The following is a 72,089-nucleotide window of genomic DNA, read 5'->3' on the forward strand; positions in this document are numbered from 1 at the left end:
TAAGTAGGATTTTAGGAATGAAGACACTGTACACAGGCATGTTCCAGACATTATTCCTCCCTCGTCCCGCGTTGTGCAGTGACGATCCATGCATTACACAAAGGCATCATCTTGTGTTTTTCCAGCTGTGTTTAATGTTTGTCAGTTTCATTGTTTAACAGTTTCAAATTTATAAGCATCTTGCTTTGGCCAGTAAGCAGTAAGGGCGGTTGCGGCGGGCGGCGGAGATGTGTCATAACCGATTAGCATCATAGCGCCTTAGTGCCATGGAGCCGCTAGCAGCTCATGGTCTGTCGCTCTTGTCTTTGTGAAAATCACACTGTTTGCTGACACACAAGGGCCTGAAAATCATTTCAAACCTCGAGAAGAAGATCACAGGAGCTCACCAAAGTACAGTGATGCCATATAATGCCATAAATGGGGTCTAAAAATGCAAGCATGTAGAATGTGGATTGCCTTATTGCCAGGTTAATGAAAAACTATATTTCTCAGGCACTTTTCCAGTTACTGTGTGAAAAAAAAGGAAAAAACCTTTCATTTATTTGTTTTATTTATTATTAATGCTGGAAGTAGGCCAATTACTACAAACAAAACCTGCACGTGAAAGATATATAATAATAATAATAATAATAATAATAATAATAATAATGTATGTGCCATCGGGTCAATCCTGAGTTACAGCAACAGCAATCCCTTGCATGGTTTTTGAGGCAACGGAGGAACGGAAGTGGTTTGCCATTCCCTTTATCTGTGCATGTCTGGGGAATGCAAACATGGGGGGGGTAAAAATGAAAACTCGACTCGAACTTGACCACACACACGCCAAGCAGTTTAGGAGCTGTGAGGCACCAGCTTCATCCTCTGTACCACCACGTACCCTGTAGTGGCAACAACAGAATACTAATAATACTAGCAGAATCTTCTGTGGGTGGAGAACAGGAGCTAGTTGCCAATCACACACACACACACACACATTTTCAGAACCGCTTGTCCCTTACGGGGTCACGGGGAACCGGAGCCTACCCGGCAACACAGGGCGTAAGGCCGGAGGGGGAAGGGGACACACCCAGGACGGTACGCCAGTCCGCCGCAAGGCACCCCAAGCGGGACTTGAACCCCAGACCCACCGGAGAGCAGGACTGCGGTCCAACCCACTGCGCCACCGCACCCCCCGTTGCCAATCACATTATACCCCAATTTGTGTTATTGCATCATGCTTTACACTCATCAAAGAATCCTCCATTGTGCCAGCAGTGCAGAAGTGAGTCCAAATGAGATGTGTTTTCAGACCCTTACTGAGTGTTGAGAGAGATTCAGCAGTTCTGAGTGAGAGTGGGAGATTATCTACACCAGAGCCAGAAACGAGAACCCTCATACTTCTGATTCTGAAAGTGGTTTATATGGTTTTGTATGACTCTACGGTCTCTCTGGTTTGTTTACTCACATCATGACATTATCACAAGTACTCAGAAAAGCACAAAAATACTAAAGATAATTCACACATAAAGGCAATATAGAAGAGTGAAATTGCTGAGGCATGTGCCTCCTTTTACCGAATTATACGGCAGCAGGCACCATAGTGATCAGAACTGCTGGCTACGGCTCTGAAGGGTGTAGGTTTGAATCCCACCTACTGCTGTCGTGCGCTTGATCACAGTACTTATTCGGTATTGATACTATAAGGTTATCCAGCTGTGGGTAATCTTATAGTATCAATAAAGGATAAGTACCATGTTCGGTAATGGGTAGCTAAATGTAGTATAATTCACTTGGGAAGAAAGATCCAGTTAAACAAATAGATATAATAGAAAAGCAAACCTATGCTGACTTTAACATAATGCTGTATGCCATATGTTCACCAGTGTAGAACGGAGTTAAGTAGTGCAGAATGATCAACAGCAAGTCACCGACAGCTCTATGTGTAAAAGTGTTGTACGTTCTAAAACAGGCAAAAAGTGGACATCGACTTGATGACCTCATGATAATAACCCTGTTCAAGCCCCACACTGGGAGGGGCTTCGTCTCAGTCACAAAAATTAGACAGAACTTAATCTGATTGACAACCGGCAGCTCAAGCTGAATGGATCTACAGCACCCTGCACGTGCATGTACTCTTGGCTCAGAAATTAATGAATTGTGCCAGGGTGACACAGACATGCACACACAAACGCATAGGTTTCCCCAGTCCTTTGGGGCACAACGCTGCTTTGGAAGTACGACGAGATTTTCCGTGAGATGACTATGGGATTTCTTTCCAGTGCTGTAACACAAAGAAGACACAGGAGATTTAGTGCTTAGGTACAGCTAGGGGCTGGGCCAGCGAGCGGTGTGACGGGCGCACACCTTGGGCCTGTCTGATCACCTGCACAGGTGTCCAGTAACCCTGTGGGAACCGTGCTGGGACGGTGCGACGGAGAGGCGCAGAGGAAGAAAAAGGAAATTCAGCATGGGCAGCGGCAGCAGCAGCAACAGGAATGTCAGCGCCGCCAGCAACAGGTACAAATGGGGGGCGGGGGTAAATATAATGTAATGGGTAAAAATAGTATAATTCACTTGCGTCGGTTGTGGAATCACAAAGAATTCTGGCACCTGACCTAGCTATAACCATGGCTGCAGTTTACACTGCAAACAGAGTACATTTACCTGATGCTTTTCTCCAAAGCATCCTACAGTGTCAAGGGTACAATTATTTACCCATTTATACAGCTGGGTGATTTTACTGGCACAAGGGGAAGTACCATGCTCAAGGGTAGTACAGCCAGAGGTAAGGATCAAACCTGTAATTTTTTGATTGAAAGGCAGTAGCGCTAACCACTACATTACCAGAAACATGTAGGATGGACTTTAGCATCCCAAAACAACATACTCCCCTGGGACCATGTGGACTGTCACTACCAGAGCTTGTACATATTGCAACACCAAAGTAGCTGCATATTGGAACAGGATGAGCATGGGTACGAGGGAAATGCTGCGATAAGAAATAAAACTGGCATAGAGCCATGTGGATTATATTATTAAGAGGAATTATTAGTTACGTAAAAGGGATAATGTTGCATAGGAAACTGCATTGTCTTCTTATGAGTTAACTAAAATATGGGTACATTAAGGATGTAAAATGAAACAAGGTGAATTCAGGTGTTTCAGTTTCTAATACCACAGAATACAAACATAAGGCAACAAATTCTCTAAGAAATACCTTGGGATCCTAGTTCAAAATGGACGCTGAGAAGCTTATCGTTTTTAATTGCATAGTTGCTTTCAGTTCAGCTGAACCCTTACTGCCTCCAAATATGCTGCACTTTTGGAAATAACTTGTTTCATTCGCAGACTGTTTGTGGTGGAATTAGCTCCATTTTGAGTGCGCTACCAAACAGCGCCTGAGCACTTCTTACATCAATATAGTGTACAGTACTCTTCCCCTTTACATTTACATTTTTACATGTATTCATTTAGCAGGTGCTTCTCTCCAAGCAAAATAGATCTCAGGGAACAATTTTTCCTCTTTATCGCCAACAAGCAGGGCACAGTTTACCACGGAGCCATTTTACACTTGAAGCACTAGAGGGAACCGTTGCCTCAAAATGCATGAGGTCTTTTGCACGTCAGTCAAAATCTGTAGTGCACTTTGTGATACCAACATAGGAGTTACACATCTTCAAAGAAATGAACATTATCAGGTTATTTTTAATGTCCTTGCTTATTTTCTCACCCACTTTATTTAAGTGTATATTTTCAAAAAACTTTTGTTAGACAAACTTCATCTGCATGTGCAGTTCCAGAAACAGCCATTAGTTGGCGGTAGAGAGCAAGCAAGCAGTAGGACAGTGAAAGTCAATTTTGTTGTCATTCTGCCTATAGGTGAGTTACGCATTCAGAAGAACAATATTCCGCTTCTTTTTAGAACTCTGGACCACATAAAACATGCAGTTTGTAAAAAAAGATAAATACAACAGACGAGTGCCAAAACAACACAAGACAGTAGAGTACACAGACCAGAGGCTGCCGACAACATACGCAATACATAATATACCTAGACAATGTACACAATGTGATAAAAAATAAATATACTATAAGTGTAAAAAGGTTAAACCGGACATATAATTTAACTGTAAACTAGAACAATTAGACACTGGAGACTAGAAACACTGGAGAGCTAGCTAGTTACAGGAGCAGTAATAAATTAATAACTGTTTTGAGTATGTTATTTGCTTGAAGTGACATGTGCCTTAAGGTACTTTGTTCAGGACTAGTGAGGACTTCTTTTATATGTGCGGGAAAAAACAATCAGCTGTGTCAGGAGATGGGTGTGCGGATGGTGCGGGGGTTCGTGCAGCTGAGGATTCTCACAGCCTGAGGAGGAGGTACACATACTTTGGCATCTCCTTCCAGATGGCAGAATGGCAAAGAGGCTGTGGGAGGGCTCAAACCCGATGCTGACGGCTTCGTGGGTGCACCATGTCCTGTGTGGAGGGGAGTGGGGCACCGTTGATCCTTCCTGCAACGTTCACTATCTGTTGTAGGAACTTAAAATCAGAAACATTAACATTTAGCGGATACTTTGTTCCTAAGTGATTTACAATTATTTACTGATTTATACTGCTGGATAATTTTACTGGAGAAATTTTTAGGGTAAATACCTTGCTCAAGGGTACCACAGCCAGGGGTGGGGATCAAACCATTGACTTTTGGGTCCAACGGTAGCAGTTCTAAGCACTACACTATCAGCTGTCCCCAGCCTTGCAGCTCCCACACCAGACAGTGATGCAATTGGGCAACACACTCTCTATGGTACCTCTGTAGAAGGTAGTGAGGATCGGGGGGAGGCTTGCCTTTTTCAGTCGCCACAGGTGGTGGGGGTGCTGGATTCCTTTGGTGAGTGCTGACCTGTTTGAGGACCAAGTGAGATCCTCAGCAATGTGCACTCCCAGGAAATTCGAGCTGCTCGCTCTCTCCACAGTGGTGCCGTTGTTGGTAAGTGGAAGGTGAGCAGCGTGAGCCTTTCGGAAGCTGACAATGAGCTCCTCTGTTTTACCTATGTTTAGGGAAAGGTTATTTTTTTGCAACAGGTAGCCAGTTTGTTCACGTCCTTTCTGTATGCCGTCTCATAGTTGTTGCTGATGAGACCCACCACTGTTGTGTCATTAGCAAACTTCATGATGTGATATGACTGTGTTGCAGTGCAGTCATAAGTCAGCAGTGTGAACAGAAGTAGGCTGAGCTTTGGGACGATATCCACTTCCACCGAGAAACAAATCCTATCTGGTACTCCTGAGTGTGGATGATCAATAAGAAGATGAACAATGCACAGGTTTATGGGCAACAATCACCACTGAATACAAATTTGCTGAGACAAGTAACGTATTTTCACTAACGCTCACTTCAGTCATTTTAAATTAGTTTAACTGTAACGCAGCTGGGTGGCATAGTGGTGTAGTGAGTAGCGCTGCTGCCTCACAGCACCTGGGTGGTGAGAGAGGAGGGTTAGATTCTCCTTTCATTGTGTGTGGAGCCTGAATGTTCTCCCTGTGTCTGTGTGGGTTTCCTCCCAGTGCTCTGGTTTCCTCCCACAGTCCAAAGACATACAGTTCAAGTGATTGGTGGCTCTAAATTTCCCTTGTTCTGTGTGTGTCCACTGTGCAACATACTGGCATTCTGTCCAGTACATACTCCCCTCAGCCTTGTGCCCAGTGCTTCTGGGATAGACTTTGGATCACCATGACCAAGTGAAGTGGTTTTTGAAATTGGATGGATGTAATATAGCTCAAAGTTAATACAAATGTTAAGTCTTACATCATTTGTTCACTTCCTTCCCACCAAAGCAACACACAATGTTAAACTGCCAACAATTTTGATTAGAGCAGTTCAGTGTAGGTACCTCACTCAAGGGTATTACAGCAGGAAGCGGGATTCAAATCTACAAACTCTGTGTTGAAAATAAGTAGCTCTAACAACTATGCAACTGGCTGCCCTTAAGCTCTAAAATCCTACATCAAATTTTGGCTTTAATGGACACACCCAGTGCGGGGGGTGCGGTGGCACAGTGGGTTGGACCATGGTCCTGCTTTCCGGTGGGTCTGGGGTTCAAGTCCCGCTTGGGGTGCCTTGTGATGGACTGGTGTCCTGTCCTGGGTGTATCCCCTCCCCCTCTGGCCTTATGCCCTGTGTTACCGGGTAGGCTCCGCGACCCCGTATGGGACAAGCGGTTCTGAAAGTGTGTGTGTGGACACACCCAGCAAATTGTGATCAGAAGTCTGTTCTTAACTTGTTCAACCACTACATACCAGTGTCATCATTTATACTATTGTATGCTGGACAAAATCTCTTTATGGCGAGACCCATAAGACTGAGAAAAATCATAAAGAAATTTGTTATGGCTGTGACTCCTGACTCAGCGGAAGCCTTTGCAAATGCCAGCATATGGAGGAAACTAGTATTCATTATAGACAATGACTAACAGCTACTACATGAAGTGATGATCTTGAGTTCCTGCAGCAATAGGACTATTCAGTTACAGTGTACAGTTGTAACCAGTGTTACGAACATCCAGCTTCTGAGTTTTCTGAAACACAAATATTTCAAAGTTTGTTTTTAATTACAATTTCCTCACCAGTATATTTTCTAAAATGCATCTGAAAATGCCTGTTGTTCCACTTTCTGCCATTAGTGCATACAGAATAATTCTGATAGCGTATTTTAAAATTATTATCCCCTTATGAGGTAATTTTTCATGAACTACAAAGTGATTAAACAGAGCATGTCTATTATCACACTATTTTGACAGCAAGACTAAATTAACAGTTGCTGTTACACGTAGCCAGTTTTGTTAGTTTGCCATGAGACATGCGCTCAGCTTTTCATGTGAAACGCTTTTTAATTAGTTTTCTCCACCTGATCCTCCAGTACTCTGAAGCTCACCCTTCTTTTACTCCACTGTTTGATTCACTCTACTTTGACTAGGAGGTTGTGGACATGAGCTATTTTTTTATGTTTTATGTTCAGTTATTTTCAAATAGACTTTAATGCTGTTTAATGTGAATAAAATAGACTGGTGTCTGTGCTGTATCTTGTGTCACTCTTCATGTTTGCTGTATAAAGGAACATCAACACCCTGTACTGTATGAACTCTCAGTGAAAATAAAACAAAGTCTTAGGCAAATTTTCAATTCATTTTAGCTTTATCTGATATTTTAACAGTACCTAAGAATATACTATATAATACATCTAAAGATTAGGCTGTACCCTGCAATGTAATGGCGTCCTGTCCGGAGTGTACCCGCCCTGGGGCAGCAGCTTAACTTGTGTCCGTAAGATATGAAAATTCCCTTTTTTATTTGCAATATTTAACATTTACAGCAATGCTGTTACTGTCAATAATTGGAAACAAGGTCATATGACGGGCAGAAAATTCCACTGCATGCAAAATTAATCATGAGCACAACAAAATAATTAATATTAAGAAGAGAAGACAAAGCCTTTTCAAATGTGCTGGGTGGCACATTTGACACCACATATCCAGTTTCTAACACTTTTTTGTAGAACCACAAATAGAGCAGTTATAATGGTGCTTAGTATGAGGTCCAGGACTTTACACTAAACAGTTTTAACAGCAAAATGTAAACATGGGGCTGGGTTTAAGAAACCTTTATTTCTGAAAATAGACATAACACCATGTTTCAGCATCCTTTAGATGCCACTCTGTTATTCGTTGCTGTCAGATTAGATTATTTCAAGCCCATCTGGGTTAATTTTTCCTTGTTCATGAAAATGTCTTAAGTGTATATTAGTTTTTAACATTCTGCTTACATATTAAGCTACCTTTGGAAATTTGTTTTATTTCTAAATTGATGTAGCAATAATAAAAGCACACGCACACGCACGCGCACGCACACGCACGCACACACACGCACACACACGCACACACACATTTTCAGAACCGCTCGTCCCATACGGGGTCGCGGGGAGCCGGAGCCTACCCGGCAACACAGGGTGTAAGGCCGGAGGGGGGGGGACACACCCAGGACGGGACGCCAGTCCGCCGCAAGGCACCCCAAGCGGGACCAGAACCCCAGACCCACCGGAGAGCAGGACTGTGGTCCAACTCACTACGCCACCGCACCCCCGCTAATAAAAGCACAATCAATTCAAATTATTATTATTTTTTTTTTACTGTGCGCTCTTCTCACACGGAGGGCATGGTGGTGTAGCGGGTTTGGCCGGGCTCCCGGTCTCTGGTGGGTCTGAGGTTCGAGTGCAGCTTGGGGTGCCTTGCGACAAACTGGCATCCTGTCCAGGGTGTGCCCCTTCCCCCTCCAGCCTTGCGCCCTGCATTGCCGGGTTAGGCTCCGGTTCATCGCGACCCCACTCGGGACAAGCAGTTTCAGTTAGTGTGTGTGTGTGTGTGTATGTGTCTTCTCACACACTGACACAGAGCACTAAACAAAAAAAAATTAACAGACATAACAGATGTAGGAAAAGTAGATATAAAGTAAACTTATGGATAAAAGGTTGGCTATATATTTAATGACTATAAGAAGTATACTATCTAATAAAACTACAGAATAAGGCAGTTGGTAACTGAGGAGAGGAAAAGAAAAAACTCCCAAGCAAAACGCAAGGGAGAAAAATAAAACTGAGTGTCCAAGGGTGCCCATGCCTCCTGGGTATTCTAAAGAGAAAAAGAGTGCCAGTATTAACAGTTAAGTCTAGGAAAACTGCTACAGTCACTCAAAGCTAATAAACTGATGTTCAAATCCAGGTATCCTGATCTCGTCCACCATGGCATGTAGTCATCAGCTCCAATCAACACAAAGTACTGGTGTCACAGGTTATTGTAACCAGATAGAAGCTTGCGGACACAAAATGCATGACAACGGAGAATATACTGCACATTTCGAGCATGAAAGTATTGGTGAAGAAAGAGCTCAGAAGTCAACAAGAAGCATTAGCTCCCTACCAATGAGAAACTGATGTGTATTTCTAAAGGGTATAACAACTTGGTTTTGGGGTGACCAGAAATACTAGCTGGAACGTTCAGAGGAGTCATACATAAATTTTGCTTGAAATGCTTGTCATCTTTCTGCAAAGACACAGATATATGGAACTAAATCAACTAAGGCTGACTTCTAGAAAACTTTACTGCCTAGCTCTTAAGAATATAGGCTCTTTTCTGTAACTTGTACATGGATATGCTCATTTAAACAAAAAATTGAAACAGTTGATCACAAGGATTGGTTATTTAGCTGTGAGAAGAGTCTAATGTCGAGTCTAAGGTGAGGCTAATCGGAACCCCTGCTTGTCTAAGGAGAATGGCCGTCTTTGCCCTTTATCACACTCACACACACACACACAAACACACACACTGACTGAAGCTGCTTGTCCCGAGCAGGGTTGCGGCGAGCCGGGGCCTAGCTCGGCAACACGGGTTGCAGGGCTGTAGGGGGGGGAGGGGACACACCCAGGATGGGACGCCAGTCCGTCGCAAGGCTTCCCAAGCAGAACTCGAACCCCAGAGCCGCCAGAGAGCAGGCACAGGCCGTGCCGCCGCACCGCCACACCCCCTCCCTCTTTATTACTGACTCCCAGAACTTTAAAAAGCATTGTCTTAGAGCCCGCAGTGGGTTGGACTGGGTCCTGCTCTCTGGTGGGTCTGGGGTTCGAGTCCCGCTTGGGGTGCCTTGCGATGGACTGGCGTCCCGTCCTGGGTGTGTCCCCTCCCCCTCCGGCCTTACGCCCTGTGTTGCCGGGTAGGCTCCGGTTCCCCGCGACCCTGTATGGGACAAGCGGTTCTGAAAATATGTGTGTGTGTGTGTGTGTGTGTGTGTGTGTGTGTGTGTGTGTGTGTCTTAGAGCCAACAATCTTTTTCATTTACATCCCACTTGGCCCTATTATTATGTTTTGCTGAACTCAGTTTAACCCTTAGTGAATTGCAAATTTACCTATTTATACAACAGGATATTTTACCAGACTAAGTACAACACCATGTCCAAAAAAGTTGTGACAGTATGGAAAATGCTAATTAAAAACAAAAAGGAGTGATCTGTAAATATACGTTGACTTGTATTCAAACAAAAATAGTGTAAAGACAAGATATTTCACGTTTTACCAAACCAATGGCATTGTTTTTTGAAGATATACATTTATTCTGAAATTGATGTCTGCAACACATTCCAAAAAAGTTGGGACAGTTGAGTATTCACCACTGTAGAACATCACCATGTCTTTTAATAACACTTTTTAAGGATTTGGGCACTGAAGACACCAATTGGTTAAATTTAGCAAGCAGAATTTTCCCCCATTCATCCATTATGCAGGTTTTCAGCTGATGTACAGGGCCTACATTGCAATATTTTCTGCTTCACAATGTGTCACACATTCTCAGTCAGGGACAGGTCAGGACTGCAGGCAGACCAGTCTAGTACCTGCACACTCTGCTTACGCAGCCATGCACTTGTAATCCGGGCAGAATGCGGTTTGGCGTCATCCTGCTTGAAAATGCAGACACGTCCCTGGAAAAGATGGCATCTGGATAGCAGCATATGTTGCTCCAAAATTTGTACATATCTTTCTACATTAATGGTGCCCTCACAGATGTGCAAGTTACCCATGCCATGGGCACTGACATACCCCCATATCATGACAGATGCTGGCTTTTGAACTCGAAGCTGATAACAGCTTGGATGGTCCTTTTCCTCTTTGGCCCGGAGAACACGACGGCTGTTTTTTTCCAAAAATTATCTGAAATGTTGACTCATCGGACCACAAAACACAATTCCACTGAGCTACTGTCCATCTCAGATGAGACCGAGCCCAGAGAAGTCAGCAGTCCTTCTGGACCATGTTGATATATGCCTTCTGCTTTGCACAGTAAAGCCTTAACTTGCATCTGTGGATGCAGCAGCAAATGGTGGTGACTGACAAAGCTTTATTGCAGTATTCCCAAGCTCATGTCATGATATCCATGACAGCCACAAGTTTCTAATACAGTGACGTTTAAGGGATCGGAAATCATGCGCATTTAGAAGTGATTTTTGGCCTTGCCATTTCTGCACCAAGATTTGACTGGATTCCTTTAATCTTGTCATTATACTGTGCTCTGTAGAGGGTGAAATGCTCAAAATCCTACCGATTTATCTTTGGGGAACGTTTTTCTCAAAGTGCTGGATTATTCGCTGATGCATCTGTTGGCAAACTGGCAGGCCTCAACCCATCCTTGCTATCAAGAACTAGGCCTTTTTTGGAGGCTCCTTATATACCGTAACACAATTGCCTCATCTGTTTAACATCAACTGTTTCACATCACCTTGTTATTTCAACTTTTCAAATCATTAGTAGTCCTAAACTACTCTTGTCCAACTTTTCTGGAATGTTTTACAGTTGTGAATTTCAGAATAAACACACATCTTCAAAAAACAATACGGTTGATTTTGTAAAATACGGTTGATTTTGTTTTTTTTTTTTCTTGCTGTATGCCTGTGTTAAAGCGCTCTGTGTCACTGTGTGAGAAGAGCACTCTATAAAAAAAAAATAATAATAATAATAATAATAAAAGATTAAATACCTTGTCTTTACACTATTACTGTTTGAATATGAGTCAAAGTAAATATACAGATCACTCCCTTTTGTTTTTATCAGCATTTTCCTTACTGTCACAACTTTTTGTAATTGAGGTTGCAGTTTAAGACAGGGGTATGGTGCCTGCTATGTGGTGGGTCTGGGGCTCGAGCCCTGCTTGGGGTACCCAATGATGGCCTGGTGTCCAGTCTTGGGTGTGTCCCCTCCCCCATAGACCTTGTTCCCTGTGTTGCTGAGCAAGGCTCCGGCTCACCATGAACCCACTTGGGACAAGTGGTTGTTGATGATGGATGGATAGTTGTAGTTCAATCAATGGCAACATAAGGGCTTTCTTGCAATTAATATTCAAACCTTGCGGTCTTCATCCAGTAAGACTGCATTTGCTAGCTGATGAAAGGCGTAATTAAAATAATGCAACATATACAGCGCCTTGCAAAAGCATTCAAGCCCCTTGAAAGTTAGCACCATTTTCTGGATTTCAAAAGCTACAAACACATATAAGTGAGTATTTTTATTAGAAAAATTTTGTTCTAATTTTTTTTTTCAAAGCCAAAGTAAAATAATTTGTCAAAAGACTGGAAAAACACTACTTACAGAAGTGTATAACCCCCACATATTAATATTTAGTAGATCCTCCTTTTGGTACAATACTAGCCTTAAGTCTTTTGGGGTAAATCTGAATAGGATTTACATGCTGCCGACTGTCAGATTTTCAGCAGATCATTCAAATTGGTTGGATGGCACTTCTAGACTGCAATTTTCAAAAAGCGCAACAAATTCTTAAAAGGGTTGAGGTGAGGACTTTTACTAGGACATTCACTTTTTTGTTTTTGAGCCACTCCAGTGTTGCTTTGGCCTTGTGCTTGGGGTGGCTGTCTTGCTGTCAGGTGAACCTTCTTCCAAGCCTCAGTTTCTGAGCCAGCTGGAACAGGTTCTCTTGCAGTATTTCCTTGAATTTAGTTCCATCCATTCTTCCATGAATCTTAAAGATTCTCTGTCCTTTTGAGGCATGGGAAGTACATAGTGCTTTGAATTTTGTCTGAAAAGCTCTGTTTTGGTTTCATCTGATCACAGTACCTTTCCCCACATCCTAGCTGGGTCCCTCTCATGCATAGCGGCCAACTCTGGACGTACCTTTTTATGGTTATTCTGAAGTAACTGCTTATTTCTTGCCACCCTCCCAAATAGGCAAGTGTTATGGAAAGCTCTCAATATTGTGGACTCATGCATTTGTACCCCAGTTTCAGAAGCTGACTTGACACCTTCCACTTCCTGATGATGGACAGATGGATGGATAGGTTTTTTTTTTTGCACCCTTTTCCTGACTCATGCATTTCAATCTTTTTATCTATTACTTCTGTGATATGGTCTTTAGTCTTTTTTATTATTATTATTATTATTACACACACACACACACACACACACACACACACACACACACACACACACACAATTTTCAGAACCGCTTGTCCCAGTCGGGGTCGCGGGGAGCCAGAGCCTAACCCGGCAACACAGGGCGTAAGGCCGGAGGGGGAGGGGACATGCCCAGGACGAGACGCCAGTCCGCCGCAAGGCATTCCAAGTGGGACTCGAACCCCAGACCCACTGGAGAGCAGGACCCGGTCCAACCACTGCGCCACTGCGCCACCCTATTATTATTATTATTATTATTATTATTATTATTAGTTTATTTCAGCAGGTTTTATTTGTTTCTTTAATTGTATTTGCAGTTTGTTACGGCACATGCAAAGCTAGACAATTGCTGTGTGCCGTACTGTTGAGTGGGTGTGACTCAGTCGATCAACTAACCGTGTTTATTGGTCGTTTTGGTTACCATTTTCGGAGTAGTTTTTATTTCGATTAGGACTCTCAGCTGACAGGAATTATACTGGTTTAAATAGCAGCTGATGCCCCATAGCGGCAGTGGTAGCGATAGCCTCTTAGCGCGACTCGGGGTGCAAAGACAAGGGAGTCTACCTGCGGGAGACCACCTAGCGACGTCTCCGCCAGTATGTGAATTCTGCCATCACCATCCCGTGGAAGCATGCGTCAAACATGTCAAACATAAAAGTTTTCTATGGCAACCGAACTCGGCGATGACACCACCAGAGACTCAGGTGCTCCCGCTGCTACAGTAACCTGGTTCATCGTCGTCTGTCAAACCCTCTATCCTGCTTCAATTTCTCCATGGGACTCTGGAACTGTCAGTCTGCGGTGAGAAAGACTGACTTCATATCAGCCTCTGCCTTTCATCTCTCACTGGACCTCCTGGCCCTAACTGAAACCTGGATCATGCCAAACAACACAGCCACACCTGCAGCCCTCTCCACTAATTACTCTTTCTCCCACACCCCTCGCCCCTCTAGCAGAGGTGAAGGTACAGGCCTGCTCATCTCTCCCTGGTGGGAATATTCTGTTCCCCCTCTCTACGTGCATAACCTGTTCTCCTTTGAATTGCATGTTGTCTCTATCACTGCCCCAATCACTCTTATTGTGGTTGTTTTTTATCGCCCCCTGTCCTCCCAGCCGCTGCCTGGATGACCTTGACATCTTGTTGAGCTCTCTCCCAGGGGACAACACTCCGTTGATTCTCCTGGGTGACTTCAACCTGCATATTGACGACATTCATACAAGTGGCCTTCTGTCGCTCCTGCAATCCTTCAACCTTCCCTGTCCCAGTCCTCTGCTACTCACAAAGCAGGCAATCGCCTTGACCTTGTCTTTTCCAGTAACTGTGGCTGTCGCGTCCTCTGCTACTCCGTTGCATGTCTCTGATCACTTCTTCATCTCCTTATAACCCTGCCTCACCACTAATCCCTCTCCTTTTTCTGCACCAATTGTCACCCTCTGCCGTAACTTAAATTCTCTCTCGCCTTCCTGCTTTGCCTCTGCCCCACTGTGCGTTCTCCCTTCTGCTGCACAGTTCTTGGATCTGTCAACAGACAATGCCACTAACATTTTCCTTTCCGCCGTATCTTCCTCTCTTGACTCTTTCTGTCCGCTATCTTCCAGACCAGCACACACCAGTGCCACCCCATGGCTGAATAATACATTACATGCTAACAGGACCAAACTCCTGGGCTGCAGAGCGATGATGGTGAAAATCCAAGACTTGCATGGACCTGGATGTCTACAAACAACTCTTAACTACTTTTCACTCTGCTGTCTCCTCACCTAAAACAACCTTCTTGCAGAACAAAATACAGTCTGCAACTAAAAAAACCACACAGACTCTTTACCACCTTCTCATCCCTACTGTGTCCTCCATCGCCCTCTCCTCCTTCTTCTCTCACTGCCGATGACTTTGCTTTGTTTTTCAGAGACAAAGTCGATGCAATCACAGACAAGTTCTCAGCATCACCCTGCCCTGTTCATCCTGGACTTCCCAGCGAACACGTGCTCTCTGAATTCAAGCCGATCTGATCCCATCCTCACTCCTACAGACCATCTCCCCGCAACTCTCCACCTTCATCGTTAAGATCAGCAACTCCTCAGTCTCCTCTAGTTGCTTCCTATCTACCTTCAGAACTGCTCTCCTTTCACCTCCGGTAAATAAACCCTTCCTGGATACCAATTCGATCCAAAACTACAGATCAGTTTCCCTCCTCTCCTTCCTGTCTAAAACTCTAGAACGGGTGGCCTGTGATCAACTGTCTGAATTCTTCACCTGGAACCATCTCCTCGATGGATATCAGTCTAGATTCAAAGTTGGTCACTCCACGGAGACGGCGTTCCTAGCAGTGTCTGATGCTCTCCAGTCGGCTAGAGCAGCCTCCCTCTCCTAGGTCCTCATCCTCCTCAGCCTGTCTGCTGCATTCGACACTGTCAACCACCAAATTCTACTCTCCTTTCTGAGTCAGCTTGGGATCAAAGGAACAGCAGTAAGATGGTTTGAGTCCTACCTGTCTGACAGAACCTACCAAGTAGTCAGGCAGGGCTCCCGTTCTTTTCTGCTGCCTCTCTCAGCTGGTGTCCCGGAGGGCTGGGTACTGGGCCCTCTGCTGTTCTCAATCTACACTTCCTCCCTTGGCCCTGTCATTGCCAGCCATGGATTCAAATACCACTACTACGCAGATGATACCCAGCTCTTCCTCTCCTTCCCACCTAGAACATCAACCATTTCCGCACACATTGCTGCCTGCCTGTCGGACATCTCTGCATGGATGTCTGATCACCACCTCCAACTCAACCTCTCCAAAACAGAGAACCTACACTTCCTAGCTGGCCTGTCTTCCTGTCATGATTTTTCGATCAAACTGGACAACTCACTCATTTTGCATACCTCCTCAACTAAGAGTCTGAGAGTGATGATTGACTTAAGTCTATCTTTCTCTCAGCACAACGAAGGCACAACCCGGATCTGCAAATACATCCTGCATAATATTCATAGGATCTGTCCTTACCTCATAACAGACTCTGCCCAACTACTTGTCCAGGCCATGATGAGATCCCATCTGGACTACTGTAATTCTCTGTTGTCTGGCCTTCCCGCAACTGCCATCAAACCTCTACAGCTGATACAGAATGTTGCTGCCCAAGTTGTGTTTGACTTGCTGAAGCGTTCCTATGTATCTCATCAAGTCGTTTTTCTGCACTGGCTTCCTATAGCTGCCTGGATTAAATTTAAATCCATGGTTATAGCCTACAAATGCATAAAAGAATTGCTCCTAGCTATTTACAAAACTTCATCAACCACTACATCCCAACCAGACTGCTACGTTCTTCCACATCTGCCCGCTTGGTGGTCCCACGCACAGAGTACGGAGGTTCTTGGTTCTGGCTCCGTTGTGGTGGAACGACCTCCCCCTCTCACTCAGAACTGCTGAAACTCTGTACACATTTAAAAAGGATCTGAAAACTCACCTCTTCCAGATTCATTTCACCCACGAGCTGTTAAAGCTCATGTAAGGTGTAAATGTTCATGCACTATAACTTTAGGTTCATGCCCGGATAAGCCTTTACACAGGTATTCCTATAACGTACGTAAATGTTTGTGTATCTCAAAAAAAAAAAAAAAATAGGAAGGTGATCAGGAATCATCGATATTCTGACTTTTATGCAGCTACTCGTGTGATGAACATTGGTGCATATTGTGGAAAGAAACTAACTGCACTTAAGAATCACACGTTTACAGCTATGTCTGTCTTTCTCCTAATGTAATACACAAATTGTATTTTCTATGAGATGTACATCGCTTTGGAGAAAAGCGGCTGCTAAATGAATCAATATAAATGTAAATGTAGGTTCACAACATGGCTAATGACGAGTGAACAGAGTAATTTTTATATCGCGAATATGTGACCTTAATTGCTCAGTGATAGAAACGTATTGTCCAAGTAAGCCTTGTCTGGAAACAATTTGTCACTTTAAGCTTTTGCAGCATCGTGGTTTGAATACTTATCCAAGCACCATATTTAAATTTTATATTTTATTTTTTAATATCTGATGTCAAATAACTCATTTGAATTTCAGAACAGACTCTGACTGGTAACATTAAATAGATCTCAGTAAAAATTATGATTGGGAGAACATTTGTATGTTTTTTAATCCAGAAAATGGTGCTAATTCTCAGGGCTTGTATACTTTCGCAAAGGAGTGTCTTTGAACATAACGAAGTTTAGTAGTTACTAGTATTTTTGGTCAACCCAAATAGGTGATAAATTGTTGTCCACCCATAACGTATAAGGTAAAGATGAGGCCCGCTGTTTACATCCGTTCCGCTGCGTTCCTATGGAAACGGAGGGAAGCCTCTCCGTGGTGTACGTGTCTAATGGTGCGTACGTTCCCTCTCGGTAAATTCTGCATCACTGACCTGGAGGAATGTGATGTAGCATGACAACTGTTCGATAAAGTAAAAAAAAAAAAACTGTTCGATACAGTTGAAATATTAGGAAAAGTGTATAATATCGCCTCGTTTTTTTATGCAAAAATGTTAGGTCGTAATTTTTTATTCGTTGACGAAAAAGGACAACAAGAGGGGAAAACTGATTTAAACTATGCTCACAATATATACTTTCTACAGCTATTTATTTTAAATTACTCAGACAATGTGCGTGTGCCTTGAACTCTAGCAGAAACAGTTTCCCTTACTTTGCTCCACTATTGCAATAAAACCACCGCATCCTTCCGTCACACGCCGGCCTCATGCTAGGCTGTGCAAACAAGCCTTCCAATTGGTCAATATGGAGACCGCAGAACACCATTCTTCTGCAGTATAATCTTCCGCTATTTTTCACATATCCGTTTTATTTCTTTCAGGAAATGTCATTATATTGAGCACTAAAGGACAGTAAAAGAGATATATACATAACTGTTCAATATTTTTAAAAAAATATCATCGAAGAGTGATGAATCTCTGCACAGATAAGCGCCCTATTTGTTTTCTTCTCGGAGAAATGCGTCAGGGTGAGAGTGAAAAAGTAGTACCAGTAAGTTAGAGGGATCACCTTGAGCGGGTGGTCGTGCATCAGTCCTTGAGTTTGTTCGTCGTAGGAGTAAGGTGGGTGAAAGTGCTGTTTAGTAGCGCCTCTTCAGTGGTATCGGAGCAAAAACCTTGCAGTGACATTACTTGTTACTAATAGGCCTAAAGGGCAGTGGTAGTAATTTGTGCTTAAACTGGTTATCTAGCGATTTTGTGATTATGCTGCTTAATATCTGGCATTATGACTTATTATAACTTGTTTTCTGTCCGCCTGCTCAGGAATTTTCTGCATGTCTTACGTTTCTAGTTGTGTTCATATTCATTGTCAGTGACTTGCCGCGTGCCGACCTCGCGAGCCGCCGGCTTTCCTTGTCGATTATTTACTAAAATTGCTTTGATTTGAAAATGTTCTTAAGTAGCTAATTTAAATGGCGAAAATAAATACGTGCGTGAAGCAACGACGTATTTTTTATTTGTAATTTTTTTTTTTTTTTTTTTTTTAACTGTGTGCACTTTTCTCGGCAGCTACAGACAGTACTGCATGATGATGTAAGTGGAAAATATTGACACATTAGCTGCCTCCTGTCATAAATTAGGAGTAAAACGTTCACTACGCCCTCACTAGGTAACCTATCAATGAAAATCGTGCCTTAGTTTGGACAGACGGGTGTACTGTTCCAAGTATCTTGGACGTGATTACGTAGAGACGTAAGGACGACGAAGGGCGCGTGTGTAGCGTTTCCGGAGGGCGTGGCAGCTGGTTTGCCGTCGCAGACCTATTGGTCATAACTGCTTGTGCTTCGTAATATGGGAAAATGTGACGCAGAGGTGCAAACGTGACTGCTGCTGCATCGGCCCAAGTTCAGGTCGAGACCTTCTGGTTCAATGGGGAGGAAGATGCCTGATCTCTGCAGTTCTGCAAGTTTCTGCTTTTTGCAGTGCACTCTCTTTAAAGGGAAGATGTGCTCTTTGTATTCACAGCACCATACATCTTCATTCCGATGCTTTTCTTCCTCCCAAAAATTCTTTTGATGAAAGAAAATGTGTAGTGCTGCTTATCTCACATACTGTTGACTGTGCATTACAGCTCTAACTTCCAGGCAGTTTTATGTTCTGCGTTTCCAGTGTCTTTTTGGCGCTTTAGAATGACGTCTTGGATCCTGTCTGTGCTCATGCAGGTTCCATTCTTTCTCAGCCATTTCCTCACAGGTTGAAGTCATCTTCAACACTAGCTAAGGGTGGTCTCCTTGCTCCAGAGCAAATGGCTTTTTCTGTATCTAATGCAGAGGGAAGGGCCTAATGGAAAGGAAATAGAAAGCCAAATTAGATTCTTCATACTTATTTCACTGTAGACAACTTTTAAAGAACTTAAATTGATGCTTAAAATGTCCTCCCCCTCACCAAGTTACCAAAATGGCTGCCTACATGGGGGTTGTAGCAAGGGGGAAATTAAATGAGTTTATTCATTTTCATCTATTTTTTTTTTTTTTTTTTAAGTTTCAGTTCAACTGAACTTCAAGGGTTTTTCCCCCACTGCATAAAAGTGGAACTTGCACCCTGTAGTCTGATTTGTTTTTTTCTTTTTTGAGATTTTAGTAAGCCCACACATGTGGTCAGGAAACCCAGGAAGCTGAGCTGTGGTTATGTCACTAATTCTTCTGGCTCAGATCCCTACCGTGTAGGCGGAGTTGGATTCCCGTCAGGTAGCGGTGGAGAGGGGGAAGGCCCTGTTTTTTTTTTTTTTTTTTTTTTTTTTTTTTTTTTTTTTTTTTTTTTTTTTTTTTTTTTTGAGCGACTGACCTGCTGTATGTTCGTAGACGAGCTAGACTGCTCAGTGCTGTGCTTTCATTGCAAAGTACCTGTGGTTTTAATTTGAAAATGTTTAAATATTGTAACATCCTTGCACAGGAAGAGTTGGGTTTTCTCAAATGCATCAGAAGAGTGCACATTTAATTGTGTAACATGCATGACTTTGTGAGTCAGTAAGTTCCATTTGAATGGAAACTGAGGCCTCTGGGTGGAATCCCTATTCATTCTTCACCTCAGTGAGCACTTCTTAGTCACTCCGTGCAAAAGTCATACTCAGTTTGTCTGTGTAGCTAGGGCTGTACCTATTTGACTAATATTAACTGCCAGATAACATTTCAGGGTAGTAAAAATGAATTGTAGGGGAAATGGGATTCAGGTAAGTAGCTGTGACAGTCTCTACCCATTCAGCCTTTGTGTCACAGTTGTGGTAGTGAAGCTCCCCCCATGTTGCAGCTGTCCCTAGAGATGCTAGTGTTCTATCCCAAGTCTGAAAAAGGCACTTCTTGAGTCAGTCTGTTGCTCGTACTGAAACCCTGCTACTTCTGCCTGAGTCCTGGCATGTAATGGTATTGTGTAGAGTAATATATGTCCCCTTGCTAGCATGTGCAGCTGGGATCTCAGAGGTCGGTTCGTGTTTCATTTGTGATTCCCATATACAATAAAGGCAATAGGATTTACTCCTGAGCCCTTGGCCACCCTCTCAGTAGGCTTACAGTATGAGCCATGCGTCTTGATCGGTTGCAGCAAGCCAACGCTGGTTACTGTTACTCCCTGCCTGGTGACAGCCAACACTCTGGGGCTATTTTGGCAGTTCCTTGTGGACAAGTGCTCTCGTGCACTATGGGTCCGAATAGGCCTTGCGAGGTAAGTGACAAAGCAAGACTGAAAGATGTCAAGGTTGAGTCTTTCATGCAGCAGATTGTGACCTCCTCTTGTATTGTCTCTGTGAAGGTCATACTGTAACAGGATCTGGTCTACATGTCTCGCCTGATAAGGTTAATGTCCTTTTCGTGTCAGTAAGCGTAAAACAGACGTGCGTCTTGCTAGAAATGGTAGTGCTGCTGAATAGGATTTGCAGGATTAATAGACCTTCAAGGATTTAATATAGACCAGCACTTGTCTTTGCATTTTGGACTTTTGTTTGCAGCAGGCATTGACTTGCACAAAGGACATTTGTGGCCTTAACCATGATGGTGACTACTCCAAAAAAATTAAAAATGGGGTGGGCTTAGTCACCTTGATATAGATTATTGATTAGTGGCTGGCACACATGACCTTGAGCTCTATTTCACCTGAGTCAGCTCAGCTTATTAGCTTGTTCGTGGGTCAGCTGGTATCCTAGGTTGCTGATGGCGGCACAGCTTGTATGTATCTCTATAATTCATCTCTGTGGTCTTTGTTATGTGAATTTCTGGCTGCATGGTAACACATCCATATGTTCTAATGGTGGTGTGAGCCTAACTGGTAAGAAAATGTGCCCAAACTGAACCTGTTCAGCTTCCACAGAGCCAGTTATCCACTCTACTGTAATTGCAGTAGATCATGTATGTGTAAAGTTGCATGAGGCTTTTTGTTTTTAACTTTCAGGTACACAAATTTCAGAATACATAAGCCTTATGATAAGGCACATTTCCACTGAAAGAAGCCTCAGGCTTGGATCAAATTCATATTCACCCATGCCCAGTGACATGTTCAGATAGATTTTCTGATTTCAGCCTTGCATGTGCCGTATTCCTCTTCTTTATCTGGGATCTCGGCTCATAGTTTGCAGCATTGCAAATGTAGCACCACCAATTGGTAGATTCCTGTATAAAAGTATGAATTTCTATTTTAAATTTTAATGACTTCTCAATGCCATGAGGTTGTAGCAGCATAGAGGCAGAAATAATGCACCAAGAAATTGTAAACATGGAAGTCAAAAGGTTATATTTTGCAGGCATGATAATGTATAGTATATAAGTTCTGGGAACATGTTCAGTTTGTTCATAATTCCCTTGAGTGATCATATGGGCCACTGTTAAATTTCTCAAGTGGAATTGCAGACTTTGGTTAGCCACCTTTATAAAAGGAGTAGCACTATATAAGTAGCATGTAACAGTAATTACCCTATGATTAACAATTGATTTTATTTGCTCATTATTTTGCCATTTATTTGGATCCTGTGTATGAAATTTTTCCTGCAGGAATTAAAGTACTATCCTACATTTTGTTCCCATAACCTGAAAATTAATGCTGAGGTTAACAAATGAAATTGTGCTATTTAAAAATATTTTCTCCAGCTGCCTGCCACTGTGAAACACAGGTCAATGTAAGTCTTGCTCTTGGTGTTGTTTGGATGCATACTCATATCTTGAAAGGCCTTGTAGCCCAAGGCCCTGATGGTGCTTTGGTCTCAGTCTGTATTGTAGTGGTTTCCAAGGCACAGGCACGTGTTCAATGAGTCTGTGTTTTAGGAGAAGAGGAATGGCAGAAATCAGCGATGTCTTCAGGTTCTCCAGAGATTTGCTTGAAGTGGGTGAATTCCAATTTGTTCACTTTAGCCTACAGGCAGTTACTGCCACCACAGGAGCTCATCTAGGGTTTCCGTAGAAACAGCTTCATTTTAAAGAAGTCATATTGACAGCAAAGAATTATCCACACCAGTTTTTATTTATAAGTTCATAAAGTGCTGAAACAGCAGTGTGACATGGAGGGCCATGTACAGACAAAGTATTGCCCTGGGGTGAGTGTACAAGTCACATAAGGTGATGAGTGGAAGCAGGAAGTGACTCTGACCTGTGCCCAGGGAGTGTAGCAAGACTGGTAATGGCAGTGTGGGGAGAACACTGGCATGTCTGCACAGACTAGTTGGTACATATGTATCCTTGTGAACAAGAAGATCCAAATAAGAACTGAGTTTGGTTTTAAAATCTGGTTTGGAGTTTTCTGCATGCCAGTGCAGAGTGTGTAGAATTGTTTATTTTCTGGCTTCATGTTTTCCTGAAGGGTACTGGGTGTCTCCTCCTTCATGTTTGGTTCTTTCAAACCAGGGTCCAGTTGCACAGAAGATGTTGGGTTGCTTCCTTAAGTCTGCCCCTTAAGTGATTTTTCTAAGCGGTCAAAAAAAAAGAACACAAGTGCCTTAGAGCACATTCCTTTGAGGGTAATCTGTTTTATTATAGCTTGGGAACCTTAAATTTTCACTGTTCAAATTGTGATGTACTGTTTGCTTGCTTCCAGTAGCTAACAATTATAAATTGATTACATGTAAAATTTCACTTTTTTGAAAAGATTATCTAATGCAGTAGCCTGATTCATCTAATATACAACTGAGGGCAATGTAGTGTAATAGTTTTATCAAGAGAAAGGGATTATGAGTAGAGCTGCAAAAAGCAATAAAATCTACCTTAAACAAGTAGAGCTTTACTGTTGCTACTACAAAGGACTTTTTTGAAAAATGGAGTTCTGTCAAATTGCACTTATTACAAAGAGCACTGTAAACAAGTCTTAAATACACACAGGCATTGTTAACCTGTATTACTCTATTACAGGCAAAAAAAGAGGATATAAACCTAAAGATCAACTTAGTCATTATTTTACACCTTTGATCTTTTAAAAATCAGTTTCTAGAGTTCATTTTCAAAGTTCCAATACCAGCTTTCAGTATTTTATGGTCTTGTTTCTTTTTGTGGTATTGCATCTCACTGTTCCTCTTGTTCCCCTGCCACTTCATGTTTCCCATTTGGATGTTGTGCAATAGTTAACTGATCTTAGAGAAATTATACTCTGAAAAGGACACGGTAAAGGAATTCTAAGCAACTCAATTATCTAACTCTCATACGTAGAGGTTAGAAGGAAAATGGTGAGCTATTTTGTATAGCTGGACAAGGTTTTAAATATTGACATGCTGTATATATGGAATATACATAACACAGCAGGAAACTCTTGATAGCTTCAAGTCTCAACTGAGTGTAGAGCTCTGAAAGATTCTTGTTTTACTCATGTGACCTGGTGAAAACTTATGATTTTATGTGGATCATTCAGCTGACATTACACTGCTGTATGCATTGCTTACAAGTATATAATGTACTTTAATTGCTTTAACAAAATTGGTTGTGTGTATAAATGAAAGGACCTCTTTGCAGAGTGAAACTTGACTCTGCACCCTGTAGATGCTCCATAATAGGTGTATCTTTCTGATTTCTTGAGCTGACCAGTTCTCCTCTCTCTGTAGGACCTTTCCACCTGACTTTATTTCCACCATGCCCCAGTCAAAGAGCCAAGACATGGGCTCTGCCTTCATTCAGACCCAGCAGCTCAATGCTGCCATGGCAGACACCTTTCTGGAGCACCTGTGCTTGCTGGACATTGACTCTGAGCCCACCACTGCCCGCAATACCGGCATCATTTGCACCATCGGTCAGTTGGAATGTTCTCTTGCTAATCAGTCCTTCGCAACCAAAACCTCATGACATTTTGTGTTTAGCAATTCTGCACATTGTGTTTACTCAATTTCCTGTCCTATTGTTGACTGGCCACTTAATCACCACTGTTAAGGTACATTAGTGTTGACTATTTCATATTTGCTAAAGTTGCAATAATGGAATTATTTTGCAAGAACTCCAACATATGTCTTAAGCATTGCTATACCCCCTTATCCATTTTTTTGATTTCCATGTTTTTAAACACATTTTGGTTCTTCCTCAATTGTGATGACCAAATGTGTCACTGACTGGCTTTTATGTACTGGCCGGAATTCTATTTGAATCTAACTTCCCGCTCTGATCCCTACACAGGCCCTGCCTCCCGCTCTCTTGAAACGCTGAAGGAAATGATCAAGTCTGGCATGAACATTGCTCGTATGAACTTCTCTCATGGCTCTCATGAGGTGGGTCTTGAGCTCTGACTAGTCTTCAGTGACCTTCTTCTCATCATCTTTGAACTGTTACTTTGGCATCTTTGGGGTCTCATCTATGACATTAAAATGTCAGTATTTGTAACTCTATCTGTCTTGTCCTTGCTGCCCTTTATGTTATAGGGTCACCACTGCATGAACACTTTTAGGAATCCAGGAGGGGGGGGGACCTCCTACAAATGACTTTCCTTTTAACAGTGAACTTTGACCTTTAAAAGTCAGGACTCACTTATGGTGGTCCTTCATTGGTCTGTATTCTACATTGTGGTCCTCCATAGCTTTTGATATTTTGGATGAGTCCCTTTCAGAAGTTCTCATCTGTATAGTTTTTGCTTTACTGTCCTTTGTTATCCTTGGCAGTGACTTGTTCCCAAGTTCCATAGCACTTTTATAATACACAAACTATAGTGTGCATGTTTCCGAAAGACCAGGTAATTCACATGTGTGTTCCTTATTCAGGCAAGAGCACATGCTAATCTTTTCAGAGCTCAAGAGTTGTCCACAAGCTTTCAGAAGGACAGGAGGAATCCAGTCTCTCTAGCATGGTTGGTGTAGCTATAAATAGTAGAGCATTTCAGTGCCAGAAACCTGTTCTTCCTGCCCTTTGGTTGTCACTCCTGATACCACATTTGTACAGATTTTGTGTGTCATATCTAGACCCTCTCTTCTAATTTCTTGGCAGACATGTATAGTCTACACTATGAGCCACTGGGAACCAAAGCCAAATTCCTTGTATGTGTATCCATACTTGGCCAGATAAGACTTAGAATCATAATTCAATTTATCTGTCTATACAACATTGGAGAAGTCAGGTAGTGTGAGTGCAGCAAGAGGGACACTTGCTACATTTACTTCCATGTTCAGCTGCTTCAATAGGATTTGTGCTGCCTACCCAGATGTCTTTGCTCCATGTTCTGTGCTGTTGCAGGCCAAGAAACTGGCAGGTGGTTTATTTATAGTCTTCTGTAATGATACCTCTTTAGGGAAAACTAAATTCAGCTCAGCCACAGAGAACTGGTTGTCTCCTGTAAACCACTGCTGTCTCTGAACAGTGGTGTCACTATCTCTGATTACAGCAACCTTATGGATAGATGGAAGTGCCATTAAGTCAAAGTGGAATCATCACGATCTCTGGCGTGCTTTTCATTCCCTCCCTTGCCATGGAAGTGGTTTGGCAGTGCTTTCTTCTGCATGTTTCTCAGGGTGCAATCATGAGAACATACAACCTCTACACACCCTGAGCTGCATTCAAATCCTACTCTCCAATTGCCATTATTCAACATGTCCAATTTCCGTTACCAGAGACACTGAGTGATGTCTTTGTTTTGTAAGAATGCACTGTTTTAGTGCAGACTTTCCTTCTCAATTCTCTATATTGCAACAAATTGAAATAAATATGGGGAGGTGGATTTTAATTCTCTACCCTGAAGAATATCCTTTTAATAGAGGTTGCTGCTAGGTGTAAGTAATCTTAGGCCTGCATTATGTCAAGATTCTGTATTTTCCTAGAAGGTACAGGAGCAGGTTTGGCCCTGACAGGAAATCATGGGTGAATGTGTGCCCTTGATCTTAAAGAATTACCTGTAATTTTGGTTTCCTTTACCTTTCTGATGAATGTCTCTCAAGCTGTTGAGTAGGTGTTAAGCATTCACAGCTTGGTTGAAAACCTTGGGAAACAGTCTGTGCAGTTCTGCATCCCTCCTGGTTCAAAATCTTTCTTAGTCTTGACTGCCATTCCTTCCAGCATTGTCCAGCCTGGTTGCCTGTTGAAGGAACTGAACATCTTCTGCCTGAAGAAAAGGTTTTTTGCTTGATTGTCACAGTTGACTGTGAAGGCTGACTTCTATCCATCCCTCTGTAGTACCATGCTGAGACCATCAAGAATGTGCGTGAGGCTGCGGAGAGCTTTGAGCCTGGCAGTATCCAGTACAGGCCTATAGGCATTGCCCTGGACACCAAGGGCCCAGAGATCAGGACTGGACTCATTAAGGGCGTGAGTGCTCGTGTGCTCTTCACCCAAATACTTCCTCCTAACAATATTGAAGTTCATTGTTTTAGGATCTCTACCTCTAGCTTATCCTGGCTTTCTGACCCTCTTAGAGTGGGACTGCTGAAGTTGAGCTGAAGAAGGGCAACCACATCAAACTCACGCTGGATGATGCCTACTTGGAGAAGTGCGATGATAAAATCCTGTGGCTGGACTACAAAAATATCACCAAGGTGGTGGAAGTTGGAAGCAACGTCTATATTGATGATGGCCTAATCTCTCTTCAGGTTAAAGCGATTGGTAAGAACTGAGCTCTGTTCTGTATGAGTAAATTCTGCTGTATTTCATTCCATTTTTGACATCAGCAATGCATTTTGTATCTGTCCTCCATAGGGTCCAATTACCTGGATTGTGAAATTGAGAATGGTGGCATGCTGGGCAGTAAGAAGGGTGTCAACCTGCCTGGTGCTGCTGTTGACCTGCCTGCTGTGTCTGAGAAGGACATCAAGGACCTGCAGTTTGGTGTGGAGCAGGGAGTGGACATGGTGTTTGCCTCTTTCATTCGCAAAGCTGCAGACGTGCACGCCGTCCGTGAAGTATTAGGCGAGAAGGGCAAGAACATCAAGATCATTAGCAAGCTGGAAAACCATGAGGGTGTGCGCAGGTATGTTTGACTTTATTTTAATGTAAAAGGTGGCAGGGCTTGTTATGTTTATGTAGACAAGAAATGAAAATTGTGTGTGCTGGCAGCTACATATGTTTCTGCATATTTGACCAGATTTTTCATTGCCCCAGGCACTGGTGTATTTAAGACCATTTGGAAAGCTCATTGAAGTGGATGCTGATCAAGTGACTTGAGTTTCATTGAAACAGTGTTTGTCTTATTGTTGCAGGTTCGATGAGATTATGGAGGCCAGTGATGGTATCATGGTAGCCCGAGGAGACTTGGGTATTGAAATCCCTACTGAGAAAGTTTTCCTGGCCCAGAAAATGATGATTGGTCGCTGTAATAGAGCTGGCAAGCCCATCATCTGTGCTACGCAGGTTAGCAGAATTCAGAATCACTTTGGTCTTTTTCATAATTCTACAACTTTTTCAAGCACCTCAAGCCTTATGCCTTGAAGTGTAACTGGCGTGACTGCTTTCACAAGACACATTGTTCCACAGATGCTTGAGAGCATGATCAAGAAACCACGGCCCACTCGCGCTGAGGGGAGCGATGTGGCTAATGCCGTGCTGGATGGTGCTGATTGTATCATGCTGAGTGGAGAGACTGCCAAGGGCGACTATCCCCTGGAAGCTGTACGCACCCAGCACAAGGTACAATTCCACTGTTTAGTCCCCCTCTACCCCATTTTGTTCCTACCATTTTATACTTTGAGAAGAGCAGCAATACTGGCAATGACACTTCCTGGTCTGCTGGTACTTGGGTCAGGAACCAGCTTAAGTGACTTTTTCATGTTGTAAACTTGGATTTCCACACTGTTTTACTTCAGGGACAAGTTAGTTAGTTAGCAGTTGTGTATGTTACTAACACTGTTGTATCTGTACGTAAGCAACTAGGTTGTCATCTCCAGAGCAGGAAAACTCTTGATAGATTCCATCAGTATTTTCAGAAGCTGTACCTTCTGCCTCCCAGACCATCTTTCACACCTCGCTGTCCCTTTGCTGTTCCTCTGAAGCTCGCCTTTGAATGGATGCTGCCATGTCCCTTGAGCGACGTATCAAACGCGTGCACGGTCTGGGTGTTGCAGCCACCCCTGCATACCCTGCCTGTGGAACTAACCCTTGGCTTATACCAGTCCCTTTTTGAGCAGTGCTTTCCCACGGTGCCCTGTTGCCACTTTTATGCAGTACTGCTGTTCTAACCTGCTATGTTCTGTGTCAGTGTGGCCTTCCTGTGTTGCTTCAGCTGTAATAGTTTTTCAATCTTTCATTCATGTTCCTCAATTGTTCACTTCCTCCCTTAATGTTTCGTATCTAACAGTAACCTGCCAGCTTTCTCAACTGTACTAAATCACTTTGGAAACTGGAAGTTTGGGCTGCTATTCAGACATGGAATGATAACTTGGTGATGTGGGGCTCCTGAAAATCTGGGTTTTTTTAATGATTTGTTTGATTTTATTGCATTCTGATGGATGTGGGCTGGTTTTCTTGTCACAAATTGAATGTAATTTAGTTTTTTTGACTAACTGCACTCCACTAAATGTTCCTTGCTTTCCTTCCTCTCCTTTCTGTCTTTCTGCCTGCGTCTCTGCTGCATCTTGACTTCACCTGCACGGTAGATTGCTCGCGAGGCCGAAGCTGCCATGTTCCACCGGCAGGTGTTCGAGGACCTGCGTCGTGCCACGCCACACTCCACTGACCCAGCCGAGGCTATCGCCATCGGCGCAGTCGAGGCGTCCTTTAAGATTTTGGCTTCGGCCTTCATTGTACTCACTGGGTCTGGAAGGTATGCGGTCAGAGCGGGGGTTGGGGTGCTCACATGACTCAGCCTTTCCTCTTTGCTTACTCCTCACTTTGGCTGAGGCCATTCATGAATTGGAAGGAACATGGTGGAAGTGTGATGAAAGGCTGCAGTGATGCTGGACATCCCTGGGGACAAGTAATAGTTTTGCGTGCAGCAGTGCGTGTCTGTGTGCAGTGTAGGTTCAGTTAGGGAAAGGCAGGAACACAGCTGGAAGGTAATTATTTGGCAAATGATTATGCTTAACCCCCCCACTAGTCAGCACTTATTACAAAATAGACATAATTCAGAGATTGAATAACATAAAACAGGCACAGTAAGATATTTTCCCGACTCAGGTCACATGGTAGACTACAGGGGGGGACAGCTCAGTAAACATTTGCCATCCTTCCACGGCTGTTGTGTGCGCGGTAGTGACATGACTATAACCGCATACCCGTCCTTCCCCTGGATGGCACTCTGTTGCCCTGCACGTGTACATGCGTGCTGTCAGATTGCACGCGAGGCGGAGGCTGCCATGTTCCACAGACAGCTGTTTGAGGAGCTGCAGCGCTTGTCCCACCTCACCCGTGACCCCACCGAGGCTACTGCTGTGGGTGCTGTGGAGGCTTCTTTCAAGTGCTGTGCCAGTGCCTTCATTGTGCTCACCAAGAGCGGCAGGTAAGCCTGGAGCAAGGCCAGGGCGCAGCTGCTGGAGGAGGGCTGCCATGTCTCCCAGGGGGTGAGGATCAGGGACACTGGAGGGCCCATCCTTCAGTCTTAGAACTGAGTGAGGGCTTTTGAGTCAAAAGAAGAGGAAAAATTAGTTTAAGTATGTTAAACATCTCAAAAGAACACTGGTTCTACAGTTTATTCCTAAACTAGTGTTTTCAGAGTGAGTGAGATTCCTGTACAAACATTTTTTTCAGAAGGTCTAGCTGGTTCCTGAAACCTAAGGACTTTCTTCTGAGCTCTTTAAATGGTGACTTTTTGTTATTGTACTGTATTACATGAAGGAACAAGGTTTTTAGTGGCCACAACACTTGAAAGCTAAGATGTCTGAAATGAGTGTAATGAAGTAAATACTGAGGATATTTGTGAAAGTCACTTATCTTCTGACCTTTTCCATTCTGACCCGTGACATTTCCCAGGCTATTTTAAACCCTTCCAGCTGTCCGTGCACACATGGTCAGCGTTGGTGTGATCCTGCAGATCTGGTGTGTGTGAGACCAACTGTGTATGCAGATGCACACCCTGTAAATGCAGTTAAATTAGAATTTTGTAGAGACACACACTTGTCACTAGACTTGTCTTTCTGGATGACAGAACTAATTCTGTTCACTGTTGTCTGGGCAGCATAAATACCTCCCTTTCTTTCTGTTCCTAGATCTGCCCACCTAATCTCCAGGTACAGGCCCCGAGCTCCCATTATTGCTGTGACCCGTAATGGGCAGACTGCCCGACAGGCCCACCTGTACCGTGGCATCTTCCCTGTGCTCTACAGCAAGCCTGCCCACGAAGTGTGGGCAGAGGATGTAGATCTGCGTGTCAGCTTTGCCATGGACATGGGTAAGCCAGGCCAAACTGTCACTGTAGGGCTTTCTGTAGATTGGCCAAATATGTCAAACAGAAGGTGTAGTAGAAATGCCCACCATCCAAGTATCTGAACTAATTTCCAATTTAAAATCTTCATTCCATTGTCTGTGGGCCTACAGTAGACTGCATATTCTTAAGGTTGTGTTTTTCTTCCTCTCCTTCTTCCCTGGCTCATCTTGTCTTTCAGGTAAAGCCAGGGGTTTCTTCAAGACGGGTGATGTAGTCATCGTCCTGACTGGCTGGCGCCCGGGTTCTGGCTACACCAACACCATGCGTGTTGTCCTTGTGCCCTAAAATACCTGAGGACACCCCCCCCACCCCTGCTATCACCTGTGCCCTTTCCCTTAGTTGTTGTCCATACCACCATTGTGGCTGATGTTCACCTCAACTATTTAGGCAATTAAAAGAGGAAAAAAAAAAAGCAAAACTTAGTGCTCTGGCCTCTTCAAAATGGTTTCAGTGGTGGTTTTACACACTGCATACCAGCTCACACTCCACTGTTCTCACATAGGTGTGTTCTCCAGCTGTGCCAGTCTACAGGGCACTTGTACATGTTTCCAGATGTCAGTTGAGGAAAGCCCTCTTCTGCTGAATGGACACCAGGCCTTGCTGCCTGGATAATGGCCTGTTGCTCTGTGTGAAGAAGTTAACAGGGATTTTAAGAGGGAACCTTTATACACCCAAGCAAACTGCTCCCTTTCACCCGCTGTCTTCCCTTCTGATGGAGCGTTACAGGGCTTTGCCTCTGAACTAACTTGTAGTCCTGAGCAGTATGCTTTCCTTGATGTATCATACAGAGGTTTTGTACTCACATATAGGTTACATTTTTTGGCAAGTTGCAATGCAGAGGAGCTGGTGTTACTTATATTTATGTGGGTTTCCTCCATTGAGTATTCAGGTATTTTGGGTTCTACAGCTAAAGCCCTTTTTGTATGAGTTTTTATTGGAGTTGCTGCTACTGCTTAGCCAGTTTGTCTTAAATGATGGGACAGACTGCTTTGTGGAGTGCAACACCTGAAATAAAGTGAGATCAGCACCACGCATTTCACACAGATGGGTTTTAAACAGGTCTGCTGCACATAAAAACCCACTTCCTCCTGTATCTGCCTTTTTTCAGAGCCTGCTTTTGTTCCTGTCTGCCAGCTAGATTAGTATCTGCCTGTCCTGTCTTGCTACTTGCCACTTTGTGGTAGGTGTCTAAGTCACTGCTAAGGGTGATGGTGTAAGTCCCATGTATGGAGTTATCCTGTTTGACTGGAGTTCTATGAATTAAAGAGATCAGCACCTGATGTGTGGTTTGGTTTCCTTCCCCCCAAATGGGGGGGAAAAAAGAAACATGTATTTATTTCACTTGGCTGCTAAATGATCAGGCAGTTTTCCTGTTTAGGAGAGGTCATAAAGATAAAGGAAATCAGTTCAAATATGCTATATGGATGTTTAGTACATATTCTTGGTGTGCTAAGCTACTGTTTAACCAGCAGTGGAGTTGGGTCAGGCTTGAGGTGTATTTGTCACCTTGCCATATGTCAGTAAGGCCAGTATTAAAAGTTCAAAAGCAAGAATTAAAAGGAAAATCTATTTGGGGATAATAGTTCCTCATAGGCAGTAATTAGGCAAAAGTGATGGGCTTTTTTTTTTTTTTATTAAGCCATGAGTGGGTAGTGGTATCGGTTGTCTAGACTGTCGCACATCTCCATACGCTGCTTACACGTCATCCTATACAATATGCACAGAATAAACATTCCTCATGATGCAAATGAGGAGCAAGTGGTAGTATAGTCTGTTTTAATGGTAATGAATTAACCTTCTGCTATTACAAAATTGAACGAGGGCAGAGTGACACTTTTCACTGAGGTTAAGAAATGTGCCACCTACCTAAAAAGGGCTTAATCTTGTGTTTTGCGACAAATAATTCTGTTCTCTCATAGCAAAGTGACCAGTGCAGTCTGAGTAAAAACACTCTTGTACGGGAACTAGGGGAAGCATGTACAATATAAATAGCCCTTGAACAATGTTGGAGGTGCTGAGTCATGTGATACCAACATTTATCCATCCAAGGTGAATGAAACAACTGTAATATCTATCTGGCATCCATTTAAGTCAGGTCCTTCACATTGCAAGGACCTTAACTCAAAATTCTGGGTAAATCCAAAAAATGGTAATGGATATAAAGGTGAGGTGACCTGTCATATGTCTCATGTCCCAGTTTCCCTTTTATTCCAATGTACTTATCTGTACTTGCAGCACATACTGTACATTGTTTACACTTTACCATGACACAGCCATTACATTTGCTTAATCCAGGTTCCCTGGCTCATAACATACTGATTTTAGACTACTGGAGCAGCATAAAACAGCATTCATTTATTTGAACTGGGACTGTTTTATACATTAACAGCTACACACATTTACTCATTCAACTGATGCTTATCTTCAAAGCAATGTATGACTGCTTACCCATTTATACATCTGGGTAATTTTACCAGGGCAATGTAGGGTACGTACCTTGCTCAAGGGTGCTATAGTTGGAGATGAGATTAAAATGTGCAACTTGTGGAACAGAAGGCAGCAGCTCTAACCATTATACTACCAGCTGCCCCTTTTTCAAGTGACAGCTAATGCAGAGGTGTTTAAAGGGCTGGGAAGATGTGTCCGCACAATGTCCAGGTAGTCCTGCTGTGTCCATAAGTGTTGAAAGTAGGGGGAAGGGGTCTAAACATAAAATACTGCATTAGAAATAAAAGCTAGCAGTCTGTACTATGGCCTCATATTCATCTTTTCATCTGACATGCACATTTCATGAGTATGCAACAAAATTAATTTCACTTCTCTGTCCTAGCACTTGTTGTGCATGGTGCAGAGCTTCAGTTCTATGGCTCCTGCTCTGATGCCTCATTGGGTATGATTTTGTTACTCACGGCATTTAGGGATTTTCCCCTCATCTGTACCAGATGTTACTAACACTTATCTGAGGGTGGAAGTTATAAATTGGTCAAAATATCTGAACCGCAGCTCTAAATTGCTGCTTGTTGTGCGGTTTTGCATACACTGGCGTAGGTGCATGCAGTTTCAGGGTTTCATTTTATTTTGGGTAGCCTGTGGAGCCTAATGAGTGGGGTTTCAGGTTAGGATGGGAGAATCAAGATTATTATAAAGAATACCTTCCACTTTGAATGGAAGGATCAGCACAGCCAGAAGACTAACATTTTATGATCGCACATTTTATTGAATTGCATGTATTAATTCTGTTTTTAATTATTTTATACTTCTGATGCATTTATTTTTTTCACAAAGGGACTTTACAAACAATTGGTGTTTTATACCTCTGAATAATAAATATTTACTCTTCAGGCCAAGAGGGGCATCTGCTATTTGATGAAGGTTACTTAGAGGGTCTTCACTTTGTTAATATTTTCATTGTGGTGTAAAAAAATATATTAGCAACTGACCATATAATTCATTCATTTATTGAATGGTTGTGTAGAAATGAGGAATTATGTAGAATTTCATGATTTCAGTTTGGAGTAAGTTGTTTTTTCTTGGTATAGAACTCTACATATTTATAATGGAATAATTGGTTATTATGTACAGTAGTTCTGTGGAATTTTTAAATTTTATCTAAACGCATGAAGAATCTCCTAGTTTTTTCTTCACTACAGTGATGGCTCTACCTTCAGCCACGTGCCAGTGATGGACAAATGTGTTCGTGCTCTGTGCCCTTGTGCTGAGCTTCGCTTTTCACATTGGTCACCTACAGTCTTGCCTGCAAAATTAAGGTAGCTTCAGTCTATGAGCGCAGATCCTACCTTATTTGTAAGAGTCTTGATACAAAGATGGCATCCAAACAACATTTTTTTCCAGTTGTTTCATTCGTGCCAACACTTACTTTAGTGTAGCCCAAGAAATATTTAATATCAATCTTGCCAACTTACCTATGCTGCACTGTAGGGCAAGAGCACTACCTAGTGTGCATAAACCAGTTAGCATAATAGATCATGTGGATATGTTCCATGAGTTTCATGCTGAAGGTTGTTGTTTTGCTGCCTTGACATACTTTATATATTACATTTGTGTTTAGGGGCAAAATATTTTGTATATAACTGCAGCTCATGAAATTCACTTGATGCCCCTTAATTTTTACTAAAAATGTATACGGTATGGATGGTGTTCGCTGATGTGATCCTAATGGCTTTTAAAATTACACCTATGAACTGCAGACAGAGCCAGTGAAGCCAACACCAAGAAACTGATTGAAAATACCCTTGCTTTATTGGTCAGAGCCTCAGCATGCCAGGTAGGTGAGCCACTGCATGGATGGCACACTGCTCAGATGGCATCCTGGCTGTACACCACGCCGACCTGACGCCTGGCCTCGTCCATCAGCTCGGCCAGCAAGAAGGAATCTGCTAAAGGCATCCGACTGCTTTCTCTAAGACCTGTGGAAGGGAGTTCCTTTTAACTTCACACATTATATGCTTTGATGCTGATTCAACCCACACTGGTATACTGTATGTCTGCTAAAAGACGTGTGCTCCATGTGCAAGAAAAAAATTACATACATAATGAACTATTTACATTGACATCAACAATACTGAGTATCAACATAAAGTATTGCCGTTCTTGTAAAATTATAAAGTTCAAATACAGCTATATTTACATTTATTCATTTAGCACATGCTTTTCTCCAAAGTGACGTACATCTCATAGAAAATACAACTTGTGCATTACATTAGGAGAAAGATATAATTGCAGACGCATGATTAGTTTGTTTCCTTCTACCATATGCACCAATGTTCACACAAGTAGCTGTATACAACTCAGAATATTGATAATTTCTGATCACCTTCCTACTATTTTTTTTTTTTTGAGATACACAAACATTTACATACATTACAGGAGTAGCTGCGTAAAGACTTAACCGGGCATGATCTTAAAGTTATGGTGCATGAACATTATAATTGTAAATATAATTATAAATGTAAATTAATTTATAGAGACCGTATACAGGTTAAATATTTTTAAAATCTGAGACAAGGAAGTGAGTGCAATTCTGACAGCTGTATGGAGCACATTCCACCAGCACAGGGTGATGGAAAACAGCAAACAAGCCATGACACGGTGGATGCAAAGCAATCAAAAGATTTACAAATCACCCAGTAACTTACTGACGTTATTTTTACCTTTACAAAAAGTATTTTTCTCCTCATACATTTAACTTTTGCTAAAAAGCAAAAAATACAAATTCCTGTGATTTACAGTTAAAAAGCTCTGATGCCATCAAAAGTCTATCAACAGCAAACAGTGGCTCGAAGCACAGAAACGAGTACCACCAGGTTCACAGGAGGGTTTCATAAAATGCCGCAAATTACCACCTTCAGGTACAGGGTGGTGCAGTGGCACAGAGAGTAGCGCTGCTTTCTCACAGCACCTGGGTGTGAAAGAGGATGCAGGCTCAATCCCTGCTCAGTCTGTGTGGAGTTTGTATGTTCTGTGTGGGTTTCCTCCGGGCACTCTGGTTTCCTCCCACAGTCCAAAGACATGCTGTTTAGGTGCAAATGTGTGAGTGACACAGAGAGTAGGTTTCATTGGTGTATGGATGAGTAACTCATTGTAAGTAGTGTATATAGCAGCGTAACTCACGTTAGAGGAGTAAGGTGTGGGCTGATAACACTAGTGTTCATTAGAAGTTGCTTTAGAGAAAAGCATCTGCTAAATGAAGTAATGTAGACATGTTTCCCTGAAATATCCATAAGGCCATGTACTTACAAGCCAGCTTTGTACTTTCCAGTACACAAATTGCTTATGTTTTGATTTTGGAAAGGCTGTGAAATTAGCTTTAGAGACTCAACACAAAAAGCAGAACTCTTTTCTTTCCGCTATGTCAGCTGACTGTTCTACCCCTGGTTTTCACCTCAGATTCACAAAAAAGAAAATTTAACATGGTGCTTTCCAAACCAGAAAATGTGTCATTTTCAGCACAGACCTTTAAGCAGGCATTGGCGGACCTCTTCTGCCTCGTAGCGCATGCCTGTGCCATGGGCAAAGTTTAACGGGAGGCATGGCTCCGGCAGGGGGTAGTGCGCCTCCTTCCCATTTACCACCAGTGAAGTGGGACACCACATATGGGAGGGAATCTGCCAAGGGAGCAGGATGGATGAAGTGGGGAAATGCATTGTACAGCTGTGAGCCCCTGTGAGATCCCTGCAACAGCTGTGTGGTAACAGAAGATCTCGCGCACTTCTCTGACTTGGCTGAGATACAGGTGGAATTGAGAAATGTGGTGGAAATGCCAATCAAGTCAATTTCAGTTTACCTTTATGGTCCCCTTTGTACCAAAGATCAAGGCGTCATTAGGAAGCTCCATGGCAATGCTACAGGTGATCACAGCCAACCTGTTCCTCGAGAACTTCAGGGTGATCATCATGGTTTCGTCCACTCCTGGGCACAACAGCAGTAACACAAAACAACTAGAGTCTTCCTCCTGCTTTTGATTCAGAATATCACAAATACAGGACAAACATCTGGCTGTGAAGGAAATACAGAGTAGGTACCACCCATTTACCATGAACTTCCTCTTTCTAAAATTGTTCTTCATTACTGCATATGAACAAAACCACCCTTGACAAAATGCTCTTTAAACAGTAATATGTTTTATGAGTAGCCTTGACAACAAAAGGCTACAATGAAATTACACCTGTTAGAGGCAAAAAGAAAGGCTTACCTGCCATAAGTAGTATTGTGGACTGGACATGGATTTACAACATTTTTACTGCATGCTAAACTAAGCCTTTGTGTAAATGTATTGTAGTGTTTTTCACTTACTGAAATATCTAGCGCCTCATTTTTAACAGCGTAACCAAGGGCTTCAATGCAGCTTTAAGGAAACAACAGGCTACCAAGGTATGAGGGACTACAGCATTGCAGTGCAGGAGTTATAATTGCAAGAAGAGCTATTACAATTGTATCTGAAGAAGGTCTGAGATTAAGGACAGCTGGTAGCCTACTAGTTAGAGCTATTGCTTCTGGACCCAAAGGTCACAGGTTTGATTTCCATTGCCAGCTGTAGTAGCCTTAAGCAAGGTACTTACCTTAAATTGCTCCAGTGAAAATTAACCAGCTGTATAAAAGGGTAAATAATCCTAAATAGCATAACACTAAGTTTATTTGGAGAAAAGAATCAGCAAGTTGAAGGAAATAATACTTTTGAGCTCAGCGTTCCTCACCTTATTCTGCATCAGGTGGGCCTGAATGTATTAAACATACACATGTTGAGGTGAGGAAATAACGTGTGTGGGGCACCTTCATCGTTCAGCCCTGACTCTGAAGTACCCTCCTCACACAGTCCCTCGTGCTATAGACCATGCTACCTGTGTCCAGGCAGACCCCTGTGGCCTGGAGGGATTCGGGCCTCTCGGCTTGGTAAACCATGAGGACAAACTGCAGGCAGTATATTCCGAGGTCCAGGAGCGCTCCCCCACACAGCTCCTTCTCAACCGATCGGGGAATATGCTTCAGGTTGAAGCCAAAGCGACTCTCGACTATCTTGACCTCGCCTACTTCACCCTGGGTCAACAGTCGGCTCACTTCCCAGGACACTGGGAAGAATCGCGTCCACACAGCCTGCGAGAGTGGAAGAATCCATTAATACAGTCATGTATCGCTTAACGACTGAGTGCATATACGACGGTGGTCCCATAAGATTATAATGGAGCTGAAAAATTCTTATCGACTAGTGATGCCGTAGCCATCATAATGTCGTAGCACAATGTGTTACTCGTGTTTGTGGTGGTGCTGCTGTAAACAAACCTACTGCACTGTCAGTCATATAAAAGGTGTAGCATGTACAATTATGTACAGTACATATAACTTGATAATAAACACCCATTACTGGTTTATGTATTTGCTATACTGTACTTCATCATTTTAGTGTATTCTACTTATTAAAAAAAAGTTTACTGTAAAACAGTATGCTGTTTTATGCCGGCAGCAGCGTCATAAATCTTGTGTTTACCGCTTCTCTTGACTGCATCGAGGCTATATCAAAGTACACTGTATGATGGTCACACAATGACGAAATCGCCTAACGACGCATTTCTCAGAATGTATCTCCGTCATTAAGCAACACGTCTGTAATCCACGAAGTCCAAAAGCTTACAGCACAGTCATACATTTCTTGCATTTTCTCAACATTATGCAACTTACTACAATAAATGCATTAATTCATATGTCTTTTGGATACATTAATTCTGCAATTCTCTAGGTCAATAAAATCCATTTTTTTAACCAATATACTACCAGGGCTTATGAAAAAGGCAAGGAAACAGTATCTGAAGAGCATAACATCTCCTGTACCCAGTGAATGTGTCCCCAGCATGTACGAGGACTGAGTACCTCCATCAGGAAGACGTCGTTCTTTTTGGCTGCAGCTGTAAGGCACTGTACTTCTCTGGCATTGATGGCAAGGGGTTTCTCACACAGCACATTTTTTCGGGAGTTCAGAAACATCTCCCCCAGTGGAAGGTGGTACGGGTGGATAGAGCCTACATACACCACATCTGGATACCAAGGGGACAGAGGGTGGAGGGCAAGAAAGAGGAACATAAACAGCATACAGGGGTAGAGAGAGGGGTCATTTACCCAAATGAACCGAGCCAAGAGTAACAACAGGCAAGGAGACCCACCGATCTGCGGGTCTCTTGCCAACTCTTCGTAGCTCCCATAGGCCTGAGGGATGTTGAATTTCTTAGCAAATTCTTGAGCATCTTCAAGCTTACGAGCAGCCACAGCTACCACCTGAGGGCACAGAAAACTTGCAGTGTAAAATGATGTAAAAAATGCACTTTAATTTAATATGTACCTGACACTTGTACAAAATATTACTCATTCACTCTCTTAAACCACTCGGCCAAGGTGTGGTGATCCAGAGCATTTCCTAGGAGCACTGGGCTGTAAGCTAAGGGAACTACACCCCGAGAACACCAATCTATTGCAGTGTAGCTACACACAAGCAGCGGACAATTTGGCGTCACCAGTTCACCTGAAACGTGTGTTCAGACTGTGGGAGGAAACCTAGATTGTCATGGGGAGAACATGCCAAAGCCACAGACCGAGTGACATCTGAACTTGAACAGCATCACCTGCCACACCATGATACTACCACCTTACACAACATTAATTACGAAAAAATGTTGTACATCAGGGTAGCATGTTGGTGCAGCAGGTAGTGCCACCAACTCGCAGCATTCCAAAAACACCAAATGTAAACCTTCACAGAAACAAATAAAAGTTAAAATAACACAATGTTAAAGTCAAAGAAAGATCTTGTTAATAGACCAAATAGTCTCAAACAGAAGTTCCCATCATTAGTATAGAAGGATCCTCTAGAAACCCAAAGGACAAAAAAAAAAACCTCTCAGTTAAGTCCATTCCACACCAAAAATCCAAAACCAAACACATTAACTCATAGACATTAATGCGAAAACTTCACAACACATCTGAAAACACAATTGCCGCCACAGAGTCAAACCTGACCCATAGCAACCACCTGTGTGGTTCTCAAGGCAAGGGAGGAACAGAGGTGGGTTGCCAGGTCCTTCTCCTACATGCTGGGGGAGGCAGACACAGGAAAGAAGCACAGAGCCACTGTGCACCCCAAGCAGGACTTGAACCCCAGACCCACCAAACAATGAAGCACTGGTCCAGCCTGCTACAACCACACCCCCCAAAAACCAACACAAATCACATAATTCACCAATATCAAAGTCACAAACACCAAAAGCCTACATTAAACTCATCTACCATGTCTATCATTTTAATGAAAGAGTGGAGATCAATGTTTTTTGCTACACAGCCATAGCATAGTTTAGTTTGTGTTGTATATGAAGTGCTTGTTTTTTGGATGCTGTGTTTTGATGTCTTTTAAACACTTTATTACTTCTTATTAAGTTTCGGTACAAAATGTGTACCTTGACAAATAATACTAATAATAATTCCACTGTACCGAGACAAACTTCTTCTACACTCATTAGCCCACTAGCACATGAACCCATTTTTTCATCAAGGCCGCTGAAGAACAATTCTGTCTTAAGAGCCACTTCAAATTTGCAGGAAAAAACGAAAGGCTATTGAACTACCCCAAGTACTTCGAATGAATACTATTCTAAGAACTAAGTACTAAGAAAAAACTCGACAGCAGTAAAAAAGAACAGCCACATGACAAGCTGCAACATGTAACCGCAAAGCATGCTGGGATAGCAAAAGCCAACCTAGAAAAGCAAAGTGAGCTCCGTAACACGATTCTTTACTTTATTGTATTATTTCGGAATTACATGACTGTGCATGTAATCGAGGGTTTCAAAGTGTAAAGGTTTAACCTCCATTCAAGAGATCGTGAACGTGCCGTTTAAATGCAAATCATTTTCAAATAGTTTACAAACAGAGCGTTTGACAGCCACAGGTTTTGTCAAAATGCCATTTAAACATGTCTTTATTTACTGAGCCAACGGACTGCAGTTGCACCCAAGGATAACTAGTTAACTAAACTAGTTGCTTAGTTTAACTATAAGCTCGACGCAACGGTGAACTGCAAGGAGCTTGAGTGCGTGCTGAGACGTCTCGAGGCTGCGAGATGAGAGTGCGCCCGGCTACCTCGTGCTCCTCTGGCGGCAGGCTCTTCAGGGCCACCGCGAAGTCATTGCTGATCTTCCCCGCCGTGCAAATTCCCCACTTGGTTGCCATGATCAGGCTCTTGCCAGCCCGAGGTTCCTCCGGACGAGCTCACGGACAAGAGCGTTAAGAGAACCGGGGGCAGCCACCAGGTGGAGACACCGTTTCCTTAGCCGTCTTTTATTCATATAAAAAGTGTTCACCCTGGACATAAAAATAATAATAATAATAATAAAAATAAAATAGTTGCTGCAGTACGCCATGCACCGGTATATACGAATTTTTTGTCACTCAAGAACACGAGATACATACTCCGTAATGTCAAAGTAAAAATAATACTCCAGGTATTTTACTCAATTAATAAAATAATAAAAAAACTAAAGAGACTGAATGCATAATGTGTGCTTTGACACATCTAAATTACCTCTCCACTAGCCAACTCTCTTCTCCAAGTCACATATTTACTTGATTGGAGGCCACCTGTGTACAGCGTAGATGTGTTTCACATGGTTTCAGAATAAATACACCTGTGTCTGCAAACTTCTTTGATTAGTTGTGTACTGTATTTCCAAGGAATCACTACACCCTGAAGACAAAGGAATATTCCAAGAGAAGGTTCTTTAAAAATACCAGTTGGGGCAAGGATATAACTAGACTTCCAACACACACAATGTCTACAACTACTTGTCCCAAGCAGGGTCATGGCAAACTAGAGCATAATCTGGCAACGTGGGGTTTGGGGGTGGGCACACCCCAGACAAGACACCAGTCTACCACAGGGCACCCCAAGCAGGACTTAAACTCCAGATCCATCACAGAGCAGGCCCCAGTCAAACCTGCTGTGCCACCGCACCCCCGAAACACACTGAATATATCTTAAAGTACAGTGAACACACACACACACTTTCTGAACCGCTTGTCCCATACAGGGTCACGGGGAACCGGAGCCTAACCCAGCAACGCAGGGAGTAAGGCTAGAGGGGGAGGGGACACATCCAGGACGGGACGCCAGTCCGTCGCAAGGCACCCCAAGTGGGACTCAAGCCCCAGACCCACCGGAGAGCAGGACCCGGTCCAACTCACTGCACCTCCCCGCCCCCCTAAGTACAGTGAACTCCACCATTAAAAGAAGGGGGTGGGGACTGTGAATCTGCCCAGAACTGGCTATCCTCCAAAACTGAGTGTCCAGGCAAGAAAAGCCATAGTAACAGAGGCCATGAAGACACATACAGCAACTCTGAAGGAGGAAAAGTTCACAGATATAGCTTGTATGGAAGGGTGGGAAGAAGAAAGTCTTTGTTAATGGAATCAGCCTTTGTTATCACATCTTGACTGGAATTTGACCAAAGTTATGTGAGACTCAAAAATTTGCATGAAGACTCTATGAACTTTCAGGCCTCAGTGTTAAGTATTATGCTTGACGCAGTCTTAACACAGCACGTCACACTGAGAACACCATCTCTACAGTGAAGCAGAGTGTGGTGGCAGAGTCATGCTTTGGAGGTGTGTCTATGTGCAGTGACTGGAAAACTCATAGGTAGTTCCATTCAGTTTTCTTCTATGTATAAAAAAAAATCCTGGAGAAAAACATGCTTTAATGGACAAGGGAACTGGGACTAGGATGACTACTCATTTGTGAACAGAGCAATGACCTGAAATATAAAGCAAAAGCCAGTCAAAACCTGGGCCAACATTAAAAATTTCTGTTTACAAACAGTCCCAATGCCACTTGAGCAATTTTGTCATGAAGAATAGTCAAAATTCCATGATCAAGATGTGTAACACTTGTATTGTTGTAGCACTGCGAATGGGCACAGAAGCATGCATCAAAATACAATAAATGTCACTTATTATTGTCACACACAAGTATGTACAAATGCAGTGTATTCTTTAACATCTTTTATAATCACAAGACATTTTGAAATAGATTTTAACACAAATTTTTGTTTGATTAACAAACTGTTTAATATTTAATGTACTCTTCTTCAGTGTAATTCAGTACTGATGAGTAGGGTCCTAGTACTAAATTAACAAAACTGACTTTTTTTTAAAATATATTTTTGCATAATATTTAGTAATATATGTTAGTCACAGAATTGTCTACGTGACACATTCTCTTCTGAATGTGAACCATATTTGTCTTTTCTCTATTGAATTGCATATTTTGCAGGTAGTCTTACGCTTATAAGGTTTAAATGGAAAGGTTCTCCTGGCATTTTGATACATCTATTCTAGGCACAAGTTTAAGACACAAGACACAAGTTTACTGGACTGGGATACATACAACTACAGAAGAAACCTTTTTTTACAGCTTCTCCTCCAAGTATTCTCTTGTTAATCACAACTCAGACTCCCTTCTTGATGGTGTTATGGTATAGTATGGTATAGTAGACTAATGACTGTTACATATTTGGCAAAGAAATGTATTTTCAATTTTATGTACATATTTCCTGTCAAATGCTTTGGTAAAAGATGGCTCAGAACCACTGTGATCTCGTTGACAAAGTTTGCAATGATTTCTAAAATCATAAGCTGAAACACATGATTTAAAAGTGCAAAGTTCAGTTAACTGTGCAAAGCATTAATCACAGAGATTAGGTAAAGACAGGGTTAACTTTTAAAATACTTAACTAAGAAAGCAGATTTAAATACACACATTGTTAAGGAGTAGCAATTTCTAAATACAACACACACACACATTTTCTGAACCGCTTGTCCCATACAGGGTTGGCTGGAGCCGGAGCCTACCCGGCAACACAGGGCGTAAGGCCAAAGAGGGAGGGGACACACCCAGGACGGGGCACCAGTCCATCACAAGGCACCCCAAGCGGGACTCGAACCCCAGACCCCCTGGATAGCAGGACCCAGTCCAACCCACTGCGCCCCCACGCCCCCCTCTAAATACAACAATACTATGAGAATCTTTTGAAACAATTTCATTCTACTTTTATTCATTTAGTCGTCTCCTATCTTGGACAGCTTGGCATCAAAAGCAATAAATGATAATATAAATAAATGTAAATGTAAAATGTAAAAAACCTGCACTGAAATGGCTTGAGTCCTACATATTAGATAGGTCTTACCATGAGGTCTGGTGAGGCTTGCAATCTTAACTGGTGTCCCACAGGGCTTGGTACTGGGGTCCCTAGTCTTCTCAGTCTTCACCTCTACCCTCAGCCCTGTCATCGACTCTCACGGATTCTCCTACCACTGCTACACTGATGATACCCAGTTCTTCCTCCCCTTTCGACCAGAGCAGCAGACATTTCCTCACACAACGCCACCTGCCTCTTGAACATCTCTGCCTGGATGTCTCATTACCATCTACAATTTAACCTCTCCAAAACAGAGATCCCTCATCTCCCAGCTGGCCTGTCTTCCTGTAGAGAATTCTCTACCAAATTGGATAGCTCACTCCTTTTGTCTACCTCCTCAGCTGGGAGTCTGAGGGTAACGATTGACTCAAGTCTCTTTTTCTCTCAGTATATCAAAGCTATAACCTGGACCTACAGATACATCCTGAATAACAACCGCAGGATCCAGCCTTATCTAATAATAGACTCTATGCAACTCCTGGTATAGGGCATGGTGATATCCCTGCCATCAAAGCTCTGCAGGTGATACAGAATGCTACTCTACGAGTTGTGTTTGACATGCCAAAGCATCTCCATGTACAGCCCCCCGGATCAAATGCAGCACTCTGGTTACGGCCTACAAACCATAAATGGATTTGCTCCTCGATATCTACAAGACCTGATGACTCGCTACACCCCAATCAATTAGGGGGCAGGAGATGAGAGAAGTGACTTTGAAAGAAATGTTTTTTAAGACCCTTCTTGAATTCCCTTCAGTTCTGACTGAGAGAGGAGGCTCATTCTACCACACTGCACCCACAATTGAGAAGACTTTTCTGTTTTTGATTTTGGACCTCTTGTGCATGAGATCACCAAGCAGGCAGAGGTGGAGAAGTGTAGCAGTCTGTTGGGATGTAGCAAGTGATCAGGTCTTGTGGAGCAAGTTATTCCAATTATAAAAATCAGCTGAAGTGCAACACTAATGAGTTAAAGAAGTCAGGATACAAATCAGATAAATTTGAATAGAACACATCATTCCATAATGGCATGGTGGTTTAGCAAGTTTTTTTAATTCTCAGCTGTTTGTTCTCTATTGTTATCCATGGGAAAAACTTTCAGATTAGGCCAGATCATTTTTTTTCCAAGAAACTTCCGTCATAGTCTGTCTCTGTCTCTCTGTTTCTCTTTGTCTCTGTTTTGTCTCTTGTCTCTGTTTCTCTCATTTACTGCTTGTCCTGGCCAGGGTTGCAGTGGCCCACAGCCAATCCCAAAATCACTGGGTGCAAGGCTCAGTGGGGGGGGGGGGTTTAACCTGGATGGGATGCCAGTCCACTGCAAGGTTTTATTGACAGCAATTACTATGATGCAGAATCTCTACTTTTTGGTGACTATGTTTGACAGTGTATTGCAGGATGATTTTGTTCCCAGTGGTTTTATGTTGCTGTACTTTGCTTGGATCTAAAGACAATGAATGTGCCTGCAGGTCAATGCACCCTAGAACACACACTGGTGCACTGCTCTATTGGTAAGAAAGAAGAAGCTTGTCCTCTTGTTCACTGACCTGATCACATGGGTGCAACAGATGCAATGGTTGTAAAGGTTATGGATTCTGGACTTCACCATCTGCCTATCTGACTTTGGTCCTTTCATGTGTTGAGTTTCTGGAATGGTGGGTCTCTTCTGCTGTTACGTGCTCCCCTTGCCAGGAACTATGGCTTCTCTAGAGTCTGACGGGAGGGCAGAGTGCTCTTATGTCATATGGACTCTCAATTATCAGGAGGTTATGGGGCATCTGATGGAGCAGGTTTATCTTAAGAATCACATGTCTGCAGCTATGTCTCTTTCTCTTAATGCAATGCACAAATTGTATTTTCGCTGAGATGTACGTTGCTTTGGAGAAAAGCGTCTGCTAAATGAATAAGTGTAATGTAAAAGTAAATGTATCTTATGTCACATAATCCTAATGGCTGCCAACTGGACCCTTGTCCAGGCATGAGGTGAAAGGTCATCTTGTTAGAGCTGTGAGAATAGGCCCTCTTCCTGCACATTGAGCACGAGACCTCTCAGCCTACGACAAGCCCACCCACCAAAGGGAACCCCCGTAATGTCATTCCCCAAGGAGGTGATTCGTTGTAATAATGTGATTGTAGTAGTAACGTGATTCATCATGACAATTGCTCCAGGGTCAGTCTGCATCAAACTGCACCAAATCCCTCTGTGGAGGGTTAATGTGAAGAATCATAAACACACATCACGTCCACATTTACAATAGTATGCTTTTGGTATAAACTGGATCATAGCAGTGTATTTTATAAATGCTGGTGGTTTCATTTCACAAATGTTTCCAAAATATAAGGATTCTTTATTGGAAAGTATTGAAGCAATGAGTGTGAATTATTAAATGTAAATCATGCAATGGGACTTGGAGACTGCAGTTGTCCTTTGTCCATGGGACATCACTGTGTATGACTGGCACATGGTGATTGGGACATGGCAATTGCTTTACTCATGGGTACCATGACAGGTCTGGTCCTCACAGCTACAGCTTGAGGCTATTTTCAGGTCACAGGTTCAAATGTGTACATTTTACATTTATTTATTTAGCAGACGCTTTTCTCTGAAGTGACTTCCAATGAATCTACGTAGTGTTATCAGCCCACACACCTTATTCACCAAGGTGACTTACACTGCTAGATACACTACTTACAATGGGTCACTCATCCATACATCAGTGGAACACACTCTCTCTGTGTCACACACTATGGGGGAACCTGAACAGCATGTCTTTGGACTGTGGGAGGAAACCCATACAGACATGGGGAGAACATACAGACTCCACACAGACTGAGCGGGGATCAAACCTATGTCCTCTCACACCACCCAGACGCTGTGAGACAGCAGCACTACTCGCTTAGGATTTTTAACAAGATCCTGTTGAAAGTAATGAGAACACATGGTGTTATAGATGTTACAGAGAAAACAATGATATTTTTAAGGTATAAAAATAAAGATCAACTTGTCCTCATCTTGTCCTCTCCCCCTCCAGCCTTCCGCCTTGTGCTGCCGGGTTAGGCTCCAGCTCACCGCGACCCCGCTCGGGACAAGCGGTTTCAGGCAATGTGTGTGTGTGTGTGTGTGTGTGTGTGTGCTGTCCTCATCTTTAACCTTCACTTCTTAATGAGGCATCATGGGAGAATCCAATTTCATTTAAACATTGTCTGTAATTGATATGCTCTTCAGCAAATGTAACGGTGATGAGAAATGTGTGTCCTGAAATCATCATTTCAACTGAAATATATATCTTGTTGACCTTGGATTGATATTTTTAATATTATTTATTCATTATTTCACATTTTTAAACAAGATTTTATTGTGGGTTGCTATAAAAGAACAGTTATTTAAAATTGATACGCATTTGATTAAAGATATTTTAAATCTAGACACATTATGGTCATCAGATTTTTTTGTGAAAAATGTGGTTATATTTTAATATATATTTAAATATTTTAAAACATTCAGATGATGATGGCTTTATAAATTGTAATACTGTAAGTAGCTTTGGGATATAAACTGATCACCAAAATTATATTTTGTTTTGCTGTGTGTGGAATTAGTATCAGTGATGAGGAGGTGACAGTGGCTATCACTTTGGCTGGCATGTGACATTTTTCTCAGAGAACTCCATGCCCACTAGATGGCACTATTATGTTTCCCAGATGTGCAGCACAGCCAAACCCCACCAGTGACTGAGTCTGAATTTATAGGAAATTGTCTGCATGGCAGTGCAGAACTTAATATTGCTGCCTCACAGCACTGGGGCTGTTTAGGTGTCAGTTTGAATCCAGCTCCGTGTATGTGGGGTTTCCATGCCCTCCTCATGTTTCGTGTGGGTTTTCTCCTGGGACTCTGGTTTCCTCCCACAGTTCAAAACAATGTTTCAGTGAATTGGTAACTTTAAATTGCCCATATTTTGTGTGTGTGATGACCCTGCAATGGCCTGGTGTGTGGTCCACGGTGCTCTTTACTCAGCCTTGGCCCTGTGCTTTTGGGATAGGCTCCAGACTGCCAGAATCCTGACCTGGACAATCAGAATCTGATAGGAAAAGGACTTTTTTTGTCTGCATTAATAAAGACTACTCATATTTTTGAGAGTTTTCCATCTTCAGAAATAAAGCAACTTAACCAAAGGACAAAGTCGCTTTGGCTAAGGTGCCACTCCTTGCGACTTCATAGTTTTCTAGTGTGAAACCCTGACCTTACCACATGCTCACTGGGATCAGTGTACCGTTGTCATAACAAGGTACCAGCTGGGCAATTTGTATGCAAATGCAAATCCCTGCCTGGACAACCCTGACTTGGTTACCATGGAGATGTCCATCTACAAATGGCAGGGTTCAGAACTTCAGTGGGTTTCCTCTGTGCTTTGAGGGCATGTCTGGGTGGCAGAAGCAAGGACAACTTGGGTGGGAATCAAATTGTGTGGTCCTGTGAGAGGTGTGCTGTGCACCATGCCAGCCAGCACCAGCTGAGAGACAGCCAAAATCATTATACCACTCAAGTTAAATGAGTCCAGCACCTTCTCCAGGGCTCTGCTGTAATAATTTAATGTAGTAATAATAATTTAGCAGACAAGTATTAATTAATTAATTTAGCAGTCACATTAATATGTAAAGGGAATAGTACCTTTACATATTATCCATTATCCCTTTATATTTTCACAGAGTCAGTTCACGATAAGCACCTTCTCAGGGGAATGCTGGCATTCTCCTTCTAGCACTTGAACAGGTAACACACCGGCTTTTGTTGACCATGCCCTCAGTGTCTCCACAGCTCATCACATAAACCACCTGATCACATGAACCATGTGACTGGAAGTCTTTGAAGATAGCACAATGTATACTGAATTAGTGCTTAGTTGTCCATGGATTTGAAACAGAGAAGAGGCTTTAAATTATGACAGATACAGGACAATATGAACAGTAGCAATGCCTTTTAAGAGACAGGAAAAGTTTTTCATAATATATGTGTAACAGTTGGGAGATTCTCATGCACGGTGTCTTACTTTTTTGGCCAAGGGCAACAATCATTACTGTGAAATGGGTTTGAGGGCTGCACATGGAAAAATGACAGTGACATACTGACTCTTAAATGTGTCTTACTTTGAGAAAGTATTATTTGTTATGGAGTGAAACAGTATTAAATACATTATCTGCTTTAACAAGACGTAGTATCATGAAGTAATTTATCTCATACAGTAGATAGATGAATATAACATACTTTTCTTGCCCAACATAATTGCTTTAAAAGTTCAAGGAAGAGATACTAACGTCTCTTTCAAGTTGTACACAGGCTGAAAATCAAGGCATTACTTATACCAATAATACACTGCTCAAAAAAATTAAAGGAACACTTTGAAAACACATCAGATCTCAATGGGGAAAAAAATCATGCTGGATATCTATACTGATATGGACTGGGTAATGTGTTAGGAATGAAAGGATGCCACATCGTTTGATGGAAATGAAAATTATCAACCTACAGAGGGCTGAATTCAAGGACACCCCAAAAATCAAAGTGAAAAAATGATGCGGCAGGCTAGTCCATTTTGCTGAAATTTCATTGCAGCAACTCAAATTGGTACTCAGTAATTTGTATGGCCCCCACGTGCTTGTATACATGCCTAACAACGTCGGGGCATGCTCCTAATGAGATGACGGATGGTGTCCTGGGGTATTCCCTCCCAGATCTGGACCAGGGCATCCCTGAGCTCCTGGACAGTCTGAGGTGCAACCTGGCGGCGTCGGATGGACCGAAACATAATGTCCCAGAGGTGTTCTATTGGATTTAGGTCAGGCAAGCGTGGGGGCCATTCAATGGTATCAATTCCTTTATCCTCCAGGAACTGCCTGCATACTCTCGCCGCATGAGGCCGGGCATTGTCGTGCACCAGGAGGAACCCAGGACCCACTGCACCAGCGTAGGGTCTGACAACGGGTCCAAGGATTTCATCCCGATACCTAATGGCAGTCAGGGTGCCATTGTCTAGCCTGTAGAGGTCTGTGTGTCCCTCCATGGATATGCCTCCCCAGACCATCACTGACCCACCACCAAACCGGTCATGCTGAACGATGTTACAGGCAGCATAACGTTCTCCACGGCTTCTCCAGACCCTTTCACGTCTGTCACATGCGCTCAGGGTGAACCTGCTCTCATTTGTGAAAAGCACAGGGCGCCAGTGGCGGACCTGCCAATTCTGGTGTTCTATGGCAAATGCCAATCGAGCTCCACGGTGCCGGGCAGTGAGCACAGGGCCCACTGGAGGACGTCGGACCCTCAGGCCACCCTCATGAAGTCTGTTTCTGCTTGTTTGGTCAGAGACATTCACACCAGTGGCCTGCTGGAGGTCATTTTGTAGGGCTCTGGCAGTGCTCATCCTGTTCCTCCTTGCACAAAGGCGCAGATACCGCTCCTGCTGACGGGTTAAGGACCTTCTACGGCCCTGTCCAGCTCTCCTAGAGTAACTGCCTGTCTCCTGGAATCTCCTCCATGCTCTTGAGACTGTGCTGGGAGACACAGTAAAGCTTCTGGCAATGGCACGTATTGATGTGCCATCCTGGGGGAGTTGGACTGCCTGTGCAACCTCTGTAGGGTCCAGGTATCGCCTCATGCTACCAGTAGTGACACTGACCCTAGCCAAATGCAAAACTAGTGAAAAACAGTCAGAAAAGATGAGGAGGGAAAAAATGTCAGTGGCCTCCCCCTGTAAAACCATTCTTGTTTGGGGGTCGTCTCATTGTCGCCCCTCTAGTGCACCTGTTGTTAATTTCATTAACACCAAAGCAGCTGAAACTGATTAACAACCCCCTCTGCTACTTAACTGACCAGATCAATATCCCAGGAGTTTAATTGACTTGATGTTATATGCTAATTAAAAAGTGTTCCTTTAATTTTTTTGAGGAGTCTATATACTGTACAGGGGATGCGGTGGCGCAGTGGGTTGGACCACAGTCCTGCTCTCCTGTGGGTCTGGGGTTCAAGTCCCGCTTGGGGTGCCTTGTGACGGACTGGCGTCCCGTCCTGGGTGTGTCCCCTCCCCCTCCGGCCTTACGCCCTGTGTTGCCGGGTAGGCTCCGGTTCCCCGCGACCCTGTATGGGACAAGCGGTTCTGAAAATGTGTGTGTGTGTGTATATACTGTACACTAGTGTTCAAAAGTGTGGAATAACCCAGAAAAATTTTTGATAGAAACTGATATGCTTATTCACCAAGGCATCATTAAATTTATGAGAAATGATAGTCAATACACTGACAATGTCATAGCATTATTTTTATTTCAAATAACTGTTATATGCATCAAACTTTACATTCATTAAAGAATTCATGATTGTGCTGTCCAATCCATCGAAAACAGTACAAGCACTGACCACAGGGGATGGCGTGATGTTGTGAAATAGAGCAGTAACCTTTCTGCTTCATTATTCATTGCACTGTGTGTACATCTCCCACCTTACCAGCACCAAAGCAGTCCAATAGCATTACATTTCCTCTGCAATGCTTGGCAGAAGGCATCAATCTCTACTCCAGCATCCTTCCATTTGCTCTGCGTCTTACATATGTTCTCCTCCTTGATCCAGCCTTCACACCTTGAACTTAGACTTATCCATCCATAATACTCCAATCCATCCAATCTGTGTTTTTTTTTTTTTTTGCTCATTTAAACATTTTCTTTTTATTTACCAGTTTTAAATATGGTTTGATTCTCTGAAACTCTGTGTCTAAGGCTAGCATCCCAGAATTCTTTTCCCTGCTGCACATGACACTGGTATTTGGCATGTACTATTTAAGGAAGCGGGTCTGGGGTTCGAGTCCCGCTTGGGGTGCCTTGCGACGGACTGGCGTCCCGTCCTGGGTGTGTTCCCTCCCCCTCCGGCCTTACGCCCTGTGTTACCGGGTAGGCTCCGGTTCCCCGTGACCCTGTATGGGACAAGCGGTTCTGACAGTGTGTGTGTGTGTGTGTGTGTGTGTGTGTGTGTGTGTGTATTTAAGGAAGCGGCCAAGTGTGGATCTGTAAGGTGTCTGTCTCTAAAACTAAAGACTCTGATGTGTTTATCCCTTTTTGAAGTTCTACATCTGGGCTTTCCATTTCTTTTTCTATCCTGGTTAAATCCAGTTTGCCCCCTTCTCTCAAGACAGTAGTCAACACCTTTGTATGAAATTTTCAGTTTCTTTGCAATCTGAGACATTAAGCAATAATAGCCATTTGCAACATTAGTAATGATGTCTATATTTTTAAATCTATTTAATGGTACCTTCATAAACAAGTATACACACACACACACACACACACACACACACACACACACAGTATGAAACCGCCTGCCCCGAGCAAGGTCACAGCAAACCAGAGCCTAACCCAGCAACGCAGGGTTGGAGGGGGAGGGGACACACCCAGGATGGGACGCCAGTCGGCCTCAAGGCACCCCAAGTGGGACTCGAACCCCAGACCCACGGGAGAGCAGGACCCAGCTAAACCTGCTGTACCGCTGCGACACTGCGCCCCCCCCATAAACAACTAGCAATTCTTTTAAAAAAAAAAAAAAATTTGGGGGGGGAGATGGTATTTCCAAACTTTTGAATGCTAGAATATACTATATACAGTATCTATTAGTTAATCTTATATAATAGCTTTGAATGAGGACAGCAGGTCCACTGTTCTGTCACTCCTTACCTGTCATGGTCGTGAGCAGGAAGAGAGGCACCGGACCCAGATGCTGGTGCACTGTTTATTTTCTCATGTAGGCAGACAAGGGGCAGGCTCAAAAAGTATTGAAAAAAACAGGCAGGAGGGCACTGATGATTTAACACTGTACTGGGACAAAAGCAGAAGTCAGAGTCAGAAAACCAGGGAAGCATAAGAAGGCATACGGGGAAACAGAGAAATGGATGAAGTCACGGAATGCCGTTCACAATCGTGAAGGCTGCGGTCTGCTCAGATGAGGTTTCGTAATTTGGGGTGTTTGGGGCAGCCCTTTCATGGCCAGTCTCCCTGATCTGGTTGATGTGAGGACGTGGGCATGACAGTACCCCAAGCGCGAGTGGCACTGACTGCTCTATGAACCTTGGGGGGAATGCCCTCTGGGCCTGCGCGCTGGCCAGTCTGGCTGGTCCTGTGGAAAGAAGAGATAAGGACAGGATCAAACACATCACGTGCTGGCACCAAGCATTTTTCCTCAGTGCTGTAACCCTCTCAATCCACTTAGTACTGTAATTCCCTTCACTGCTGCCAGGTCGACTAGCTCCCACACAACGTATGCAGGCGTGGTGTGGAATCCAGGGCTTGCTGGTACAGGGATGTAGCACAGGGCTTCAGAAGGGACATAGGTCAAGAAGGGACTTCAAAGGTCAAGCTTACCCGTAGCTGTGGGGGCAACTGGAGTTTATAAGTAACTGGGGTGACACAGCGAGGACCCTGAATATGCCGATCTACCTAGGGCTGAGTTTCTTGGAGGGCCCCTTCATCTTGAGGTTCCAAGTTGAAAACCAAACCCTCTGACCTGGCATGAAGGAGAACGGACGCCAGTGTTGATCTGCTTGTCACTTGTACCTCAGGGTGCACCGTTGGAGATGGTCCTGGACTGCCTACTATGTCTCCTCGCTCCCCTGATTCCATATGTCCACTGTGGATACGTCGCTCGAACCGGGTAAAGGAGTTTGATACCTTAGAACACACTGGAAAGGGGAGAGACCTGTGGACGTGTGTCAACGTGTTATGCGCATATTCGGTTCAGGGCAATTACCGGGTCCATCGATGCTGCTTGCAGCTGCAATAACTACGCAGAAGCTGCTGATGTCTTGTTGAAACTGCTCAAATTGCCTATTGGCCTGAGAATGATAGCCTGAAGTGACACTGACCGAAACCCCCAATTTTCGCCAAAAGGCCTTCCAAACTTGTTCGGTGAGCGGTGGCCCCTGGTCTGAGACAATGTGTTCAAGGAGGCAGTAGAAGCAAAACACATTTTGGAGCAGAACTTCTGCTGTCTCCATGGCTGTGAGGAGCTGAGGAAGGGGAATAAGGCAGCATGCTTTGAAGAATCTGTCGATTACAGTTAGTACTGTGGTCTTACCGTCAGATGGCAGGGAATCCACAAGGAAGTCAACAGCGACATGAGAGCAGGGATGGGCCGGCACCTGCAGGGGTTCTAGGAATCCAGCCGGCTTCAGATTTGGGGTCTTTGCCTGCGCACAGGTGACACATGCGCTTACATAGTCCCGGATGTCCTCTGGCCACCAAACAAAGAAGCCTTTTGGAGGAGGGAGAGCATTCCACTGAGGCCTGGGTGGCCTGCCATGGGAGAGTCGTGGGCACACTTCAGGGGTGTTGGTTGCATACTCACCAGTATGTAATTTTTCCAAGTGGGTTTGTCTCTGGGCTTGGGTTCAGCCTCCCGAGCTGCCTGGAGATCTTGGAGGAATCGCCATCACACGGGGGCTACAACAGAATGCCTGGGTAGGATGGGTTCTGGGGATTCCCGGGGGTGGTGAGCTACCCTACTCCCCAGACAAAGCATAAGTTTTGGTGTTCTTACTGCCTGGTCTATAGGACACCTTGAAGCAAAACCTGGTAAAAATAGAGCCCACTGGGCTTGCCGAGGATTTAGGTGCCAGGCAGTCTGGAGGTACTCAAAATTCTTGTGATTCATCAAAACCAAGAAGGGGTACGTGACCCCCTCTATCTAATGCCGCCAGTCCTCTAGGTCCAGTTTGATAGTCAATTATTCCTTGTTGCCTATGTCATAATTCTGCTTGACAACTTACACAAGAAGTATGCACAAGGGTGTAACTTTGGTGGGTCATCCTGCCATTGTGATAGGACTTCTCCCACCCCAACTAAAGAAGCGTCGACTTCCACCAAAAGCGGCAGTGTGGGGTCTGGGTGGCAAAGGATGGGTGCCGTGATGAATCGATCCTTCAGGGCCTGGAAGACATTCTGGGCTTGTTCAGTGCAGGTGAGATGGGTACCCTTACCTGCAGTGAGGGCAGTAAGAGGTCCGGCTACTGAATTGTAGCCCAGGATGAACCCCCTGTAGAAATTTGCAAATCCCAGGAATCTCTTCAATGACTTCAGGGTCTTTGGATGGGGCCATTCTGTCATGGCTCAGACCTTCCCTGGATCCATGGCCACCTCCTCCTTACTGAGGATTAAGCCAAGGAATGCAATCTGTTCTTAGTGAAACACTTCTCTGCTTTTATAAAGAGGCAGTGGTGTAACAGTCATTTGAGCACCTCTCTTACCTGCTTGGTGTGTTGTTCCCTGGATCTGGAATAAATCAGAATATTGTCCAGGTACACGAGAATGCAGTTGTTCACCAGGTCACCCAAAACATAGTTTACAAAGGCCTGGAACACACTGGGCGAATTAGCCATGCCAAAAGGCATCATGAGGTACTCGTAGTGGCTGAGGGTGATACTGAAGGCCGTCTTCCACTCATCCCCCTCGTGGATCCGAACCAAGTTATATACGCTGCAGAGATTCAGTTTGGTGAATTTGTGAACACCATGTACTTGTTCTGATGGCACGGTGATCAAGGACAGGGGATGAGGATACTTGACAGTGATACTGTTGAGACCCCAATAATTGTTACAAGGACAGAGACCCCCCCATCATTCTTGCTAATAAAGAAGAAGCTGGTGGAGGCCAGAGAGATTGATGGTCAAATGATCCCGGCTGCTAAAGCTTCGGAAGTGTCCTGCTGCATTGCTTTTTGTTCTGGTAATGACAGGGTATACACTCGGCCTTGCGGGGGCATAGTATGGTAAAGATTAAGTGTAATTTGTGTATGTGACCTGAAACTGATCCAGATAAGAGTAAATACAGCTCAGATATGTGCCCTGGGGTGAGGGTAAGTTTAAACCAACAACAACCCTTGGAGGCAGCTGTGCCTGGAAAACATAAAAGTGGGGTAATGAGAACAGCATGTGAGGGAGTAGAACCCCAAAGTAGCAATCCATTTCAACAGTAAGAATCAGGCAGACTATAGTAGGCGCCACTGTGACTGAAGGACCATTAACCAAAACAGCTAAAAAAATAGTGGCGCATATCCAAAGCGAATCTGGATCACGTGAAAAAAGGGAGCGTCCAGTTAATCCAAAATTGTATAAAAGGTACTGTTTGCGAGTTGTCTGGCAGTTGCTCTGCAGACCAACTCGGCTTTGTTACTTTGTAATAAAGTCTACTTGAATTTACATACTACCTGAAGAGTCTGGTGTGTCATCTCTGGAAACTACGACAATAGTAGCAGGAAGGCGATCGATGGCACAGTCCCAAGACCTTTGGGATGGCGATGCTGCTGCCCGTTCCTAGCTGAAAACCTCCTGGAGGTCTTGGTACTCCACCGGGGCAACCACAGGTTGGGAGGCATCCGGGCTCTCCACTGAGGTTGCCCTGCACGGAAGGATCAGACACACCTGAAAGCACTGAGAACCCTAAATGACTAGTTCCCCCTTGCTCCAGCTGAACACAGGATTGTGCTGGGTGAGCCGGGTGAAACCCAGGATAACAGGAATGTCCGGAGAAGTAATTAAAAAAAAAACCCAAGCTCCTTCTGGAGACATGCCCCTACCTTTAGGAGTAATGGTTTGGTTCGGGCCTCTACAACCCCTGTCCCTAGGGCTTGTCTGCCGAGTGCACTAACCCTCAACGGCATGTAACATGCACGCCGGGGAATGCGGTGTGTCTTGGTGAAGCCAGCATCCATAAAGCAGCCCGTGGCTCCTGAATCCACTAATGCACGTGCAGACCTGATTTCCCCCCAGGCTAAGACAATAGGAACGGTGAGTTACGTACCAGCACAGCGGTAATCACTAACCTTACGTTCAGGACGGGCTGGGCATGCTGCACGGAAGTGGCTGGGATTGCCACAGTAAAGGCACAGGTGGTCCTAGAAATGGCGCTGTCTCACCTCCGGGGTCAGATGCCCGTGCCCGATCTGTATGGGTTCCGGTGTCCCCCTGGGGGTATAGGAGGCAGGGGGAGGGTAGCCAGGTTCATGGGGTTCGTTCACAAACCAGACTGTTGATGGCCACCTCTGTTTCAATGAACAGGTCCACGGTCCAGTCCTTCCCTCTGTATGTGAGTTTGGCTGGTATCAGAGTATTCAGTCTGTGCCGGAAACTCGCCAGGAGGAACATGTTGTTCCAGCCACTGTGCTCCGCTATGGTCCGGAACTCTAAGGGGTGGTCAGCCACTGAATGATTCCCTTGTTGGATCTGCATCAAGTGATCACTGGCTGCGTGGGCCGACAGGGGGGGTAGTTGAACGCCACCTTGAAGTGTTTTTTGAAATCTGGTGGCATTGGTGTGGTTCTCCCAAGCTACTATTGCCCACTGGAGCGCCGGACCAGTCAGCAACGCAATGAGGTAAGTGATCTTGCTTTCAGCAGTTGCATACGTGTGAGGCAGACTGGCAAAGATGAGCTCACATTGTTTTAAGAACACCTGATACCTCACCAGGGTGCTATCGTACCGTTCGGGTGTGGACAAGCGGGGGTCTTGAGCTGGGACCTGTGGAACGGTCTGGGCTGGTGCTGCAGTGGCTCCCTGCGCCGTGTAGATCTCGGACAGGTCCACAACACCCTTCTCTTGAAGCACCTGGACTAGCCCCTGAAATGCCTCCAGGTCAAGGATTGCTCATAGGATCCTAGAAGTGCGCCTGGGAGGAGAGCACATGTTGAAAACACTCCAGGACCTCTGGGTCTGAAGGAGAGGCGGAACTTTCTGTCTTGGTTATGAGCAGGAAGAGAGGCGCCGTACCCAAATGCAGGTGCACTGTTTATTTTATCATGTAGGCAGACAAGGGGCAGGCTCAAAGAGTAGCTGAAAAAAACAAGCAGGAGGTCACCGATGATCCAGCGTCATACTAGGGAAGAAGCAGAAGTCTGGGTCCAGAAATGAAAGGAAACCGGGGAAGCCGTACGGGGAAACAGGGAAACGGAAGAAGTGTCATTCACAATCGCGGAGGCTGCGTTCTGCTCGGATGAGGTTTGGTGATTTGGAGTGTTTGTGGCAGCCCTTTTATGCCACGCGACCCTGATCCACCACAGGTGTGTCTGCTTGCTGCGAGGATGTAGGCGTGATAGTACCAGTAGTATATACAATATTTTGTATATATTGATACTATATCTACTAACAGCCCCAGAAGGTCTGCTGTCCACTGTTCTGTCATTCCATGTTACCAGCCACTGAATGTTTGTGTGTTGCTATAACTGTATTACAGCATAATTCAATATTATTTACAGTATGTGTGGTAGATGCAATATATTTTCATAATTTTCAAATGTTCTCATGGGCACCAATTGGTAAGGTGGTAAGCTGTTGCTTGGACACCCCTGTTCTAATGGATCCTTCCATAATTTGGATAAGATGGGTGTCTCACCCGCCTCCTCTCTGTTTTGCAGAAAGAGCCATATTTGCAATACTGATTGTATTCTTCTTCTTCTTCTTCTTCTTCTTCTTATTATTATTATTATTATTATTATTATTATTATTATTATTATTTTTTTTTTATAGAGTGCTCTTCTCACGCAGTGACACAGAGCGCTTTTACAGAGGGATACAGCAAGAAAAATTGATACAAACAAAGAAGACAGTCAACTAATGGCTACCATAATGAAGAACTTATTATAGAGCTATAAGTATACCTACTGGCCACCGGGGAAAGGAACAAAAACTCCCAAGTGAAAGTTGAGGGAGAAAAAACCTCTGGGGGTCCACGGGCCAGTGGTTGCACACCCCTCCTGGGCATTCTAGAAAGTAACAATTTGTAAGTCAGTGTTTAACAATTAATTATAATGTTGGTAAATGGCATCTTGGATCCCCAGCTCGGCATGGAATGTCTCTTGTATATTCATCCAATAATTGTTAGGGTTCTCTTTGGCATCAAAAATCATTGGTAAGAGTGCCTGAACTATATAAGGTGAAACAGAAGAGGTCAGTGCCTTCCTTTGGACTGTTGTCCTGTCTAACATGTGCCCAGGCATTTTAGTGGTTAGAGTCATCTCCTTGCACTTGAGTTACTGGGGTTCCAATCCCACCTTCTGCTGTAGTATCACTGAGCAAGGTACTTACCCTCAGTTACTTAAGAAGAAAAAAGCCTTAACGCTGTTATAAATGACTCATGATAATGACTTGGAACCAAACCCAGCAACACATGGCACTGGAGGGGGAGGGGACAGACCCTGGACAGGACACTAGTCCATCACAAGGCACCCCAAGCAGGACTGGAATTCCAGACTTGCCAGAGACCAGAACCTGGCCAAGCCTGCTATGCCACTGCACCCCCCTATCAATATAATTCATATACAATAGATAGTAGCCTGTACAGTATTTCACACACACACACACACACACACACACACACACACACACACACACACACACACACACACACACACACACACACATTTTCAGAACCGCTTGTCCCATACGGGGTCACAGGGAACCGGAGCCTACCCGGCAACACAGGGCGTAAGGCCGGAGGGGGAAGGGGACACACCCAGGATGGGACGCCAGTCCGTCGCAAGGCACCCCAAGCGGGACTCGAACCCCAGACCCACCAGAAAGCAGGACTGCGGTCCAACCCACTGCGCCACCGCACCCCCCACCCTGTACAGTATTGTTCTGTAATTAGTTTTCCATATGACAGGTGGAAGGGAAACTCACACACACACACACACACACACACACACACACACACACACACACACACACACACACACACACACACACACACACATTTTCTGAACCGCTTGTCCCATATGGGGTCACGGGGAACCGGAGCCTACCCGGTAACACAGGGCGTAAGGCCGGAGGGGGAGGGGACACACCCAGGACGGGACGCCAGGCCGTCGCAAGGCACCCCAAGCAGGACTCGAACCCCAGACCCACCAGAGAGGAGGACTGTGGTCCAACCCACTGCGCCACCGCACCCCCCTCTGGAAGGGAAACTCATTGTGGACTTGTGATAACTGTCTTCTTCCTCCATCTTCCTAGCTGGCAGTTGAGAATGCACTCATCACAGAGTGCAAAGGATGCTGTGGAGTGGCAATAGGGAACAGGGGGCAGGGTGGAGTAGAATCTGAAGGGACAGAAACCATGCAGTTTGTTACTCTTTTGTTTCTGTGTCAAAAATATATCAGACAGAAGCAAAGACATTAAGACCTAGATATGACAGTATACTGCATGGTGGTTTGATGCTTTCATGTCATACTGGTGTTGTGCAGTTTAAGAACACTTACATACATTACAAGGTTGGATTTTAATTGCAACCTTCAGGTCCAAAGACAACAACTCTCCGCTACACTCCCAACTGCGCTTTATTCATTCATTCATTCATTCATTTCTTGCTGATGTCTTACCGATATTGCCTTCGATTTACAAAATTGCGTTCTTGAAAAATATGATGATACCAAAATTTTGGATGCTGAAAGTCCATTTCCCATTATTTTTAATGGGAAAAATCATATTTCATTCCCAGCTCATCTGTAAACCATAAACCAATTTTCTCAAAATTCTGTAAACACCTGTATAACCAATAATTTCAGCACAATGTAAAACACTTCGTGATTATCAAAAAACTTAGGTCATTATTAATGTGTTTCTAAGCAGTACATTTTGGAAGCTAATTGTGTTTTCCTTATATCAGGTAGATAGCAATGAACATTTAATGATGAGATTTATAGAAAAATAAAAATTAGTGAAGATTAAAATTTAGAATAAACAGAGCTGTTTACTGTAATGAACTGTTGTACTCAGTGAGTAGAAGAGAAGAACAGTTGATTGTCAGTAGTGGTTGGGAAACAGATAATGGTTCACTAGTGCCAGCTGCAGTACATTACAGTACATAAAGTTTGTTACACAGACTTCTAATTTTGGAAATGAATAATTCTGAATCAAAAGCAAAGAGCCCTTACACCAGAACAGAGGGTAAAGAAAATTCATAAATCACTGGATGCCTATATTTAATTTCTGGAGCCATGGTACAGTTATGGTTGGAATTTGGTCTGTGTTCACTTGCAAATGCTTTATTGCTGCATGCCTGATCACATGGCTTCTCTTTTATCAACACTGTCTGAGTGTGTTGTGCATTGGAATTCTAACTGTCTGGGTAGCTACAAGTGTCATATTGAGCCTTGTGTGTTGGCTTGTTATTGAGCACAATTTTTAGAGTCACAGGGAAAGAGCTGCAGTTAAATGTCATCAGACCCTCACCCAGGCACCAATGCATACTGTTGCACCCCCAATCGTGACCTCCCACACTCTCAGTGCTGCTGACTTTCATGACCCTCAAGACCCTGTGAACCTTCCTCAGATGGAATTGTGCTGTTAAGTACACAGCCATGTCCCGCCGTGTAAAAGCCTGATGCCGTGGGAGATATTTTTATCCGTGGTCCCATGATGACAGCAGGCAGCCTGGAGGAAAGAGTGGACCGGCGTGTGTCACAGCTCAGTGCGCCGCTGACAGGAACATTGTGGCAGGAAGTCCAGCGTGTTCACATCCTTCCTAAATAAACTGCCCACAGAACACAGCACCTAGGTGGAAAAAACCACCCAGCCACACCATAGTGCACTCAAATGTACCTTGAACTAATGGTACATACATACATGTACCAATGTATACACACAGTACACACATTTACATCACCAAATCACACCAATGAGGTAAGAAGACTAATGCAAATGATCAGAATGGCACAGCACTATCCTCAAATCCTTAACTGAACAAGCACCACGGGGGGGTGGGAGAGTGTCACTCTAGTGTGATGGGTTAATGTGTCACCAGTTTTCTTCACGGAACAGTGAGACACAGACAAAGTTGACTGCTGCAGTGCACATCTGTACACATGCACACATGCACTGGTCCTCACAAACATGCTTTTTTGTTAATATATTCCCACACAGCAGTATGGCCTAAAAATTTGCCCACATGAATACACACATATACACTCTCACATCTGCTAGATGGCTTGTTTCTCCTTGCCTTCATTACCTGGATGTGTTGGAAATTAAGAGGGGGGAGGTGGAGAGGAGCTGATGGTTAGGTCATGGAAGAGAGGGTCTGGAAAGCTCTTAGCAGAGTGGCTGAGCCCACACTTCATAGGAACAAAAACAGCAAAAATCCATTCTCTCACTTGGCAAGATGGCTGCATCAGGGGACCGGAGTCTGTGCCTGCTCTTCTGCGCATTTCCAGAAACGTAAGTGCTGTTTTTGTCTGGGAATTACTAAAATAAAGGCATCAGTCCCTAAATACAGCCTGCATAATTCAGCTGCCATATATCAGTAGTGTGATTGGTCACAGCCAGTTAGTCACGGCATGTTGCAAAACCATCACCATTCCCCGAAAGTGTGGGTTTAGCCAGAGAGATAGCGCACATTATATATTAACACAAATTATTAAAGTCAATCAGTGAAATATCACGAAAGCAACTCAGTAATGGAACCAATGTACTAAGCTTTTCCTTTGCGTTTAATTTCAGCCTTTCGCTTTCATCAAAGAGGTTCTGAAAAATCTGAGGATTCAAACAGGGAAGAAATGCAACCATTTAAAATAAATTGGTTTATTCCTGCTGTAAAATTATCACACACACAAGATCGCTGCAAAGCAAAATCCATGTAAATAAACAAAATTAAGGACTGACAGGACCTTTATGAAGTCCACATGGTTACTTTTTGAAACAAACTAACAGTAACATTCACACACACACACACATTTTCTGAACCGCTTGTCCCATACAGGGTTGCGGGGAACCGGAGCCTACCCAGTAACACAGGGCGTAAGGCTGGAGAGGGAGGGGACACACCCAGGACAGGACACCAGACTGTTGCAAGGCACCCCAAGTGGGACTCAAACCCCAAACCCCCCAGAAAGCAGGACCCAGTCCAACCCACTGCACCACTGCCAGTAACACTCATTTTGTTAAAAATTAAAGCAATGGAATTAGAGGCAAACATCAATTATCTATTAATAAACATCACTATGTTTGACTCACAGCCCTCATTAAATATTCAGTAGAATTTAACTGTTTCTTTTTAATATTACAAGCTGTAGAGGGCTTGAAATAACAAGTGCTGGATTTTTAAGAATGTCTTGTCCTTTTTGACCCCCAATCTCTCCTCTCACTTCCCTCCACAATTGAAATTCATTGGACTCCATCCATCTATCCTCAGAACCGCTCGTCCCCTACGGGGTCACGGGGAACCGCAGCCTACCCGGCAACACAGGGCGTAAGGGACACAACCAGGACGGGACGCCGGGCCGTCGCAGGGCACCCCAAGCGGGACCCGAACCCCAGACCCACCGGAGAGCAGGACTGCAGTCTAACCCACTGTACCACCGCACCCCCTCATTGGATTCCTTCCTTGAAAAAACACCTGAAAAGGCAGCAACCAAGGCTCCATGCCAGTTGCAACCAGTTTTTTTCAAAGGAAAAGAATACTTTATACAGTATGAAATAGAGTTGTATAAATGGGGCCGCAGTGGCACAGCGAGCTTGGCCAGGTCCTGCTCTCTGGCGGGTCTGGGGTTTGAGTCCCCCTTGCGCCCTGTGATGGACTGGTGTCCCGTCCTGGGTGTGTTCCTACTCCCTGTGTTACCGAGTTAGGCTCAGTTTTTCCGCTAGGGGCAGGCAGCTTCAGTGAGTTGTATAAATGGAAGAACTGTAAAAATAAATATTATATAACTCCTTTTGAACAAAAGTGTCCACTAAGCATTTGAGAAATTTATTAATTTGAAAAAAGAAAAAGGTGACTTCGGTGTCATCTTTGACCTCACGCAACCCTGCAACATCTCGTTCTCCCCATCTATATTTAGACAGAGATGGAATAACCTGGATTTATACATGAATGCCTCCTAACATGTTCTGTGTGTGTGTTTTTTGTTGAAGATGACTGTATTTATTTATTACAATGACTTAGATAAAGCCCAGATCATTTTAGGAGGCATGTATGCAGAAATCCAGATCATTCCACAAGAATTATTAACTTTTCCTCACAACTGTAAATCACACCTGGCTGCTCTGAGGGTCAACTGGAGGACTTTGAAAACCCTGTGCTCTTTTCATCTGTGTCTTATTTCTAAGGGTAACAAAGTATATGAAACTCATGAAGCAAAATGTTTTCACACTAGAGATTATGTTGCAGGCTGTGCGGTGGCGCAATGGGCTTGACCGAGTTTCGCTCTCTGGTGGGTTTGGGGTGCGAGTCCTGCTGGGGGTGCCTTGCGCCCTGTGTTGTCAGATAAGGCTCTGGTTTGCCGTGTGTGTGTGTGTGTGTGTGTGTGTGTGTGTGTTGCAATATTTTGAAATGCATCCTTGTCTGACAAAATATCAGTTATTATATTATCACCATATATTCATTTACATTTACATTTATTCATTTAGCAGATGTTTTTCTCAGAGAACAATACAGTACCATTCAATAGAAGGAGAAATTTGGATGCAGACACATGATTCTTGATTCATTATTAAAAATAATTTTCCTGTAACAATGGTATTGAAGGACAAAAAGTAATATTTTTGGTATCTCCCAATATCCTCAATAACAATATGAAGTTCAAAGAGAGTTGTCATGTTATTATTAATTTTTAAAACACTTTAAAGAAGTATAATACACTGAACAATACAAAGTTTTATTTTCAAAATAAATTTTCTTGCTACCTTAATATTTGGTTTTTCAGAATTTTATGTCTTGTACATTTTGGTGATTCCCCCAAGACACTTCTTTTGGTTGACAAATGAATATTATAGTTTGCTAGCTACATGGGGGTGTGGTGACGCAGTGGGTTGGACCACGGTCCTGCTCTCCAGTGGGTCTGGGGTTCGAGTCCCGCTTGGGGTGCCTTGCGATGGACTGGCGTCCCGTCCTGGGTGTGTCCCCTCCCCCTCTGGCCTTACGCCCTGTGTTGCCAGGTAGGCTCTGGTTCCCCGCGACCCTGTATGGGACGAGCGGTTCTGAAAATGTGTGTGTGTTTGCTAGATACACTGTAAATGGCAGATTCTTAAAAACTCAATGCCCTTTTTTCCTGTTTGGCATTAATGTTTGTTTGGTGAAGTCTTGCCAAAGTGAAGTCTTCCCAAACCTGCATAGATTATATTCATAAGGCTCTTAAAGATTACTACACTTTCTAAGCACCTCACAAGAATTCTTCACTCAAAATGTAATCATTTTAAGTTTTACTGATGTGCTTCATTTGGCTTGTATTTAAAATGCTGTGGTCATACAAGCTGCTGATCAGCTAGTTGTCTCACACACTTCACAAGCAAGCAGCTGTTCAGACAACTGCTGCATATTTCCAAAACTATAATTACTTGAGTTAATTATGGTACTTTCAGTGACCCTAATTATTCTACTCCACAGATATCACTGCTCATATATAATTGCATTTTTTTAAATACACATCATGACTAATAATTTGCTTCTAGTCCTTCTTGAAAGAGCTTTCAGCCTGCCTCACTCAAGAAAAATCCTTTTTAATGTTATTAATTAAAGCAAAACTTCAATAAAAATGAAATTAGACTTACATAAGAGACTAATAAATTTTGCATTCCCTTCCAGGTACTCCTGACAGCTGTTCTCTGTGTGTTTACTGTAAGCAAGTTTAAAACCGTTACATAGTGAGCAGCCAGAAAATGAACAAATTGACGAAACCACAGGTTCACCTGAGACAGACCAGCCCCATGTTCTTTTCCTGGTGTATGATTTCAGCACACAGTGGACCACAGGCTCTGTCAAACTGATGAATTGAAGGTGCTGAGGGAGACCTTTACAAAGCCTTTTTAAAATGCAGCACATTTTGGACACTAAAATAAAATAGTTGAAGTTCAAATGGCCTAGTTGGGCGAAGCTTTCAGGATCCTCTAAGGTTTCTCTTCTGTTTGAATTAAAGGGCAGGTCATTGACTAAAGAGTGGTGTCACCTGAATTTTGAGGAGAGTCATTTGTTTCACAGGAAGACTTGAATGATTAATAGAATACAAAATGTGACTTTATGTAGCCTAATGTTAATGGTGTAATGGCAGTACATGGGTACTCAGAAAGTACTATGCATCGTATATATAATTGGGCAGTGGTACGTGTGATACAGGTGTTCAACATTGTAAATTTGTAACAAGTTTATATGATCACTGTTGTGCTGGAGGGGTTTCCTTCCACATCACATCATACAGAGAGTGGGAATTGGTGATTCTGAAACAGGATTCAGAGTGACTATGAAACCAAATGCATATCCACAGAGATAGAAGACTATAAAAGTTCAAGCTTGGACAAACTATAGAACAACTCATATGTGAAATCACCAATGCTTTCCTAAAATTCTCAGCTTTGCTTAGTCGAATATTGCTTGATGTTTATAACTAAGCAGTATTAGCATGCCCAAGAGGGGGTGGGTCTGCAGAGATTTTTTCTCCTGTAAATGTGTTAAGAGCTGTATGGCGGCAGAGGCAATAGTGGAGCTGCTGAGCGTCAGAGTATTAATAGGACTCGTCAGCACTTCTCCCTATCAGCAGTAAGATTGTTACTGAGCAGACTAGAAGAGTTACAAGGTTGAGCCTACCAGTGCAACATGGTGCAACAGACTTGGGGGTTTTTCCTCTCAGCCCTTTTATGGGCTCCATAGCTGAAACACAAAAACGTACACGTTCAACCTAAATTCACTGAAAAGCTTTTATTTGTGGTAATTTAAGGTAGAAAGGAAGAACCCAAAGTGACTCACTATTGGTCAGGTAATGATCACATGATGGCTGTAGGCTCTTGGATTTTGATAATCTGAGGATGTGTTTCCCAGTTGCCAGCTATGGTGAAGCTGGAAGGCAACAGCAGCATTAAGAGAAAGGATAAATGCAGCAGCAAAAACCAAAGGACTGCAAATAAAACAGCACTTAGCACTATAAAATAACAGCTATATTCAAAGTTAAAGACAGGCAAGACCCAGCAAGTGCACACTGTTAACTGTTTAGTACAGCTTGGACAGGCTCACTGTGTGATTCAAGGGTACGGTATCCATCAGCAAGAATCGCTTGTCCCAAATGTGGTTGTGGCAAGCTGGAGCCTTACCCGGCAAGAAAGAGCGCAAGGCCGAAGGGGGAGGGGACACACCCTGGATGGGAAGCCAGTCTGTCGCAAGGCACCCCAAGCAGGGCTCGAGCCTCTGAACCACCGCACGGCAGGCACCAGCTTACCTGCTGCACCACCACACCTCCCCTTCAAGGATATGGTATACCAAAGAAATTCATATTATGAATGTTGTACCTTGGTGGCCATCCAGACATGTAATTCAGTTCAGCTGGTGACCTTAAATTACCCATAGTGTGTGTATGTGTATGGGGGGCGTGGTGGCGCAGTGGGTTGGACCAGGTCCTTCTCTCCGGTGGGTCTGGGGTTTGAGTCCTGCTTGGGGTGCCTTGCGGCGGACTGGCATCCCGTCCTGGGTGTGTCCCGTCCTGGGTATGTCCCCTCCCCCTCTGGCCTTACGCCCTGAGTTGCCAGGTAGGCTCTGGTTCCCCGCGACCCCGTATGGGACAAGCGGTTCAGAAAATGTGTGTGTGTGTGTGTGTGTGTGTGTGTGTGTGTGTGTGTGCGCCAGATTTCTTGAGTGTGTTCATATGTGAATGATGGTAGGGAGCTTATTGTAGTGTATCTCACACCGTTTCTCACACAGTGCCATGTTCTCGTCCGGAAGTAGGAGGAGGACTCAATCGCGGAGCACACAGGAGTTTGCGGGGTAGGACAGGAACCGTGGTCGGGGACAGGCGTGGGTCTTCGTACAGCAAACGTCGTTTATTGGTCAATCCAGAATCGTTGTCGGTAAATACAGGCGATAGGTCAAAACACAAAAACACGGATCAAAACACAGGAAGGTAGGGGTCACGGGAGAAGGAGTTGGGCGGTGGACTGGGGACGAGGATGAAACCGAGGAGCAGGTTGACTCAAGCAAGTGCGCTGGCTGGGTCGGCAAATCAGGGTTCCGCGTCCTTCTCGGTTTGTTTTTGCCTTTTATCTTGCCAGGTCCAGGTGTATCTGATTATTGCGATGGCATGGGTGTGGCACACAGCTGTAGTGTACAGTATGTCACCCTTGACAGAGGTGTCAGTTAAATACAATACTATGAAGTATTCATTGTACATCACTTTGGAGAAAAGTGTCTGCTAAATTAATAAATGTAAAATAAGTATAGTTTCACCAGTCACATAGTGGTGTTTTCCCTGTTCCTCTTTGTAGCCATAGAAAGCGAGCCCATCAATTCCGACTGGAAAGAGCCTGGCAGCAGGCGAGATAAGGCATGTGCACAACAATTTAATTAAACAAAAACACAGGATGCAATTACTTAGTACACTGTTGGTTGCAGTTTGGATTGTGACAAACTATATTACAGAAAATGGCAGGATAGCTTTATGTGTACAGTGTTATTAAAAGTGCAAATTGATATGAGATGTGCAGTAATATATTAAGGTCCTCTTATGTCATAGTTTAAAACCAGAACTGCATACAGAACAAGGAGCTCCCTCAACTGACAGCACTTAGAAACATTCATGCTCATGTCAACACAGAAAGACACACACACACTTTCAGAACCACTTGTCCCATACAGGGTCATGGGGAACCAGAGCCTACCCAGTAACACAGGGCATAAGGCCAGAGGGGGAGGGGACACACCCAGGACAGGATGCCAGTCCATCACAAGGCACCCCAAGCAGGACTTGAACCTCAGACCCACTGGAGAGCAGGACTGTGGTCCAACCCACTGCACCACCACACCACCGTGCCCCCCTACCCAGAAAGACTCATGTCTTTAACCACTGATGATGGTGCTGATCAGAAAAGTGGCAGGAACCCACTGAGGTGACAGCTTGTGTTTTAATGTGGGAGTCTTTATTTGCCAAAATTTTCCAGAGAAAATGATAATGTGAGCTAAGACTCCACATGTAATTTCAAGTAAGTAGGGTATACCCTGGACAGGAAAAAATCAACTATAAGCCATTCTAATTTCTGAAAACAAACAAACAGCCCACTTGTTTGGCACCTGCAAAAACATCCTGTTTCACCGCTCTGCATACAAAAAATTTAGTGTGTTATTTACTTGGTGCTATGCTTTACACCTGAAGTTCCTGCACACCAAATGTTGGTAGATGAAATCCTATTGGTGACCAAGATGTAACATGGTTGAAATGGTCTAATGATGTGAGTCTATAGCAGTAGACAGGTCAACATGCAATCACATGTAATCATTAACTTACACATTCACACATCACGGTCAATTTAGAATGACCAGTTCATTTGTAATGCATGTCTTCAGACTATGAAAGGAAACCAGAAAGGCTGAATCCATGTGAACTCAAGGATAACATGTAAATCACACAGACTAAGCCAGATTTGAACCTACTAGTGAATACACAGCTCAGGAGGTATGAGGTTCCAGAACTACATAAGACAAGTCATTAATGAAAATTTCAACAACATACTTAAGCAGTTTAGGATAACTGCATTGCTCAAAGCCAAAACCACAGTGGCATCAGGATTTGATACCAGAACTGTTATTTTCATTAACTGTTACACTGCTGACTATCCTATAATAAGAATACTCAAACACAAAGGGACGCTATTCTAATTGCCAGGCAGTTTGAATGCTCAAAATCCAGAGTAACTTGGATATAGCTTCTTGGCCTTTTAGTTAAGATTAAGTGAAGTGCCAGAGATTTTTGCTGAGAGCCAGAGTGAAACTTAACACAAGACTATGTGTGGCATGATTGCGGATTCTAGGGGGATTTAATTTTATTTTGGCTTACCAGCTGATCCTAAGTCGCTGGGTTTTGGGTCACTTGCCCACCATCCCTCAGGGTGACACAGAGATTGTATTTGTAGTGTTTTTAACTTCAGACATCCCAGTATTGCTTTTGAAGACACTGGTAGCCACAGAGGAGGATGAGGGAATGACGACCACAGTGAGAATGGTGGCTTCAAGGATGCAGACCCTGAAGAATACTATTCGTTTCCACTGGAGGAACCATGATGGTGACGTTTCTTGAATTTTCTTGAACCATTGACTGATTGACTTCTTTCCTTTCCCAGCTGGGTCTTGGTGGTTGTGCAATGAGAGCTGCCTCTAAGCATCTTCAAACTGCTGCTGAGAAAGCATCAAGCTGGATATGGTGAAAGTCAAGAAAGCCGCTGATGGGAGCGACCTGGTGTCTGTGATGTGGCCAACATCAGACACCCCCCCGGTGGCATATTATGCTGCTGGTGACCTTTTGCTGGTGCTGATAGCGCCAGGGATGGCAGTACCAGCAACACCAAAACTTATCTCTGGTTTGCAGCTGAGGGGAGTGTCAAGCAGCAGCTAGCTGTATGTAGCCCTCTTTAATCAAATTATTTTTATTTATTTTGTCATATGTATTTGTTTCTTTGCCCTTTGCCTTTGTTCAGGACTATGTGTCACATTGTGAGAATAGCATTCTGTAAAAGTAAATTGAATTTAATTGAATGTAAATGTTCATTTTATTGACATTTCAGTGACTTAGATTTAAGATGAGACTTGGAGTACTTTTCCTTGGGGGAATTCTTTGCACATATTTATTTTTCTTAAAACACTTTCGAAGGTTTTACAGTTTTAAAGTCCCAGTTTCTAATTGGCAGTTAATGATGAGTGGAAAAAGTGAGCTAAAAAATATATCCTGAGTTTCTACAACCTAGTTTTACATTTGGTGTTCAATCACAAGTCTCCCCTAACACTTTACCTTTAACACTGTAAGTTGCTTTGGAGGAAAGCATCAGAAAAATTAATATATGTAAACATAAAGCAGTAAACTGCAACCTGGTAGATAGTGTGACAGTCAGGGTGGGTTTCTTTAAAAACACCAGTTTCACCAAAAGTCTGCAATATCCGTCCATGTAATTCCTCATTATCCTCATCTGCTTGTCCATGGCAGAGTTGTGGTGTGCAGGAGCCTATTCTGCAACCACAAGACACCAGGTTAATCAGGGTATCAGGGTATCAGACAAGATGCCAGTAAATTACAGGGTAGCCATACACAATGGGCAATTTGAAGTCACCAGCTCACCTGAAGTACAAGTCTTCGGACTGTGAGTAGTAATGTATGCACTTGCAGGAAATCCCTTTAAGCAAGGGATAAATGAAGTGCATGCAGACTGAGTCACCATTTTACCTTCCAGATAATTTCTGCTATATTAAATCACCGGTGTGGTAAAGTTATCCTCCCTAGGCATTCATCCTGTTAAACAATGCATTACAAACAGGGAGCGTACAAACCTGTGGGATCAGGATGCTCCCATTTCTGGGGAGACATCAGCGCCCATGGTAGGTATTTCCAACGTTGCGCTTAAAAGGTGCCAGGTACAGATGCCTGCCGATAGTATTTAATCACATGGCTCTAGAGAGGAAAAGGTCATAAATGCAGCTGTGCCATGTTTTCTATGTGTCAGAGCAACCTATACAGGTAGCTGCCTGCCAAAGAACGGCATGCATAAGAAAGCCTTCACCATAAGGAGATTTTAAACAATGCCTTCAGGAGTTCTTACTGCAAACAGGAGAGCAAGGCAGACCTGTAATTCTGCAATGCTTTG

At 43.6% G+C, this 72,089-nt stretch overlaps 2 protein-coding genes across 6 annotated transcripts; one reads left to right on the top strand and one right to left on the bottom strand.

Annotated features, from left to right (window-relative positions):
• Positions 1-17,977: 17,977 nt before the first annotated feature.
• Positions 17,978-32,014, top strand: pkma (pyruvate kinase M1/2a). 5 transcript variants are annotated; one of them, XM_018745248.2, is made up of 11 exons: positions 17,978-18,071; positions 24,016-24,200; positions 24,578-24,669; positions 26,558-26,689; positions 26,797-26,983; positions 27,077-27,347; positions 27,577-27,727; positions 27,851-28,003; positions 29,644-29,810; positions 30,517-30,698; positions 30,913-32,014. In XM_018745248.2, exons 2-11 carry the CDS (start codon positions 24,044-24,046, stop codon positions 31,017-31,019), a joined length of 1,599 nt encoding a protein of 532 aa, XP_018600764.1. In that variant the 5' UTR covers positions 17,978-18,071; positions 24,016-24,043; the 3' UTR covers positions 31,020-32,014. The 5 variants fall into 5 exon arrangements, with proteins under 5 accessions (XP_018600764.1, XP_018600765.1, XP_018600763.1 ...); XM_018745249.2 differs by lacking the exon at positions 17,978-18,071 and adding an exon at positions 20,579-20,666; XM_018745247.2 differs by lacking the exon at positions 17,978-18,071 and adding an exon at positions 20,766-20,797.
• Positions 32,015-34,990: 2,976 nt separating this feature from the next.
• LOC108930140 (trans-1,2-dihydrobenzene-1,2-diol dehydrogenase-like) lies at positions 34,991-41,530 on the bottom strand. Its single transcript, XM_018745230.2, has 7 exons — positions 41,373-41,530; positions 39,407-39,518; positions 39,117-39,280; positions 38,093-38,345; positions 37,039-37,163; positions 36,709-36,859; positions 34,991-35,161 (listed from the first exon to the last, which is right to left on the bottom strand). Exons 1-7 carry the CDS (start codon positions 41,460-41,462, stop codon positions 35,052-35,054), a joined length of 1,005 nt encoding a protein of 334 aa, XP_018600746.2. The 5' UTR covers positions 41,463-41,530; the 3' UTR covers positions 34,991-35,051.
• Positions 41,531-72,089: the final 30,559 nt, after the last annotated feature.

This window comes from Scleropages formosus, chromosome 5 (assembly GCF_900964775.1).
Source record: "Scleropages formosus chromosome 5, fSclFor1.1, whole genome shotgun sequence".
NCBI classification, from domain to species: Eukaryota; Metazoa; Chordata; class Actinopteri; order Osteoglossiformes; family Osteoglossidae; genus Scleropages; species Scleropages formosus.

What these genes read in the sequence shown, in the direction of transcription:
- pkma (XM_018745246.2), top strand. Translation starts at nt 22,633, where the DNA reads ATGTCTGCACAGACTAGTTG. An exon ending in TCTCTCATGGCTCTCATGAG is followed by an intron (nt 24,670 to 26,557) that starts GTGGGTCTTGAG and finishes ATCCCTCTGTAG; the next exon opens with TACCATGCTGAGACCATCAA. An exon ending in AACCATGAGGGTGTGCGCAG is followed by an intron (nt 27,348 to 27,576) that starts GTATGTTTGACT and finishes TTATTGTTGCAG; the next exon opens with GTTCGATGAGATTATGGAGG.
- LOC108930140 (XM_018745230.2), bottom strand. Translation starts at nt 41,462, where the DNA reads ATGGCAACCAAGTGGGGAATTTGCACGGCGGGGAAGATCAGCAATGAC. An exon ending in TGCCGCCAGAGGAGCACGAG is followed by an intron (nt 39,519 to 41,372) that starts GTAGCCGGGCGC and finishes CTGTGCCCTCAG; the next exon opens with GTGGTAGCTGTGGCTGCTCG. An exon ending in AGGGGTCTGCCTGGACACAG is followed by an intron (nt 37,164 to 38,092) that starts GTAGCATGGTCT and finishes TGTTGTGCCCAG; the next exon opens with GAGTGGACGAAACCATGATG.